The following is a 72,089-nucleotide window of genomic DNA, read 5'->3' on the forward strand; positions in this document are numbered from 1 at the left end:
CAACACCATCTTCCTCCTCTGTACTACCCTAGTAGACTTTCTCTGGCAGGGGGTTTTGGGGGGAGCTCCAACCATGTGGCAGGCTTCTGACTGAGCACCCAGGCTTTTCCATACATCCTCATAAATCTATTTGGGAGTTGTCAAGCCTCTCTCACTCTTGCATTCTGTTTGCCTGCAGGCTTAACACCATGTGGAAATTGTTAAGGCCTACAGCAGCTTGTGCTCTCCAGATTGTATCTGGGACACTCGTACTTTCCCTAGCTGTATCTGTGGCCTATTAAGCCATGACTATAGCTGGAGCAGTTGGGATGCAAGGAGCAGTGTCCCAAATCTGCATAGCAGTGGTTCCCCTGGCCTGGTCAGTGTGACCATTCTTTCCTCCTAGGCCTCTGGGTCTGTCATGAGAAGGGCTGACTTGAAGACTTCTGAAATGTCTTCAAGCCCTTATTCCCATTGTCTTGAATGTTAGCACTTGGCTCTCTTTTAGTCATGCTAATCACTTTAGCAAGTAGTTTTTCCACAGGCTGCTTGGATTCTTTATCTACCACAGGGCTAGGCTGAAAATTTTCCAAACTTTTACACTCTGATTCCCTTTAAAATATAAGTTTCAAGTTTCAGTAATTTTTTTTTGCTCCCATATCTGATCATAGGCTTTTAGAAGCAGCCAGTCAACATTTTGAATACTTTGTTGCTTAGAAATTTCTTCCACCAGATACCCTAGGTATACCCTACTTGCTAAAGCAATTCTGCAGCTTTACAGAAAGCATGGTGCTGGCATCTGCTTCTGGTGAGGGTCTCAGGAAGCTTACAATCATGGCAAAGGCAAAGAGGCAGCAGGTGTGTCATATGGCAAGAAGGAGAAAGTGGAATGAGGTGCCACACACTTTTAAACAACCAGATCTCACATGAACTCAGAGCTGGAACTCACTCATCACCAAGGGGATGGCATAAGTCATTCATAAGAGATCTACTTCTATGATCCAAACCCCTCCCACAAGGCCCCAGCTCCAACACTTGGGATCATATTTCAACATGAGATTTGGAGGGGATGAACATCTAAATCACATAATTCCATGTCCTATTTTAGTTAAGCTTTTACTTTTTCATAAACCATATTTTACAAACCCAAAGACTACAAGGGAAATATCAATTTGCATTCTGACACCACTAGTAGTGATGTCAGTGGCATACTCTGTGACTTTGGGCATGTCCACGTAACATTGATGAGCATGGTTTTCTCTTCTGTAGCAAGCACTCCTCTGCCTAATTCATATGACTAAAGCAGTGGTTCTCAAACATACGGTCTCAGGAAACCTTTAAAATCTTAACAACTAGTAATGACCCCAAAAAGATTTTTTATAATACGAATTTTATATATAAATGTTTTATTGGAAGTCCACTTTCATGAAAATAACCTTTTTTCAAAAATTTCATAAGAAAAAATAGTATTATTTTACATATTTGAAATATCTTTTTAATGCCTGGTTTAATAAAAGACAATTGAATATTCATGTCAGCTTCTAGATTCAATCTGTTTCAATATGTGTCTTTGGCTGGAATACATGAAGGAAACTTGGGCTCACCAGACATATAGTTAGAAAAGGGTGGAGTATTTTAACAGTCTTTTTGGACAACTGTGGACATTGTGCTTTGATATTACAACAAAACTGGAGAAGTGGTAGGTTCTAAATGATTAGTTGCAACATGGACTCTGAAACCACATCCATGAACTATTTGTAATCTGGCATATTAAGATCTCTTTATCGATCTTGCACTTTGAATGGATCCTTTGCTCATGCATCTTTGTGTAACATGAATCATCTCGAACATGTTGGTTCATTGAGTTATGCAGGGCTTCAAAATGTTAACACATTTTATTATACAATATTAAAAATCACATTTGTTAATATGATGATGGTTCTCATTAATGGAATCTTTAAATTTTGAAAAGCTGTCAAACTCATGGTGGTAGACACAAGTTTTACAAATTTTAATATTTATCTGAAAACTTGAATTTTATTATCGGCAAAGAGTGCTATTAGTTGTTGTCCTTGATGTAATAGGCTCACTTTATTTTCATTCATTTTGAAGGAAACATTCACTAAATACCCAAGCCTGAGCAGCCATTGTATGGTAGTTGTTCTTTGAAATAAAAATCCGGTTTTATGATAAAAGCAGCTAGTTCAGCTTGCAGCTCAAAAATTGTACAAGTGCTTTTCCTTGAGAAAACCACTGTACTTTGGTATGGAAAAGAAATATTTTATGCCTACAGTTTCCAAACTGTGCGCCAGAACACCCCCTAAAGCACCAACAAAAACTCATGGTAGCACCACAGGGTATTTGAACATTTCAAGGCAGACGCGGCATCATCTAGTAAACACTGGGCAAACCACTAGCTAGAGGTAGTTCAGTTTCAACGTTAGATTGCACTACATCCCTTTGAAGGATACCATAGAATTACCAACTTGCATTTTCTGCAGTTGCTGTGATAAAAAGCAAGTTACTACTAGAAAATCAAAGAGCAACAGGAAATGAAGGCGACTTCAATCTGATTCCTAGGTTTGAGAAATTTGGGCAGTGACCAACAAACACCTTCCATTAGTAATTGACTTCTATGAATGACATAACATTATTTTTTCAAATGGCTCCTAAGTGGAAGACAGTAATACTGATCATCCTAACCATGTGTAGGCCTAGGCTAATATGTATGTCTTAATTTTTCACAAAATTTTTAAAAAGTAAGAAAATTTTAAAAAATTAAAAATAGAAAATAAGTTATAGAATAAGGATATAAGGAAAATATTTTATATATCTGTATACTACATTTATGTATTAAGCTCTGTGTTATTTAAAAAGACTCAAACAGTTATAAAAGTTTATAAGATAAAAAACTTAGAGCAAGTTAAGGTTAATTTATTATTGAAGAAAAAATATGAATTTAGTGTGGCCTAAGTATATAGTGTTTATAAAGTCTACAGTAATGTACAGCTAATGTCCTAGGCCTTCACATTCATTTACCACTCACTGATTGAGTCAACCAGAGCACCTTCTGGTTCTTCAAGCTCCATTTATGGTAAGTGCTATATACACGTGTACCATTTTTATCCTTTATATCATATTTTTACTGTAACTTTTCTATGTTTAGATACACAAATATTTACCATTGTGTTCCAACTACACACAATACTCAGCAGAGTAACAAGCTGTGCAGGTATGTAGCCTAGGAGCACTAGGCTGTACCATGCAGCCTAGGTGTGTAGTAGACTATACTATCTAGGTTTGTGTAAGTATACTCTCTGATGTTTGCACAATGATAAAATTGCCTAATAATGTGATTCTTAGAGTGTACCCCTGTTATCAAGTGATGCATGACTGTACTTAATAAATACAACTGGTAGGACTGGTTGTGTTCTGAATTTTCTTTGGTATAGGGACCAACATAAAAACAATCACTAAGGCACTACGGAGAAAGCTTGGGAACCTATTATTTATGTGTGCTTTCTATTTTATCACACGGAATATTAAACAGGTATGTACCCAAGGGTTGAGATAGTTAATAAAATATGTTTTGCCATTTCATCAAAGATCCTCTTAAGAAAAATTGTCTCCTTTTTTTCCCCTGAGTATTTGGTGTTAAAAAACTACAGTAACTATTAGAATAGTTGGGCACCATTGCCTTGATTCATGCTTTTAACTAAATTGTTTTTGCTTTACCAGTAAATGTCAACAAGTGAAAAAGGCAAATAGTTTTTCAGTGTTGTTATGAAAATAGTTTTGACCTTACAGAACTATTGAAGAAGGGACTCCTAGGGATCTGTTTACCATATTTTGAAAACCATTCAGTTAAAGGAATGATTAAATATAATCACTGTGATGATGCTTCGCATAATGCAAATTGCTGGACAAATTCTACTTATTAATTCTTTGCCTCTCTTTAATCTTACTGCATGAGTCTCTGCCTTAGAAACCAGTGGCCAAATTCTCAGTTTATGAAGTTGTTCTTTGTTCTCAGTTCTTCTCAGAAGAAACTGTCTCTTCTTGAACTCTAGTCCCAGGCTTCTTGCAAGCTACTGACAGTGGTTTTTTTTTTTTTTTTTTTTTTTTTTTTTTTTTTTTTTTTTTTTTTTTAATGTTTGTCACTCTCAGACTCCTGCCAATTTAATCCATTCAATGAAGCAGCAATATTGATTTCAAATAACAGAATATGATATTGGATAATACAGGCAGAAAATAAACTTACTGAAAAGAAATGAGGTAGTTTACAAAACTGACTATAAGGCTGGCATGCCAGGAACAGGTATAAACCAAGCTAGGAAAAGCAGAGCCAAGATCAAGCCCAAGACAAATGCATCTGAAATGTCACTGCTGCTTCTGAACACTTACCCGCTCATCACTGAATTCTTGACTCCACCACAGCTGCCACAGACAACCTCTGACAGACTTTACACCTCTGTGTAATTCTCTCAAGATTCAATTTCCTGGGTGGGAGCAAGTGATTGACTGTAGTTTAGCTGTGGACCCATTCTCCAACTGTCAGGAGACAGGCAGAATAAGTAGCTTTCCCTTTTCAACTTCTGACTCCTGTCTATATAGATCTTTAACCAAAATAGACAGCAGGATGTTTGGTGCTGAGCCATTAAATTGACAAATGTCAATACTATTCACTCTTTTAGTGAACAGTATTTAAACACACACTTCTCACTTACAATTTTTAAGACTGCTTAACCTATCAAAAAGTATTCACTAAGGAGATATATTTTTTAAAAATCATCAGTAATTCCACCTGGCTACAAGTTCAACATACCTGGTGACATCTGTTTCTCCTATCAGTATTTCTTTGTGATTTTGCCATAATATTCTGAATCTAACACCCTCTATCCCTTGTCAAATAGTTTGGGGGAATTTGAGGGCAAAAAAGATGCTAATTAACTTACATACTTATTTAATTAACCCATAAAGAAAGAAAACATATGTAGATTCAACAGTACTTAGCTGTGCAACTGATGACGTTACTGTAGTTGACATTTATGATTTTTCTTCGCATATATGTACTTGTTATATTTTTCAAGTTCAGCAAGTACTTTTAAGTTCATCAAAGGCAACCTGCAGCTAAGTGACTCAAACTTTTATTCCTGATAGACCTGAGAATGGAAGGTTCTGATTACATTGGACTGAAATGGTTTACCATTAACTTTTAACAGCAGTAGTACAAGGAGATGTTCCATGTTTCAGGGGAAATCTCTATATGTCGTTCATAATCTTTATTACTCCCATTAGGTGGCAATGACTGTGTTTTCCCTGGAGAGGCAGATTCAATCACACTAGCCAACACTATAATCCCTGTTTTGGCTTGTTTTCTTAGTGATAAGAGGAGCCTAACTTGATCAAGTGAAAATCAGGAGTCCAGTTCAATGGAACTGTTATTGTGTCCCCTGATAAATGCACTCTTCCTTTGGCATTAAAATCTGTAAACCAGTAGAGCCAAGAGTAACAAGGACGGAAAGCAAAAAGTATGTAAGTGATTAATTAGATGGAATTATGACAGGTACCATTTTCAATTCTATCTCTTATTTACCTATCCTATAATTTACAGCTGTGGGAGAATTAGCATCACATATTGATTGCTGGTTTAGAACATATACTGTATCCAGAAGTACTAGCTAGCAGAGTAATTGATCTTTGATGGCTCATTCCACTGTAGGATAGATATGCTAGCTTCTTCAGGATGAAGGGTTATATGGACCCAGTCATACCACAACATTCTGCCCTGGCCCCAAAAATTTATGTTCTTCTCACATGCAAAATGCATTGTCCAGAGTCTCATCTAAATCAGACACACATGAGACTCAAGGTACAACTCACCTTGGTGGAAATTGTTCTCTAGCTGTGAACCTGTAAAATCAAACAAAGTATGTACTTTCAAAATGCAATCATGAGATAGGCATAGGATAGACACTGCTATTCCGAAAGAGAGAAATAGAAAATAAAAAAGGGTAATATGTCCCAAGTAATTCCACAACTCAACAAGGCAAAAAAAAAAAAAAAATTAAATATTGAGGCTTGAGAATAATCTTTGACTCCATGCCCTGCCTTTTGGACACACTGGGACAAGTGTTGGCTTTGCTGGGCACAGCCTATGTAGCAGCTCTTGGGTTGGAGTTGGGTGCCTGTGGCTTTCCAAGGATGGCATTGTATGCTGGTGGCTCTACAGGTCTGGGACCTTGGGGATGGCCCTGCCCCCATGGCTCTAGTAAATATTGCCCTAGTGAGGGTTCGTGGAGGTGGCCCCTCCCGTAGCGCTGCTGAGCATTGCCCTAGTGAAGACTTCACAGTGTCCCTGCTACCTTGGATTTACCTTAATACAGGCTTTCTGTAGTGGCTCCATCCCATGGCCCTGCTGGGCATTGCCCTAGTGGGGGTTTTCTGCAGAAGCCCCACTCCTGTGGCAGGTCTTCACTGAGACCCAAAGCTCTCTGAGGTAGCCTTTAAAATCTAGGTGGGAGTAGCCATTCCTCTACAGTTTTTGTACTTCATATACTTGCAGAGTTGGCATCATGCAGATACCACCATGGTTTACCACTTGCGGCTTCTGCAGAGACAGCCTGAGCTACATCTGGGCCCTCTGTAGCCACAGCTAGGGAAGCCAAGGATCACATGCACTGGAATGCAGAAAGACAAGACTTGAGGTGGTTCTGGGCAGCAAGCCTCAAATTCCAGTAGACTCCCTGAACCCCTTCTTTAAAATATTTCTGCCTTCAAGGACCTGGAACTCTGAATCTATGATTAGAGTGACAGCCTCAAAGATTTCTGAAATGCTTTGGGAGTCTTTCTTCCACTGTCATGATGAATGTCATCTGGCCTCTTTATATTCTCAGTAATCTTATCCAACTTTCACTTTGCCACATCCTGGTATTGTCTCCCAAGCATGCTTTTTTTATTTTCTTACATGGTTAAACTTACATTTTGATCATGAATTTTATTTATTTATTTATTTATTTATTTATTTATTTATTTTTGAGACAGAGTCTCACCCTGTTACCCAGGCTAGAGTGCAATGGCATGATCTCGGCTCACTGCAACTTCCACTTCCCAGGTTCAAACAATTCCCCCATCTCAGTCTCCTGAGTAGCTGAGATTACAGGTGCACCCCACCACACCCAGCTAATTTTTTGTGTCTTTAGTAGAGACAGAATTTCTCTATGTTGAGCAGGCTGGTCTCAAACTCCTGACCTCATGATCTACCTGCCTCAGCCTCCCGAAGTGCAGGGATTACAGGCATGAGCCAACGCGCCCGGCCTGAATTTTATCTATAATTCATTTCTGTCTTCCTGTATTTTACTCTAAGCTGCCAAGAGAAGCCGTACAGCTCCCTCAACTCCTTGCTTAGAGATTTCTTCCACTAAATATCCTAGTTTATCACTTGCAAGTTCTGCTTTCTACAAAGCACTGGGAAATTGGCACAATTTAACCAAGTTCCTAGGTAATCTTTAAGAAGACTAGGGCTTTCCCTTTGGCCCTCTTCTTCTTCTGAACCCTCAGTGGAATCTCTTTTAACTCTCTGTTCATGGAAATGTAGGCTTTTTCTATCTTTCACTTCTAAATTCTTTCTGATTTTACCCACTACCCAATTCCAAAGCTGCTCCCACAATTTTATGTATTTGTTATAGCAGAATGCTGCTCCTGGTACCAATTTCTGTCTTAGTTTTATTTCAGGTTACTATGACAAATACCACCGCCTTGGTGATTTATAAACAATCAAAAATTATTTCTCATAGTTCTGGAGGCTGAAGAGTCCAAAATAAAGACATAGGCAGATCCGATGTCTGACGAGGACTACTGACTGCTTTCAAGATGGCACCTTCATCCTGTGTCCTACAATGACACAAGGACAGAAGAGATAAACTGTGTCCTTACAGTGCAGAAGAAATGGAAGGGCCAAGCAGCCCTCTGAAACATCTTTTATAAGGTCACTAATCCTATTCATGAGAGCTCCACCCTTATGACTTAATCACCCCCTAAAGGCTTAACCTCTTAATACTATCTTATCAGTGATGAGGTTTCAACATATGAATTTTGGGAGACACATTTAGAACACAGCATTACCACATATGAGAGATGTTGCAAAAAACATACAGTAAGCCCTTGAAGTATTAATGAAACTGAGCTAAGAGACAAGCAGAACTTATTTTCTGGTCCTGACAGGATGAAGTAAAGAAATGCAGAAGCCAGCAGGGGTTGCTGAAAACACCTCCAGTTGTCCTCACTGCCCATTAGCATAAGACTCTCCCACCAGTTCCATGATAGTTTACAAATGCCATGACGATGACCTGCAAGTACCTCCCCTTTCCATGGCAACAATCGGAAAGTGACCATTCTTTTCTAAAGAGTTCTGAATAACCCACCCCTAATTTGCACGTAGTTAAAAATGGGTATACATACAGCTGCCAACAGCCCAGATCCTGCTGACCCTGGGCACATTGCCTAGGAGTTAGCACTGCTCCACAAGGAACAGCTCTGGTTCAATAAAAGATTGTTGTCTAATACCACTGACTCACCCTTGAATTCTCTCCTGGGTTAAGCCAAGAACTCTCCCAGGCTAAGCACCAATTTCAGGACTCACCTACCTGCTTACATCATCTGGTGACCACAAAGATAATGAAGACATCAATATGATCAATATGGCAAAGACGTCAATATGGCGATCAGCCATCAGTGAGATGGCAAGATAGCAGTTGGCTAGACAGTGAGAAATGGTGAGAGGGCACTCAGCTAGATAGCCAGAGATGGTGAGATAACAATTGGCTAGATGGTGAGAGATGGCAGCAGTAACAATAAAGAGCTGCTAACACTGCAGAGCTGTAACACTAACCACAGGCTCTTTGAAGAGCCATTATCTTTCCTGACAGGCAGTGGGGCCAATTGGATGGGTGAGCAGCCACAATACCGCCTCCGGTGAGACCCACCAATCCAGCAGGCCATTCACAGGACCACATGCTAGTCCCCTCACAGCAGCCAAAACTACCCAAGCTGGGGGAACCTCCACCTTAACCTGGAAGATCTCCACCTTAACCCGAAGTTGGAGACTCATCAGTGCCATTTTGGCTCCTGTGGACTGGTGAGTGTCCCCTCTACCCCCACCAATATCAGGTGAGCCAAGAAATAAGGGCTTTGGCTAGGTAGTCAATTCAAAGTCTCCTGTAGCATGTTTGACCAACTATATCCTTTGTTGTCCCTTCGCTTGGTCCTTTCTTCTCCAAAGTCATCACATTTTTTTCTGTCAGCCATTTTATTTCATTTTCTTTTCCACTCTGATATTTATGTTTTGGTTACGGGAATTTTTTTTCTGGCGTTAGCTCCCTGATAATTGTATTTGGGTAATTATTTAAGCAAGGCACTAGGTTGTAAGAGATCTCCAATTGTGTTGACTCTGGAATGCCTGAGTCATATTGCTGTGCAGCCCCAATCAAGTGTTTGGGCTTCACTCCTGGCTGTGCCCTGGATGTTTCAGGGTTTTCAGCATGGTCAGCCCCTAAATATTACAGGATATTTGTCATTGGTGTGAGGACACTCATTGACTGATATTCAGGTGTTCCAGGTTTCTTGGCACTGAGTATCACTGGCTGCCCCCAGAGGCTCCAGAGTTTCAGCATTTGCATTCCTTCTAGGATGGTAGGTTAGAGGCCAATCTGAGAGGAATCCCAGGCTTGTCTTTTTCTGATTTCTGCCCTATAGTTTCACCACTCTGTTTTCACTTTTCCTTTTATACTTTGCCTAGTAAAAATACCTCTTTTGTCATATATCATTTGCTGGCAAGCACAGTACTCTGCTGCCTGCCTGTATCTCACAATCCAGTTTTGTAACACTTTGCTACCTATATTTACACCTTCTCTGCAGGAGGTTAAAATCTAAAAGAGAAAAATAATGAGAGCCCAGTTGTTTTCCTCTTGCTAGACTTAGAAAAACTTCTGTGTCTGGTAAAGATCCTTGTTACACACAAGGAGAATGGCAAACATCCCAGAGGATTCACCACTAGGGTTTCTTCTGGGCAACTGGAGCAAATTCAAATTCAGCTTAAAGAAAACAAACTCATTTTGTAGTGCAACACCATTAGGGTACAATACACATTGGGAGACCAAAAAGTTTATTCTAAAAATGGTTCTTCATGTCAAAATACTATTTTACAGTTGGACTTATTTTATTTAAAAAAGAAAACTGGGGAAGGTACCTTCTGTACAGACTTTTATGGCCTTTTACTGGCTTATGTTACTGCCAGGCACCCAGAAGCAACACCTATGGGATCTCCTTCTAGCTGCTCCCTGTAGAAGGCCTACACCCTCCTCAGAGTCTCCTCAGTCCTCTCATCCTGAAGGGGGGTCCCATTAGTTCTATAATGCAGGATTCCACTCCTAAATCATCAGGCATCCCTCCCTCTTATCCAACTAGCCCCAGCCTATGCCCCTTGTTTCTCAAAGAAGTAGCCCAATCAGTACCACCAGGAGTGGGGCCCCATATCAGCCCCTAAAACTAAATCTGTGTCCATTGCAGGAGGTAGCTAATGGAGATACAGGAACACTTTGAGTATATATGCCATTTTCTATATCTGATTTGGCTTTATGTGAGGAGAAATTTGGCCAGTTTTCAGAGAATCCAGAAAATTTATAGAATAGTTTGTTAAGTTGACCATGTTCTTTGACTTAACTTGGCATGAATTGACAGTATTGCCATCTACTTTCTGTGCTGTGGAGGAAAAGTGGAAGACTCTGAGTGCCAACTGAGTGTGCAGGTAGAGTGGCCACATGTAACCAAGTCCATTCCAATTATCACATGAGAAGAGATGCATTTCCAGATCTAGACCCTACTTGAAATAACAAAGGGGGTTCCCAAGATCTTGAACACAAAAATTACATGACTACTTGTTTAATAGAAGATATAGAGAAGTGTGTGATTAAGCCAGTTAATCATGACCAGGTTGGAGAAGTAACTTAGAGAAAGGATAAAAATCCCACTCTGTTTCAGGGCCATTTGGCTGAGGTACTCAGAAAATATACTAATGCAGACGCAGATTCTCTGGAAAGGCGAGCTCTCCTGGGTATGCATTTTATTACTCAATCTGCCCCTGACATTAGGAGAAGGCTACGAAAACCAGTAGTGGACCACAAACTTCTACCAGCCAATCACTAAACTTGGCCTTTTGGGTTTATAGCAATAGAGATGGCAAAAAACTAGGGTAAAAAACATAAAAAATAGTCAGAAAGTGTAATAGTTAGTGGCTGCTTTAAGCTTCCTGCCACCTAGGGTTACCCATCCTGAAGAAGTATCACAAGTTCCATGTCTGAGATGCCCAGATGAGAGCCCCCGACTTGACAGCCCCTGGACCAGAATCAGTGTGCCTACTATAAGAAAGAGGGCCATTGGCAATGAGAATGTCCTAACTATTCTTGATGAGAAATGGAGAAAGCTCTCCATCAATACTAGAGCTAGACTTCTTCCATTTGCCCCCAATGAACTGCCTTGCTCAAGGAAAAATACTTGGGCATCCTGGAACCTTGACCCAACAGATAGTTCCCTATACTGGTAGACAAGCAGTCACCCAAACATTTTTCTTCAGTGTCTCCACTACTGGGTGAGCTCTCTGGCAGCTCAGGGACTCTGAGGTCTCCCCTTAAGCAAAATAGTTTGCCCCTCCCTTCCTTATTTAATACTACAGGATCCCCTTCTCTGCCTCTGCTTGTCTTCCATAGCTATCATGGCAAACAAAATTTGGCCAGGTAGACAGGTCCCAATTGTGTAAATAATTTGTATGTAGCTGTCTTGTGTAGGTAGCTTTATGTGTTTCTGTTTATGTGTACATATGGGTATCGTGATATGTGTTGTGTCTAGAATGCTGTCAAATGACTTATACATAAAAGCGTGCACATAAACAAAACAAATAATATTAAATGCTTTTCAGGTTCATGTGACTTGGTTATCTTTGGGTAAATGAGAGTAGTATAAGATTATTAGTTTGATGGGAATGTTGTGTCTTTTACATTTTAACTTTAAGGCTCTTACCTAGGTGAACCACTAATGTTCACAGGCTTTATTATGGCTAACAGAAAACTGGCTTTACATAGTCATTGGTTTTATATGGCATTTTAATTATAAAATAAAAAGCAACCAGTGCATTGAAAGACAGATGTGAAGAAAGCTAAAGGATACAAAGATGTATTCTTGGTAAGAGAGCATTTAAAAAGTAATGTTATATGAGGAAAAATCTGGTATGGTAAATTCTTGTCCTAGAATAAAATGACTGGCTATTTAAGGGAGAGGTAGTATAAGACAAGTCAGAAAGTCCAAGCATGTCATAGATAGTCCATATGAATTATGATAATGTTTCCTAAGATGAATTCATGAAAAAAAAAGTGTGTAATTAAACTAGCTATAATTAACAAGGAATTATTTATAATAGTCTTTCTAAAAATGGTCTTCATATTACAAAAAGATTTTAAGATATTGATTTCCTTTACAATTCTGTAACCTGTTTCTTTAAAAAAGTTCTCCAATTTGTATCTCAGAGGTTCAATGGTTGCTTTGTCTCGCTGTTATCAGTTTTTTTTCCTTTTGATAAAGCCTGAGCAATAACTCTCTCTTGAGCTTTTGTCAACACTTGCAAGTTTTTCTCCTCTGGTTCTAACTGTTCTTATGGCATGATGATAAAATACTTTATCTTAGAGTTCTATAAAAGCAATGTTTTCTCCCAATATAACTTTGATATTTTTGACATGTCACCTTATTTTTGGTTTTTGGTTTCAATCTTTTATTTCTTTTTTTTTTTTTTTTTTTTTTTTTTTTTTTTTTTTTTTTTTTTGAGACGGAGTCTCGCTCTGTCGCCCAGGCTGGAGTGCAGTGACCGGATCTCAGCTCACTGCAAGCTCCGCCTCCCCGGTTCACACCATTCTCCCGCCTCAGCCTCCCAAGTAACTGGGACTACAGGCGCCCGCCACCTCGCCCGGCTAGTTTTTTTGTATTTTTTAGTAGAGATGGGGTTTCACCATGTTAGCCAGGATGGTCTCAATCTCCTGACCTCGTGATCCACCCATTTCGGCCTCCCAAAGTCCTGGGATTACAGGTTTGAACCACCAAGTTTTATTTCTTTAAAAAGGTCATAAGGAGTAATGAGTGCCTTCCCACCTCCATTTCAATGTGGCCTAAAATGTTTAATTGGCTATAAGAAACCCAAAATATTGGCCAGCTGGGGCAACATGCCAAAGCCCTGTTTCCACTAAAAATACAAAAATTAGCCAGGTGCGGTAGTGCATACCTGTGGTCCCAGCTACTCAGGAGGCTGATGGGGAACGATTGCTTGAGTCCAGGAGGTGAAGGTTGCAGTGAGACAAGATTGTACCACTGCACTCCAGCCCAGACAACAGAGCCAAACCCTGTCTTAAAAACAGTATTAAACAAAACAAAACAAATACTAAAAACCTAATTTGGGTCATGATGAGAAACAGGGTGATGAACATACTTCACTTGTGTCCCTTTTATAATTTAGGCCAGGTTCAAAAGGTCTTTCAAAAATACAAAAATATTGCCATTTCCCCCAAAGAAAAACAATATCTCTCCTGTTAAACCAGGAGACTTAGTTCTATTAAAAACTTGGAAAGAAGGATCCCCTGATGATTTTCACCTGGTTAGATATATATAACCAGGGAACTGACCCCAACTATGTCTAGTCCACTATCAAAAGTATCCTCCCAAGTCTCACCTGTTTTTTACCCTTCCTGGGACCTTTGATACCTATCTTTTTACTATTATTTTTTGCCCCTTGATTGTTTAACCTCCTTGTGAAGTTTGTATTTTCTAGAGTACAGCAATTCCATGTAAAGACAATTCTAGCACACGACTTCCAACTCATCGTGTCTTTTGACTTAGAGAATGAAAACATCCTGCCTTTGGGGCCCTTATATCAGGTATCCAGATATTTTTACTCATCCAATCAGGCAGGGCCTATGTCCATAAAGTCAGCAGGAAGCAATTAAAGAAGATCGGCTCCTACTGTTTTGTAGTTTTCTTAAGATTAAAGAAGAGTATCTAATCTCTGAGGGGGTAATGAGGTAGGAGACTGACTGGACTTATCTCCTAGTCCCAACAGGATAGAGTGAACAAATTGGCAGGATTCAGCCGATGGTGCTGAAGGCAGCCTCTAGTTGTCTTTGCTGCTCATTGGCATAAGACAGTCCCACCAGTGCCATGACAGTTTACAAACGCTATGGTAGCAGCCTGCAAGTTACTTCCTCTTTCCATGGCAATGACCTCCAAGCTACCATCCCTTTTTCTAGATATTTCTGAATAACTCACCCTCTAATTTGCATGTAATTAAAAGTTTCTATAAGTAAGTATACACATAGCTGCCAACTGCCCATACCTTGCTGACTCTGAGCACACTGTGTATGAATTATTCCTTCTCTGCGAAGAGCAGCTCTGGTTCAATAAAGTTTACTACATAATACCGCTCACCCTTCAATTCTTTCCTGAGCTAAGTCAAGAACCCTCCCAGGCTAAGCCCCAATTCCCAATTTTGGGGCATACCTGTCCTGCATCATAACCATAAGATACAGGGAATGCATATCAAGAGAGAGTTAAAAGTTTATTCTGGTGAAAACTGCCTCTTTCATGATTGGGGTCAAATATAAACACAAAATCTACTACTAGGTATCTGCTCCTGCAAGAAGAGGGTAAACTTCATGGGGCTCAGAATTGATTGCTGCTAATGAAAAATTTGACACTCAGTGGTAGAGGAAGACAGATAATCTATCTGACCTCCTTGAAGTGCAGTTGTGAACACATAAACAGACTCCATCCTTGCCTTTATAACCACTTAGTTGAACCTATTGGGAAGCTGCTTGGATGGCTAAAGAATGGGGCTGGACCTACCTCTATTCCATTTAGATAGTAAATTTCTCTTCTGGAGTGGTTTCCTTTTTGTTAGTTGATTTATTTACTTTGGTTTTGGTCAGTATTCATTGGACCATAGACAGTCCTACATTTTAAGCCTAGTTTGGAAGATTTCTCCATGTATCTTCTGGCTAGATAATTAGCCACTGCTAATAAACTGATGTAGCTTATTACTTCAAGTCATCTCTTCCCCAAGGAAATGAATATTGAGATATATTACCAATTTTCTACTCAGTGGGAAGAATATCTCCCCACTCTTCTGCAATATCCTTCCTGAGTGAGGCTAGAACACTCCTTAGACCACTTCTGGTTACACCAATCTTTTGTGCAGAGCCATGGATAAACCAGGCTTGACTTATTTTCCTCCTGAATTAGATATTTACAGTTAATTTTCCAGGTTACCATATATGTAAGCTGAAGGGCAACATACTGCCTACATATAGGACAATGGAAATATGAAAGAACTTATGCAATTTACTTGCAAAATCAGAACATGCATGAGCACAATTATGTAAACACATTTCCAATTGGTAATGGACAGCTGCTAGGAACTCTCAATTGTATGTCAAAGTGAACCAGAAAACAGTCAAGACATAATAGGAAACCTACTTAGTAGAATTACCCGATGACTCATAGCCAGGCATCTAGTCAAGAGGTTGGCAAACTTCTGAAAGGGGCCATATAGTAAATATTTGAGGTTTTGTGGACTATACAGTCTAATAGCCTCAACTCAATTCTGCTTTGGTAGTGGGAAAGCAACTATAGACAATAGGTAACTGAATGAGTATCATCATGTTGTAATAAAACTTTATAGACACCACAATTTTAGTTTTATGTAATTTTAAGATATAAAATATTGTTCTCCTTTTTACATAATCCATTACAAATATGAAAAACATTCTTAGCTCACAGGCTACATAAAAACAGGCCAGATTGTCTTGGGGACTGTAGTTTACCCAAACCTTCTCTAGGCTCTATAACAAGGCCTTAATAAGAAGCCATGAGTTACTTTGAAAACCAGAACAGTTGCTTGCCAAAGGGGTTATAAATATGCTTCAAAACCCTAGGAGACTTTACAGTGATTCAACCTTCAAAGGTTTGCCACAAGCTATATACAGCTTTCTGGTCTGCTGTTGACACATTGAGTGATACTAGATATGCAGGTTCATAAGGGCAAATGTGGATGAGCTGCTTTACTGCAGCTGAGACCTGCTGGAGAGTCATTACCTGCCGAGGTCTTCTTAAAGGACGGCAGTATTTTAGGTCTTCCAGTAAATTCGTGGACAAAACACATCAAACTTTGTTATCCTTTGTTTCCAAAATTCAAGAGACCTACCAAATGCTGTGCCTCATTTATAATGGTAAGATACCAACAAAGGCACAAAAGATATCTCTAAAAAGAAAAGAAAATTTGTTTAGCAATTTGATCATCTTAAATCCTATGCATTCTATTATTTCACTAAGTAAAAATATGGCAGTTGGAAGGAAGATATAATTCAAACAGTAAATTTCTCATATCTTAAAAGTATAACTTGATATGTTTTCTGTGTGTCAAACCATGTAAATATCACACAGATAGAGATATATAATATTTGCATCTCCCTAGAAAGTGTCATTAATCCAGTTTCATCAACATCAATTAGTTTATCTTGAGTTTCATTTAAACGGAAACCTATTTGTCTTCCTTCACCTGACAGTAGGCCTATGATATTATCCATGATGCTGAGTGTAGCAGTTCATTCTTTTTTATTGCTATTATTCCATTCTGTGAATATGAAGTGTTCAGCAAATTAATAAAAACTGATGAAGAATAAGTATTCTGGTGACTTAAAGACACCAGACAAACTTAAATAAAGACAAACTCCAAAAGTTAGAAAAAACTTAAGTTAGCTACAGACTTTGCTTCCTAAACACTAAACATAGAAAAGGACACCCATGGAGCTTTTTAGAAAACAAAACAAGCTGGGCACAGTGGCTCACACCTGTAATCCCAGCACTTTGGGATGCCAAAGTGGGTGGATCACCTGAGGTCAGGAGTTTGAGACCAGCCTGACCAATATGGTGAAACCTCATCCCTACTAAAAATACAAAAATTAGCCGGGCATGGAGGTGGGTGCCTGTAGTCATAGCTACTCAGAGGCTGAGACAGGAGAATTGCTTGAATCTGGGAGGTGGAGCTTTCAGTGAGCCGAGATCACGCCACTGCACTCCAGCCTGGGCGACAACACGAGACTCCATCTCAAACAAACAAACAAACAAACAAAGAAAAGTACACTACACTAAGAACTCTATACTGCAAAAAGCAACAGAAGAAAGGGCCACATATATGCAAATGCCTGGTCACTATATCTCTAAGTATCAGCTCACACACTATTCACTAAAAATAACATTGGCCAACTAGATGCTGAATTGAAAAACATGAATAAAAATTTGGTTAAAACACAAAAAACCAAAAGAACTAATAGATAACATTGAAATCTATTGAGCAGAGTTAATTATAAACAACTATTGCAAATATGGCATTGGTATATAATATTAATATTAATTATGTGAATCTTAAAACCCAGATTATATCAGCAAAATGCTCGGTAATAGGAGAGGAGTTTTGTGGATGAAGAATAAAGAAAGCTAAGGTAAAAGTGAATTCCTCAACTCACATATGAAAAGTAATTCATGTTATTTAAAACTGAATATAGATAATCTGACTACAATAAGCTTAATTAAAATGCTGTTAAAAACAAAAGTTGACCAATAATAGGATTTAAAACAGGGTTTATACTTTGCACAGGTTCTGGATTTGGGAAGCTTTCTTTGCTACTACATATAGGTCTACTTTATTTTTCTCAATCCCTGAAGAGTATTCCCTAATAAAGATATTTTATAATTAATTTAAACAGCTTCTTGTGAATGACATGTGGATTGTTTCTAATGTTGGTTATTACAAATGATGCTTTAAAAATGGGTGTGAAAATAGTTCTTAAAATATAGGTATTTTAAATTATGATACATAATGACTATTTAACTTTCAAACAGAATTCACTCATTTACATTTATGAACATTCTGGGTATAATATCCAGAGTGAATTAAATCACTACCTCAAAGAGATATCTGCACTCTGATGTCCACTGCAACATTATTCACAATAGCCAAAATACAGAAACAACCTGTCAATGAATTAATGGATAAATAAAATAGATAAGGAATATATATACATACCCATACACACACAAGCGCACACACACACACACATATACAATGGAACATTATTCATCCTAAACAGAAAGGAAATTCTGCTATTTACAACAAGAAGAATGAAACTGGAGGATCTTCTGCTTAGAGAAATAAGTCAGACATAGAAAGACATATACTGCATAATCTGACTTGTACGTGGAATATAAAAAAGTAGAACTCATGAAAACAGAGTAGAAGGGTGGTTACCAGAAGTTGTGGAGTGGTAGAAATGGAGAGATATTGGTGAAACGATGCAAACTTTCAATCATAAAGACTAAGTTCTGGAGACCTGATGTGCAGTAGGATGACTACAGTTAATAATCATGTATTGTATGCTTGAAATTTGCTAAGAGAGTAGATATTCAGTATTCTTACGACACACACAGACACAGGTATGTCAGGTGATGGATATGTTAATCAGTTTGATTGTGGTGATCATTTTTATAATACATATATCAAAATAGTATATTTCCAGTTTTTCACTTTTCTTTTAATTTTTATTATCATATATTTTACTATACAAAATATTTTTAAGTAACATGATGTCAGTCCAGCCTGACCAACATGGAGAAACCCCTTCTCCACTAAAAATACAAAATTAGCGGAGCATGGTGGTGCACGCCTATAATCCTAGCTACTTGGGAGGCTGAGGCAGGAGAATCATTGGAACCTGGGAGGCAGAGTTTGTGGTGAGCTGAGATCTCGCCATTGCTCTCCAACCCGGGCAACAAGAGCAAAATTCTGCCAAAAAAAAAAATTCTGGACAGAATTCCACATAGAAAGGCCTTTTTAATCCCCAAAATATAATAATAACATAATATATTTTCTTTTTGTAATTCCAAGGGATCTGTTTTTTGACATATAGCTCCTTGGTCCTTCTGACATTATTTAATGTGTAAGAGGAAGTAAGGATATATTCTTATAGTTTTCCAAATAATAGCAAATATCCAGAAATAACTTATAAAACAGGTCATCCTTTCACCACAAATTTGAAATGCTACCTTTATCCTACGTAATTGAATATATACATACATATGCAAGTACATTCTCTTTATATATGTGTGTTTATAATATCATATAATTACCTATTTCAATTCCATAGTGTTTTAAGTAATCTAATTTTGGCATACTGAAAATACTGATGAGAAAAATTCTTACTTTTTTCTTTCAAAATTTCCTTTGCATTTATAATACATTAATTTTCCAGATAATCTTTAGAATCAGCTTATCAAACTTTATTAGAAACTTATTTTATGTTAATTGAGACAAATTGGGGCTTGTAGAATACTTTCAAGAAGAAAGACTCATCTAACATATTTGAGTATTTTCATTCAACGACAGAGGACAGACTATGTTTTTTCCTTTATTATTCTTTGCTCTCCTAAAGTAAAGATATATAAGTAGTTTATAATCCATTTTATTTTATGTTAGGTTTATCTCTAGTTTTTTATGGTTTTTGTTATTATTATGGCTATAATTGTCTTTGATATTTTTAATTGAATGTTACTGTGTTAAAGGAAAACCATTAATTTTTGTATACTGATTTGTGTCCTGTTAAGTTCACAAACTAGATTACTAGTCCTAATAGTTTTATTTGATTGTTTTGACCTTTAGGTATAGAAAATCACATTGCTTGCACCTTACTGCAAGTTCACAAATCCTTTCCATTACTTATACTTTGTAAATTTTTTTAACTGTACTTCAATTAGGTAGTCCAGTGCAGTCAATATTGAATAAATGGTACTAGATATAGCAGGCCAGTTTTATTTTCATTATGAATTCTTATAGTATTATCAAAGACATTCTTTATCAAGTGAGGCAGTTTTTCCTATTTTCAGTTTGTCAAGAATACCATTTTTAGTTTTATTATAAATTTGCATTGAGTATTATCAAACGATTTCTTTCATATAGTGTGATTATCATGTATTTTCTCCTTTCATATTATCAAGTAGAGAATTACATCAACAATTGTCCTAATTCATATCATCCTGAACAAATCAAGGCACAATAAATATGCAATTTTTTATAATAGTTTGGAATCTTTGAATTTATATTTTTGAATAAAATTTGTCCATAGTTTTAATTTTTCTATATGTGATTAATTTGCATTTTTGGAAAAATGATTTTGCCAGGTTCATAGACTGAATAAGAAAAGTTCATTGAAAACTAGATTCATGTATTCTTTGCTGATTAATAAATTCAGTAACCTAGAAGTTACCTGTTAATAAATAGGTTATAAAAACTTGCCAGTGAAATAATTAGAGCTAAATTTCTATTTTTGTGTCAAGTATTTCCCTAAATTCACTTTCTAAATTGTTATTGAATGATTTAAATTTTCTACCTATTCTTAAATCAAATTTTATAATGTATATTTTTAATGTCAGTCTTACATGTGTTATAATTTTTAATATTATTTTCATGCACTTGCATAAAATGTCACAGATTTCTAAAATACATTATGTTCTTGTAATTATACTCATTATTTCATACCAATAATTTTCATTCTATTCCTCTTTTTCCCCTTTAATCAGACTTACAAAAGAGTTGTCTATTTTATGAATCTTTGCAAATAAGCAGCCCTTGATTTTTATTTATAAGCCTATTTTTATATGGAATTGTTATTGGAAGATTTAAAAAGTCAATATTGCACTGGAAAATATAAAATTAAAATTAATGTTTAATTCTATGTGTTTCCCAATCTCCCTCCTCCCCCCAATATAATACTTAACTCTGGATTGTGTTCCTATTCTGAAATTTTCTAAACTTAAATGTTCGTTTAAAATTTTAAAAAAGCATTTTAAAAAATTGAATGGATTCATACAATATATTTTGTATTGTGACTAAGTATTTGTTTAATTTAACACAATATCTTTGGTCCAGTTATAGCAACATAGCAAACAATTAGAATGTGCACTGTATCTCCTATTATAAATGTATAGAAAACTGCATAAACAGATTAAAAAAAGTAAGTGTGAGCAACCCCACAAAATACCCATTTGAGCATGTAAGGAGAAATAAAAGCACCCAAGATCTAAAATAAAATGAAATTTAAAGCCAGACTGTTAAATTCAATGTATGATACCACAATAGACAGGAGTTGGGGGTACTGAGCGTCAGTGTTTTGACTGCTTTTCCCCTCCTGGGGTGTATGTCCCAGAGGTTGGCCTTCAATTTTAATGCCTACACGGAAATAGATGATATAGCCTTGGCCCCATAGAAGCGTACAAATGGCACTGAAATGACTTGATAAACTCAACTCTATGGAGACACTGACCATCATTAATTAGGAAGGTCTAGGAAAAAACTCCACAAACTAAAGAAGAAAAACAACCTACTCTAGTAACAATAAACTTCAGAAACTAAAGAGAAACAAATTGTATAGGCAACAAAAGAAGAAAACTAATATATACATAAAAAGTAATTATAATACTATCTTATACAATCAAAATGTGTAAGGAATAAAAAATTCTAAGAACAATAAAGCAAAATACACAAAGGAGGTAGAAGGATAAGGTGCTCTAAAGTCATAGGGCTGTATAGTAAGTGGTTACAGCTATCTATATTTGACTGTCATAAGTCGAGTTTTATAATCTGTAGGATATTCAAAAATGAAGTGTTAAAGCAAAGTACTAAGATTCTAATAGAGAAGACACAGTAAATGATTAAAATTTATACATACAAATGAATGGAGAGAAAAAAGCATAAAAGAAATGGAATATGTATCTATAATCTATCTAAACCAATAGTAAAATAGTGTAATGCAAAAATTCATTAATTATATTAATTGTGATTAGACTAAATATCTGAGTGAAAGATTATCACACTGCATAAAGTATTTATATCATTCCATTCTCTTTCCAGATATTTACCATTTTTGTTGTCTGGTAATTGGATAATTTTTGCTCTCCAGTGTTATACATATTTTGAAACGTTGCTTTCTAGTATTTCATGACATTTAGGATGCAACAGAGTTAAATCTATTTACTTATGTAGCATACATTTTAATCTTGAGGGCTACCAAGAGTCTCAGTTTTTTCTACTGTTAACTTCCTGAACTCTCCTGGAAACATGAGAATGAAATTTTCGTTGTCTAAATAAAGACAGACAAAACCCAAATCTTCTCATTTTTCCAAAAAACACAATAGAAAGGAGAAACTTGGGTTCTATTTAGAAAAGCAAATAAGGGAAGAAAAAACAAAATGCATGTTCAACTTGATGTCTAGGGATGTGGACAAATAGATACTTTAAAAGAGATTTAGATTGTGCTTATAATCCCCAATCAAGATAGCCTTGCTCTGCACAGTAATGCATTGATGAAAGCCAAAGAAAATACATGGATCATTTTCATTTGTGTAAATAATAGCTTTGATATTCTTTTGTCCAAATAGAATATAGTACTTAAAATATTTTCAAAATTGGATTAATCCAGATAAATAAAGGAAGAGCACTGCGAACCATGAATTACTTGACTTCCAACATCCCTTGGAAAGACAACTGGAAAGTATACCAGAAAACTCAATAGTCTTTTTTTTTTAATTGACAAGTAAAATTGTATAAAGATATGGTGTATGACATAATATTTTGATATATGTATACATTGTGGAATGGCTGGCTAAAGCAAGCTATTTAAGGTATGTATTACCTCACAAACAACATTATTTTGTGGTGAGAACAATTTTCAAATATATGATATATTGTAATTAACTGTAGTCACCATGTACAATAGATATCTTAAACTTATTCTTCCCATCTAACTAAAAGGTTATGTCCTTTGAACAACATCTTCCGAATCTCTGACTCCTCTGTCTCTGATAATCACCACTTTACTCTCTATTTTGATCAGTCTAACGTTTTCACTCCACATATAAGGGATACCATACTATATTTGTATTTCTGAGCCTGGCTTATTTTATATAACATAACATAACATAACATAACATAACATAACATAACATAACATAACGTCCTTCAGGTTCATTCATGTTGTCATGAATGACAGGAATTCTTTTTTTTTTTAAGGCTAAATAGTATTCCATTGCATATGTAAATATATATATGTAAATATATATTTTATATATATAATGTTACATATAATAACATTTTCTTCATGCATTCATCCATTGATGAACACTTAAGTTGATTTCATGTTTATATATATTTATATATATAATGTTATATATATACACATAATATTTTCTTTATGCATTCATCCACTGATGAACACTTAAGTTGATTTCATATTTTGGCTATTTGGCTATTATAAATAATTCTACAAACTACAATTAACATGGCTATCTCTTTGACATATTTATTTCATATTCTTTGGATAGTGAGATTGCTGGATCATAGGGCACTACTATTTTTAATTTTTAAGAAACTTCCATACTGGTTTCCATATTGTTCTAATTTACATTTCCACCAACAATGTACAAAGGTTGCTCTTTCTCCACAGCTTTGCCAATACTTGTTATATTTTGTCTTTTTATAAAAACTATTTTAACAACGATGTGATGTTTCTTTGTGGTTATAATTTGCATTTCTATGATTGGTGATGTTGAGGAACTTTCATGTAACTGTTGGCCAGCTTTATGTCTTTATTTGAGAGATGTCTAGTCCGGTCCTTTATTTGTTTTTCCACTATTTAGTTGTTTGAATTTCTTATATATTTTGGATATAAGGCCCCTATCAGATGTATGATTTGCAAATATATTCACATATTTAGTAGGTTGTTTGTCCACTTTGCTGATTGTTTCCTTTGCTCTGCTGAAGCTTTTTAGTTTAATCCCATTTGTGTATTTTGCTTTTATTGCCTCTGCTTGTGGTGTCATAGTACAAAAAATATTTGCTCAGACTAATGTCATGGAAATTTTCCCTTATGTTTTCTTCTAGTAGTTTTAGTTTCAGGTCTTATGTTTAAGTGTGTAATTCACTGTGCGTTGACTTTTGTATATAGTGTGAGAAGGATGAATTTATTCTTTTGCCATGTGGAGATCCAATTTTCACAGCACTATTTATTGAAGACATTGACCTTTCCCCATTGTGTACTCTTGGCATCATTGGCCATATATGACAGAATTTCTTTCTGAGCTCTCTATTGTGTTCCACTGATATATATGTCTGTATTTATTTCACTACCATACTGTTTTAATAACTATAACTTTGTAGCATTTAATAGATTTTCCAATCAAGTAGTCTGATGCCTTTACTTCGTTCATTTTCCTCAAGATTACTTTGGCTATTCAAGGTCCTTGGTGGTTCCATATAGATTTCGGGATTGTTTTTTCTATTTCACAAAATCTTAATTCCATCTAATTGCATGGAATCTGTAGATCACTGTGGGTGTTATGGACATTTTAACAATATTAAGCCTTCCAATCCACGAACATGGGATATATTTCCATTATTTGTGTCTTCTTCAATTTCTTTTTCAATGTTTAAAATGTTTAGAATATGGATTCTTCACGTTCTTGGTTAAATTTATTCCTAAGCACTTTATTTTCCTTTGTAATCATTGTAAATAATTTTCTTGATTGTAAATGTTTTCTTCATTTATTTTTTTGGCTGGTTCATCGCTAGTGTGTAGAAATGCTATTAATTTTTGCGCATTAATTTCTATTTTGCAACTTTACTAAATTTGATTATTGTAACAATTTTTGGGTAGAGTCTGTGAGGTTGTCTATATATAAAATCACTTCTGCAAACAAACACTATTTAACATTTTTTGTGATCTGAATGCCTTTTATTTCTTTCTCTTGCCTAAATGCTCTGGTTAGGACATTCAATACTACGTTGAATTGAAATGGTGAGAGTGGGAATCCTTATCCTTTTCCTGATTTTAGTGGAAAAACTTTCAACTTTTCACTATTTAATATGATGTTAGCTCTGGGCTTGTCACGCATTGTCTTTGTTGTGTTGACGTACATTCCTTCTATACCTAATTTCTTTGGAGTTTTTATCATAAAAAGATGCTGAATTTTGTTGCATGCCTCTCCTACATCTATGGAGATGATCTTTTTATTGTTATTCATTCTGATAATGTGACATATGTTAATTAATAAATCATATTTACTGATTAGCATATGTTGAACCATCCTTGCATCCCAAGGATAAATACCACTTCATCATGACGAATGGTACTTTTCATGTGTTGCTGAATTTCGTGTGCTATAATTTTATTTAGGATTTTCTCATATATGTTCATCAAAGATCATGTGCTGTACTGGCCTTTAGTTTATTTTGTAGTACCCTTGTCTGGCTTGGGTACAAAGGCAATGCTGGCCTCAATATGACTTTAAAAGTTTTTCCTCCTCTTCAATTTTTTGGATGAGTTTGAGAATTGGTATTTGTTCTTCTTTAAATGTTTGGTAGAATTCAGCATTGATGCTAACTCTGGTACTGAGTTATTTGATGGGAGATTTTTAGTACTAATCCAATGAATATTGGTCTATTCAAATTTTTAATTTTTTCATAATTCAGTTTTAGATAAATTTTATCTGTCTATAAATTTATCTATTTATTCTTTTTATGCAGTTTGCTGGCATATAATTATTCTTTATATGATCATTTCTGTTTCTGTGGTATCATTTAAAATGTCTCCTCTTTCATTTTTGCATTTCTGATTTTATTTACTTGAGTTTTCTCTCTTCATTTTTTTTAGTTACTATAACGTTTTGTTGATTTTATTTCTCTTTTTAAAAACTAACTCTTGGTGTCACTGATCATTTTTAGTTTTTCTATTCTCTAATTTATTTATTTATGCTTTTATCTTCATTATTTACTTCCTTCTACTAAGTTTAGGCTTGGTTTGTTATTTTTCTTTTCTAATTTCTTGAGGTATAAAGTTAGATTGTTTATTTGGGATCTTTCTTCTTTTTTAGCGTAGGCATTTGTTGCTATATACTTCCCTTTCAAAATTTCTTTGCTGCATCCCGTAGTTTTGATATGTTGTATTTCTGTTGTCATTTGTCTTAATGTATGTTTTTGAGTTTTCCTTTTAATTTCTCCTTAACACATTTTTTTTTGTGGGGGGGGGGAAGTATGTTGTTTAATTTTCATGTATTTGTGAATTTTTTGAAGTTCTCCCTATTGTTGATTTCTAGTCTGATACCATTATGGTTGAAAAAGTTACCTGATATAATTTAAATCTTATGAAATTCATTAAGATGAGTTTTGTGGACTAATAAATAATCTATCTTGGAAAATGTTCTGTGTGCACTGGACAAGAATGTGTATACTGTTGCTATTGAGTAAAATGTTTTGTATAAGTCTTATGTCCATTTGGTCAAAAAGCGTAGCTCAAGCCCAATGCTTCCTTCTTGATTTTGTGTCTGAGCAATCTGTTTATTGTTGAAAGTGGAATACCAAAATCCCCTCATATTATTATATTACAGTCTATTAATACTTTCTTTATATATTTTGGTGCTTTGAAGTTGGGTGCTATATATTTATAATTGTTATATTTTCATGACAAATTGGTTTCTTTAACATTATATAATGATCAACTTTGTCTTGTCCTACAGTTTCTCACTTCAAGTTTATTTTATCTGATATTAAGTATAGCTATCTGCTGTAGTTTGAATGTTTTCCAAAGTTGATATGCTGGAAACTTGACGTCCAATTCAACAGTGTTGAGAGATGGGACCTTTAAGAGTGATGAGTATATAAGGGCTCAGCATTCATAAATAGATTAATATTGTCATCTCAAATTGGGTTCATCAAAATTGAGATCCAAAAATAAGTACAAAGGATCAATGAAATCAAAAACTAGTTCGTTGAAGGGATAAACAAGGTTGATATACAGCTAACCAGATTAACAAAGAAAAAGGAGAGAAGACCCAAATAAGTGCAATCAGAAATGACAAAGGTGACATGACAACTGATCCCATAGAAATACAAAAAATGCTCAGAAATTATTATAAGCACCACTAGGCACGCAAGCCAGAAAATTTAAAGGAAACAGATAAATTCCTAGAAACCCACAACCTCCCAAGTCTGAAATAGAAAGAAATCAAAACCTTGAATGGCATATTGAGTTCCAAAATCAAATCAGTAATAAAAAACCTACCAACCAAAATGGGCATGAAAAATATTTATTTACAACCAAATACTACCGGACACACAAGGAAGAGCTGGTACCAATCCCACTGATACTATTTCAAACCATTTGAGAAAGGGGAATTTCTCACTAACTCATTCTATGAAGCAAGCATCACTCTAATACCAAAATGTGACAAACACACAAGAAAACTACAGGACAATACCCCTAATGAGCACAGATGCAAAAATTCTCAAAATATCAGCAAACAAAATCCAGCAGCACATCAAAAAGTTAGTTCACCACTATCAAGAAGGCTTTATTTCTGTGATATATGGCTGGCTCAACATATGCAAATCAATACATCTGATTCATCACATAAACGGAATTAAAAACAAAAACCATACAATCATCTCAATAGATGCAGAAAAAGCTTTTGAAAAAATCCTAAATCTTCATGATAAAAATCATCAACAAACATGAGAAAATAGATCAAAAGAACATACTTCAAAATAGTAAGAGCCATCTATGACAAACTCACAGCCAATATCATACTGAATAGGCAAAATCTGGAAGCAGTTCACTTAAGAACTGGAATAAGACAAGGACTCCTGCTCTCACCACTCCTATTCAACATAGTAGTATAAGTTCTACTCAGAGCAATTGGGTAAGAAAAAGAAATAAAATGAATCAAAATAGGAAAATAAATAAAGTTATATGTCTACACTGATGATATTAATGACTCCACCAAAAGTTCCTATAGCTGATAAATGAATTTGGTATGAAGTTCCATGATACAAAGCCAATGTACAAAAATTAGTAGCACTTGTATACACCAGTAACATTCAAGCTTACAGCCAAATCAAGAATACAATCTCATTTATGATAGCCAGAAAAAAAGAAATAAAACACCTAGGAATATGTCTAACCAAGTAGGTGAAAGAGCTCTCTAAGGAAAACTACAAAATACCGATGAAAGAAATTATAGATGACAAAAATAAATGAAAAAATATTCTATACTCATGGACTCGAAGAATCAATACTATTAAAATGGCCATACTGCCCAAAGGAATCTACAGACTCAGCACTATTTCTAGCAAACTACCAATGTCTTTTTCTCACAGATTAAAAAAAAAAAAATACTCTGAAAAGTATTCTGTTATAGCAGCAAAAGGTGAACTAAGACATTGCTGCTGCTTTCTTTTGGTTTCCATTTGCATGGCATATCTTTTTCCATCCTCTCACTTTTAACCTACGTGTCCTTACTGGTGAAGTGAGGCCCTTATAGGCAGCATATAGTTGTTTGTGTCTGTTTTTAAAAAAATCCATTCAGCTACTTTATATCTTTTGATTGGAGAATTTAGTCCATTTACATTCAAAGTAATTATCGATAAGAACTTACTACTACCATTTTGTTAATTGTTTTACGATTGTTTTATAGATCATTTGTTCCTTTCTTCCTCTTTCTGCTCTCTTGCTTTTTGATTAGACAGTTTTCCCTAGTGGTATGCTTTAATCTTTTACTGTGAATCTTTTGTGTATCTCTTATAGTTACCAAGATGCTTACATAAAACATCTTACAGTTACAAGAGAAGTAGTATAAGCTGATAACTTAACCTTCATCACATTAAAACATCCAAACATTTATCACACACATACATTTTATAGTTTTGACGTCACATTTTACATCTTCTGATTTTATTGTGTATACCTTAACAAACTACCATATTGTAGTAGTTTTACCTTTTAACCTTCATACTAAAGATACAATTGATTGGCCAGGAATGGTGGCTCACCCCTGTAATCCCAGCACTTTGGGAGGCCAACTTGGCAGATTACCTGAGGTCGGGAGTTCAAGATCAGCCTTAGCAACATGTAGAAACTCATCTTTACTAAAAATACAAAAAATTAGCTGGCTGTGGTGGTGCATGCCTATAATCCCAGCTACTCAGGAGGTTGAGGCAGGAGAATCGCTTGAAACCAGGAGGTGGAGGTTGTGGTGAGCCGAGATTGTGCCACTGCATTCCAGCCTGGGCAACAAGAGCAAAACTCCATCTCACACACACAAAAAATGTGTATATATATATATAAATTATATATATATATATATATATAATTGATTTGCACACCAAGATTATAGTATTAGGGTACTATGAATTTGACTTTGTACTGTCTTTTACCTGTGAGTTTCTCACAGATTTTTATATCAATATCTGGTTACTCTCAGAGTAGCTATATAGATCCTCTTTGCCATCTGGTATGCACGCAGCAAACAAAACGAAAGGATTAAATCTTACTTTCATTGAGGGTTCAGAAATATTCATGATTAGGGGAGGTACAATAAGGATGTAATGCGTAACGACACAATGTGAAGCAGTAACCCTTTGTGATAGGCCGGGCCAGCACTTTGTGAGGCTGAGACGGGTGGATCACGAGGTCAGGAGATCGAGACCATCCTGGCTAACACGGTGAAACCCCGTCTCTACTAAAAAATACAAAAAACTAGTGGGGCGAGGTGGTGGGCGCCTGTAGTCCCAGCTACTCGGGAGGCTGAGGTAGGAGAATGGCGGGAACCCGGGAGGCGGAGCTTGCAGTGAGCTGAGGTCCCGCCACTGCACTCCAGCCTGGGCAACCAAGTGAAACTCCATCTCAAAATAAATAAATAAATAAATGAATAAATAAATAAAGAATGTGTCTGTGTCGTGTCTAAATTCGTTTTAAGAATTCCTTTGACTTAAGGGAGTTATCCATTAGTTATTAGAAATTTGCGAAATTTCTAAGCTCCACATAAAGATCACTTAAATATCCATGTATATTTACTGCATTATGAGTGAGAAAAGTGATAATTTGGAAATTCACTTACATTATCTGAACATATGACATTTATTCTTAAGTCTCCATGGTTTTGTTTTTGGTTTTCTTTTCCCTGGACAGCTCTTCTTCCTATTGTTTATGTATCAAACTTTTGTATGTCTTTCAATATTCAAATTGTCACCTCTTCTGTGAAGTTTTTACTAATCTCATTTTCTTTCCCTCCTGTCTCACTCCCAGGTATAAGTGATCATGCCTTTCTTCATGCCTCACTCTGACCTAGACCTTCTTAGCTCCTTTCTTGTCTGATTCTTTCTCTGAACCCTGAGTTCTTTCAATATATAGATCACTTTCCTGCCCCCCACCCCCCGCCTTTATAATAAATCCCAGTTTCTAACACAGAGTGTTGGCCTAACAAATATTTGTCAAATAAAAGAGAAGCTAGTGAAATTCCATTCTTCAAAGAGCCCTATTGCCTTGTTGTTCTTGGGTCCTGATTATGTGTTCAATTCATCAATTGCAAGAACAAAATAATTCAGTCAAACATTCTATCTCAAATCACACTCACTGAGCATTTTGTATGTTACATTTTTTCATATAGCTTAAATGAACACAAGTAACATGCATGCTATCTGACTCACATATGAACTGTTTTGAACTTCAGGATAAGTCTACAGTGCAATGAAAATGAAAGGGATAGTTTCCTTAATTACTTCTTTTTGTGTTCAAACTGGAAGTCAGGAAATGGTAAATCTCATTTAAAATGAGAATCCTGAGCAAAAACTTGAAGGTACTGAAGAAGTTAGGCGTACATATCTGTGGGAAGAGCATTTCAGGAAAATGAAACAGTCAGTGTAAAGGTTTTACTGCAGAAGCTTTCAAGGAACACCAAAGAAGTCAATGGGGCCAGCAGAGAACATAGTGAACAAGATTGATAGTAATGTGAAATGAGGTAAGCAAGGGAGTTGGAGAACTCAAATCATACATAGCCTTATAGGTCACTATGAGGACTTTGGCTTTTATTCTAAGGCATATGGACAGCCCCTGAAAGATTTTGAATAGAAGAATGCATATTTAAGCATATGCTTTTTTTTTTTTTTTAAAGACTCTGGTGGCTAAGTTGAGAACATAGTTCTAGTAGAGAAGGGTGGAAAAAAAGGAGACTACTATGGTTCTCCAGATAAGAAATGATAGTGGTTTGGATGATAGCAAAAATGGTGAGAGGCGATTGGATTCTATATATGCTTTGGGGGTATAATTTACTGATGATTTAAATTTGAGGTATGAGAGAAAGAGAAGTTAAAGATGACTCCAAGGTTTTTACTTTGAGCGACTAGAAGAATGAAGTTGCCACCAGCTTAAATGAACAAGATTGTGAATAGACTTAAAGTAAGCAATTTGGAAGTTCAGTTTTAGGTATGTTAAGGTTTTTTTCAAGTCTTGTAGATACTTAGTTGAAGATTTCAAATGAGCAAGTGAATAAAGAAGTATGTAGTTCAGTAGAGAGGTCTGGGCTAGAGGTATAAGGTTGAAAGTTGTTGGCATACAGACAGCATTACAAGCCAGGAAAATGGTTAACTCATCAAGGGGATAGGATTAGATTTATAAAAGGAAGAGAAAGAGGGTGTGAAGGTCAAAGGACTGAGCTCTTTGAGAGTCAAAGAGATCTAAATTCAAATAACAAACTCCTGAATATGAAACTATATGAATTAGAGAAGTTCATTAGTTTCTTTACCTATAAAATACAGAGGTGTAAGTATTTGTGATCACATTCTTAAATGTCTGAATTATGATAAATGCTTATTAAGTAGTAGCTATTTATTATTATTATTTTAAAATAACAAAATAGTGTATTTTCAAAGGGTCCCCTGCCAATGTAATCTATACGTTCAAGAGATCAAATTACAAACTGCTAATCTGGTAAGAGAAGTCCATTTTAAAATTTTCCTGCTGGGCCAGGAGAATGATTAGCAGGAAGAACATGAAATAACCAAGCTCTTTCTCGCTATATTTGAAGAAGTTTCTCAATCTTGACTTTTTACCTCTTGGTGACACGGACTCTTGTTGACAAGTCCTTTTTCTCTGGAAATAGACATTCCCTTAGGCTTCCCCAGATCAGAATTTTGTGAATTTCCTCTTTTACTTGGCTATCCTTCAAATTCAGCTATTAACAGAATTTCATTCCAAGCACTCTTCATCTCTCCTTATCTTAGATTACCCTCTAAATATAGATGACTTCAAAATATTTGTCTCTAACTAAGATTTATCTCATGATGCTTAGGCCTACATGTGTGACCACCTATACTTACTGGACATGTTCCTTGTTGCCCAGAACCTTTGAGTGCATTGTTCCTGCTGCCTGGAACATAATTCCCTCATCTGGCTGAATTATATTTATTATTCAAGTTGGAAGTCACTTACTCTTGGAACCTTTTCTGACACTTCTCTGTACTCCGATGAATGCACGTGCACACAAATATACCCTCATTCAGGGTTAAGAACCATTCCCACCTTCAGTATCCACATTTAGCTATTAGAGATCTTAAATGACAGGGGAAACTCAACTTTAGGCATTCAGAGAAAGATGTTGCCCTCCCTGCAATCATTATATGAGCCTTGGAATAAAGAAGCCAGTTTATTGTAGGTCATTGGGGATCTGAAACAAATAGAAAGATAATGTAGAAACGACCAAAAGCAAACAAGCAAACAAAAGCAGTATCAAGATCACAAGAATCACTAATCTAGTTAATACCAGTCAACGATTTTATAACTACTCTGTGGAGATTAAAATTGGCAGATAAACATTGCAGGCATGTAGTTATATATGTCTATACCTGTATGTGGATGCATGTCTACACATATATAGATAATTTAGTGAGATATGTTTAATTTCTGCTACAATTTGGGCACTGATTTTTAAAACAAACCTTATACTGCCTTTCTAGATTCTTTAATTAAAACAATAGACCCAGATATATATTTTTTAATTTTCAAAGAGGAGTAAAATGAGAAACCTCATAGATCCCTTATGGAAAATAATACAGAAGCACAAACACATGAAACCCTACTATGACCTACATATTACATATGAACATACTACAGAAACATGAACATACGAACCCCTAAACAGTTCTATTCATCTAATTTCATAAACAGATATGTAGGCAGACAGATTAGATAGATGATAGATAGATAGATAGATAGATAGATAGATAGATAGATAGATGATAGATAGATAATGAGTATAGATATAGATATAGAGGTGTGTATGTGTGTGTATCTAGCAATGATATCACAATGCTAAACTAGTGTTATTTAATCTTTTATGTTAAAGGATAAAATCACCTGAGCTACTTATATAATGAAAGAACACTGACTTTTATTACCCTCACAGCACAAGATAAGTACTAATATACAAATAATGAGTGTTATCACCACACCATTTACTTCACAGGGCAACCAAAATATGTAAGCTTTTGATCACTGCCATCTGCTGCCAACCAATGCAATCACAGTCACCAAAGCTTATCACTAATCATAGACATTACCTATTGTTTTCTCTGCCCAACATCCCCTTTCTTCTCCGGAGCAGCATGCTTCTACTTCTGGGAACTGTCTCTCCTCTATTATAACCATTGGCATTGGAACATGTCATCCTGTTACAAACCCCGCACTCTAGTCATAGTTCACTGATCCAAGGGTTAGCACTTGATCCAAGTTGTTCTCCTAAACGTTTGTCCTAGAACATCAAGTAACCTTTTTCAGGAATAAAATCATAGCAGGTCAATACTTAAAAGCAGTTGATGACCATGGAAAACAGCAGAGTGCACTGAAAGAAGCAGGAATGAGAGATGGAGACAAAAATTTAGCAGCAAGTCCATCCCTAATTCTGAGGACTAGCTCCATCTCTACCCTTCTTGGACCTGTTGCTCAATCTTTCCTTGAAGCTCACAGCCAATAGAGGCAATTCTTAGCAGAGGCTTGCTGAAGTTGTGTTTTGGTCACCTGCAAACAAGAGCCTAGATTAATAAACTGAACACCATCGAAATCTAAATATGTATGACTATGTATAAGTCTTCATTTCTACCTAGGCTTGTATTACCAATATAAATAAGTGAGAGGTTGGAGAAGGTGAACTCTAAGAATCTTTCAGATTTAATATTCTGTGAGATGAGGACATTCATAGTACGAATCTTGTTTCTTGAAAATGCCCATTCTGGACTCTACTAATAAGATCCACAAAATGGTCACAAATGTAATAAGTATATGGTATTGAAGTGAATACACACTTCCGACCTAAAAATCATTTGAGGTATAACTCATGGGGCAGAATAGAGATTCATAAGCTTTTAAGATAGACAGCAAGTAGAAACAGTTCTGAGAAACAAAAAAAAAGGGAAATGGGCACCCTTTATACTACTTCTCAATCAGTCCTTTAAGGATCTAAACATTTCCACTACCTCTCAATCAGTCCTTTAAGGATCTAAACATTTCCACTCTACAAAAAAACACCTCCTACTAATCACTAGTGATTTAAGGAAACTGGAATATATGGTTCTTTTCTGATAATCCATTTGATTATTTCTCCTAATTATTATAAAAAGTCAAATTATTTTAGTATCCACTACTAATTATCTTAAAGAATACAGGGAGTCCAATGGAATAAAAAGTGAGACAAAAGGAAAAAAATAAGATAAGAAAGAGAGGAAGAAAGGAATGAAGGGAAAGAGAGATGGAGGAATGAAGGAAAGGAAAGAAAAAAAGTGGGAGGAAGATATAAATCAAAGAATAAATGGAACAAAGACCGGGAGCGGTGGCTCACACCTGTAATCTCAGCATTCTGGGAGGCCGAGGTGGGTGAATCACTTAAGGCCAGGAGTTTGAGACCAGCCTGGCCAACATGGTGAAACCCCATCTCTACTGAAAATACAAAAATCAGCCAGACGTAGTGGCATGAGCCTGTAATCCCAGCAACTCTGGAGGCTGAGGCAGAAGAATTGCTTGAACTGGGGAGGCAGAGTTTGCAGTGGGCCGAGAGCATGCCACTGCATTCCAGCCTGCACAACAGACTGAGTGAGATGCTGTCTCAAAATAAATAAAGAAATAAATAAGTTACAGAATAAAACTGCGAAATAAAAATTTTGTGGCACAGAGACAGAGAAAACTGAAAAGAAGACAGCACGGACATAAGATGATGAGATACAACATGGAAGCAGCTGAGATTTCCTGAGAAGTGATGGTTTGGTTCCAGTTTCACCCAGAGATGTTTACAACTCAGTCAGAACCCACAGTGTGCCATGCACTGTGGAATGTATTTGGCTTACATTCATTCTCTAAGATACTCATGCTCTCCCCACTAGGTAGCTTTGCTGATCCAGTTTTTAAAAGAAAAGCTAGCAGAAGACAAGAAACAAAATCGGAGCTGAACTGAAGGACACAGAGACACAAAAAAAACCATTCAAACTATCAACAAATCCAGGAGCTTGTTTTTTTTTTTTTTTTTTTTTTGAAAAAATTAATACAATAAATAGACCTCTAGCTAGACTAATAAAGAAGAAAAGAGAGAAGATTCAAATAAACACAATCAGAAACGACAAGTGGGATATTACCACTGACCCCGCAGAAATACACACAACCATGAGAGAATAGTCTGAACATCTCTATGCACATAAACTAGAAAATCTATAAGAAATGGATACACCCTCCCAAGACTGAACCAGGAAAACACTGAGTCCCTGAACAGACCAATAATGCGTTCTGAAATTGAGGCAGTAATAAATAGCCTACCAACCAAAAAAAGCCCAGGACCAGATGGATTCACAGCTGAATTCTACCAGATGTATGAAGAGTTAATACCATTCCTACTGAAACTATTCCAAAATCTTGAAAAGGAGGGATCCCTCCCTAACTCATTCTATGAGGCCAGCATCATTCTGATGGTAAAACCTGGCAGACATACAACAATAAATGAAAACTTCAGGCCAATATTTTTGATGAACATCAATGTCAAAATCCTCAACAAAATACTGGCAAACTGAATCCAGCAGCACATCAAAAAGCTTACCCACCATGATCAACTAGGTTTTATCCCTGGGATGCAAGGTTGGTTCAACATATGTAAATCAATAAATGTGATTCCTCACATAAAGAGAACTAAAGACAAAAACCACATGATTATCTCAATAGACACAGAAAAGCCTTTGGATAAAATTCAACACCCATTCATATTAAAACCCTCAGTAAACTAGGTATTGAAGGGAAATACCTCAAAATAATAAGAACCATATATGACAAACCTATAGACAACATCTTACTGAATGGGCAAACTTGAAAGTATTCCCCTTAAAAACCGGCACAAGACAAGGATGCCCTCTCTCACCACTCCTATTCTACATAGTATTGGAAGTTCTGGCCAGGGTAATCAAGGAAGAGAAAGAAGTAAAGGGCATCCAAAGAGGAAGATAAGAAGTGAAACTATTCCTGTTTGCAGATGACATAATTCTATATCCAGAAAACCACATAGTCTCAGCCCAAAAGTTTCTTAAGGATACAAAACATACATATTTTGCATACAAAATATGCAAAAATCACTAGAATTCCCACACCAACAACAGTTAAGCTGAGAGCCAAATAAGGAACAAGCTCCCATTCACAATTGCCACAAAAAGAATAAAATACCTAGGAATATGGCTAACTAGGGAGGTGAAAGATCTCTATAAGGAGAACTACACACCACCACTCAAAGAAATCAGAGATGACACAAACAAATGGAAAAACATTGGATCCTCAGGATAGGAAGAATCAATATTGTTAAAATGGCCATACTATCCAAAGCAGTTTGTAGATTCAAAGTTATCATGTTACCTGACTCCCAACTACACTACAGGGCTACAGTAACCAAAACAGAATAGTACTGGTACAAAACAAAAAAACAAAAACCACATAGACTAATGGAACAGAACACAGAACCCAGAAATAAGAATAAATACCTACAACTATCTGACCTTCAACAAAGTTGACAAAAACAAAGAATGGGAAATGAATTCCCTGTTCAATAAAAGGTGTTGCAAGAACGGGCTAACCATATGCAGAAGATTAAAACTGAACCCCTTCCTTATACCATATACAAAAATTAACTGAAGATTAATTAAAGACTTAAATGTGAATGCCAGAACTATAAAAACCCTGAAAGATAACCAAGACAATACCATTTAGGACTTAGGCCTGGGCAAAGATTTCATGAAGAAGACACCAAAAGCAATTGCAACAAAAGTGAAAATTGACAAATGGGATCTAATTAAACTAAAGAGCTTCTGCACAGCAAAAGAAACTATCAACAGACTAAACAGACAACATATAGAATGGGAGAAAATATTTGCAAACTGTGCATCTGACAAAGATCTAATATCCAGCATCTATAAGCAACTTGAATTTACAAGAAAAAAAAAAGACCCCATAAAAAAGTGGGGAAACGATATGGACAGAAACCTTTTAAAAGAAGACATAAATGAATCCAACAATCATATGAAAAAAAAAAAAAAAAAAAAAACCTCAACATCACTGATCATTAGGGAAATGCAAATCAAAACCACAATGAAATACCATCTCACAGTAGCCAGAATGGCTATTAGAAAGTCAAAAAATAATAGATGCTGGTGATATAAAAAGTGTATAAAAAGGAATGCTTATACACTGTTGGTAGAAGTGTAAATTAGTTCAACCACTGTGGAAGAGAGTGTTGTGATTCCTCAAAGACCTAAAGACAGAAATACCACTCAACCCAGCAATCCTATTACTGATATATGCCCAAAGGAATATAAATATTTTTATTGTAAATAAACATGCATGTGTATGTTCACTGCAGCACTATTCACAATAGCAAAGACATGGAATCAACCTAAATGCCCATCAACGATAGACTGAATAAAGAAAAAGTGGTACATATATACCATAAAATACTGTGCAGCTATACAAAAGGATTAGAACATGTTGTTGCAGGGTCATGGATGGAGCTGGAAGCCATTATCCTTAGAAACCTAACATGGGAACAGAAAACAAAATACCACATGTTCCCACTTATAAGTGGGAGCTAAATGATGACAACACATGAACACAGAGGGGAACAACATACACTGGGATCTATCGGAGGGTGGAGGGTGAGAGGAGGGAGAAGATCAGGAAAAATAACTAATGGGTACTAGGCTTAATACTTGGATGATGAGAGAATGTGTACAACAAACCCTCATGACACATATTTACCTAGGTAACAAACCTGAACATGTACCCCTAAACTTAAGATAACGGTTTAAAAAAAAAAAAAAAACAGGATTGTATTTTCCCCACAGCTTCACCATACACTGTTGGTGATAATGTAAATTGATTCAGCCACTGTGAAAAGCAAATTGAAGATGTCTCAAAGAACTTAAGACAGAGCTATCCCATTACTAGATATATACCCAAAGAAAAATACATCATTATATCAAAAAGACACATGCACTCTAAAGTTCATCACTACACTATTTGCAATAGCAAAAACACAGAATCAACCTAGGTGCCCATCAATGGTGGACTGAATAAAAAAAACGTAATACACACCATTGGAATACTATGCAGCCATAAAAAGGAATAAATCATATCCTTTGCAGCAACATGGATGGAGCTGAAGGCCATAATCCTAAATGAATTAATGAAGGAAGAAAAAAAAAATACCACACAATCTCACTTAAAAATGGAAGCTAAACATTGAGCACTTATGTACATAAACACACGAACAATAGATACCTTGGGCTAATGGAGGGGTAGGAAGGTAGGAAAGCATGGGTTGAAAACTACCTATTGGGTACTATGCTCACTATCTAAGTGCAATATTCCTTGTAACACCTCACACATGTACTCCCTGTAGCTAAAATAAAAGTTGAAAAAAAGAATGGTAAAGTTGGTATATTTTATATGTATATTTTACTTACATTTTAAAAATTTTACAAATAATAAAATAAAAGAAGAGAACTCTGAAGCTCAGGGAGTTTTGTCCCAGACCACAGTCAATAGTGAGAAGAGGATTTCATGTCACTTCTGCCTATGCTTTTTTAGTTTTGCTCTTTGCAGCTTTACACAATGGTACCAAGGTCTACAAATAGTTCCATCAATTCCTGAAGAAAAGAGAGTGGAAAATGGATGGAGTATCTTCTACAGCAGTGGTTCTCAAAATGTGATCACGGGACTAGCATCATCAGCATCATCTGGGAACTTGCTAGAAATGGAAATTCACGTACACCCCTCACTAAACTACTAAATTAGAACTCCAGCAATATGTCAAGGCTTCGTTGTAATTCTGATGTATGTTTAAGTTTAAGAACCATTGTTGAATATCTGTGGTTCTCAAACGCTAATGTGTATTAAAATCATCTGGAGATCTTGTTAAATGAAGATTCTCATTTGGTAGCTCTTGAAAGGGACATGACACATTTCTAATAAGCTCCTCCATAATACATATCAGCTGATCAACAGTGTAAGTTGTAATTAACAAGGATCCACAAGGATCCGGCTCACTTTGTTTTCTTTTTTTTTTTTTCGAGATGGAGTCTCACTCTTTCACCCAGACTGGAGTGCAGTGGCATGATCTCGGCTCACTGCAACCTCAACCTCGCAGGTTCAAGTGATCCTCCTGCCTCAACCTCCCAAGTAGCTGGGATTATAAGCATGCACCACCATGCCTGGCTAATTTTTGTATTTTTAGTAGAGACGAGGTTACACAATGTTAGCCAGGCTGGTGTTGAACTCCTGACCTCAAGTGATCCAGCTCCCTTGGCTTCTAATACTTTAGCCAATGTCTATATGTGGTCATTCACAATAATTAAAATCAAATGAAATTTAAAATTTAGTTCCTAGCCACTCTAGCCACATTTCACATTCCCAATAGCCACATGTGGCCAGTGGCTACCATATTGGACAGCGCAAAATACATTTTCATCATTGCAGAAAGTTTTATTGCAGTGATCTAAAACTCTATTAGAAACAAAGAATCTCTGTTGATTCACCTAAACATTAAAGTTTGAGAAGCACCCTTCTGTATCACTAGACTTTTATCTCCATGAAAACAGGAACCAAGATACTCCATATATGAAGTAGTTCTGACCCAGTTCCATGACATCCACACACTGAGCACCTAGCACATTGTACATTGGAGGGTAGAGAAAAAGGATGGGAGACAGGCAGGTGTGCCTTTGATTCCAGATCCCAAGCACAGACTGGTGATTCAACATCTTCAGGCTGTGCCACCACATGGAGCTCATGAATAAACCTAAATTGACGAATACAAGAGTCTCTATTTGTTTCTGTTTTAGCATCTTATTGATGTGCCCAAAGCTCTCAATGAATGATACTGATCTTGTCGTCTGCATTTCAGTTTTACCCTAGGATTCTAAAAGCTTCCATTATCTCTGTGGGATTCAACATTCCAAAACACCAGCATATGTTTTTAGGAATAAAATTATATTACCAAGATTTTATATTTTCCTTTTTGCCATGTAGGGTATGCCAAATCCTTCCAGGTCTCTGAATCTACCTTCCTGGGAAACTGTAGGATGCTGCACCCCTCTGTCTTCACCCAGGCCCTACAGCAAAGTGTTAGCCACAGCTCTGCTACAACACAATGGGGGGTCTCTCTAATGTGTACCATCCTCGTGTGTGTTCTGCACTCTTGGCTATCCTGATGTTGACTGTACAGCTGAAAAAAAAAAAAAAAAAAAAAAGATGCATTTACAGGATTGAGAGGGAGAATCCTGTCAACCACTTTCTCCACATCACCATGCAATGTGATGTTCTTTCCCATTTCTTCCTTAAGAAAATAAACTCTTACCAGCTAACACCCTTCTTCAGATATCATAGTCACAAAACTTGGCTCGCTCTTTTATAAATAGGGACCCAACGAGAAATTGCACCATATATTTAAGAAAATGCTTTATTGGATAGGTTTTGAATAGGTTTTTAAAATAGAGCAACTTGGCTTTAACTGAGGCCCAAATCTTTCATGGTGGCTCCCAAATATCCCCCTCTCCACTAATGTGTCTCATGTAACTACTAAACCAACATGGCCATTATCACATGTTGGTTCTGAGTCCACCAGTGGACTGAAAAGATCCTTCCCAAATTCTATGATCCAATCCAAAAACATAGGCACTTTCACGGGTATTTAAGAGTTCTCATCAATGGTCATTCATTTTACTTAAAAAAATAGATATAATCTATTATGTGAGTAAAAATACAGTACAGTATTTTGAAATCAAAAGCAATGACTTCCAGAGTTTTATAAATATTCTAAATTCAGAATTCTACCAAAAAATCTGACCTTATGTTTGTCAAAGTCATGATGTTCTTGCAGAGCAAGTGTACTTGTGAATAACTGAAGTCCCAGCACTTTGTGGGGAAGGAAGCTAAAAAGCATCAGTGCTGATTCGACTTGGTTGTGCTTTTCTATTACTAGCATTATTGCTTTTTTAATGAAAATTTTCTGTTAATTACTCTTTGTTATTGTCAATATTTGTTGTAGGTTGTTTGATTAAATCTATAAGGTACGGAGATGCAAATTTAAATGAACTATAATATGAGCTTCAGTTTGTCTAATAACTAGATTTTAAAACATATTCTTACTGTGGTTCATTCCACCAGAAAATGTTTCCCAAGCAATTATTTAGGCCAGGCCCTGTTCGCCTGTTCTGAGCATAGAAGTACAGCACTGAGCAAAATCGTCCAAAATCACTGCCCTCAGAGATCTTACCTGAATTATTCATGCCCTGTTGTTATAGCAGAAGTGTGATAATCTCTAAGATTTGCTTTTATTATGACTTCATTGCTATAACTGAGTTCATTTTCAACTGGAAAAAGGAATGGTATAGGTGATGTCTAAGGTACTTCCTCATCAACATGAAATACAAGCAAGACAGCTTGACATTTCAGCACCAAATGATCTATAGTTTGTCATGATTCTCTTCTTCATGGATGCTGCTGCTCAGGACACCTGCTTTGGAACAAATACTAAAAAATAATTTCTTTGAATATTATCAAGCTAAAACCTTCAAAATTATATTCTACTATCTGCCTAAATCTACTAATTTATATCAGAAATTTCCTTAATAAACTTTATTCAGCACACTCATCCTGCAGCTCCTATATCAGCAATTGAGCACCTCTGACACCCCTTCAAGCTCATGTCACCTCCCTTTCTCCAGCACCAATTTGGGCTTTTGTTTCCTGCTCAGTTCTGTAGCTAAAGCCTCACTGCATGTTTTCTGGGCAGCAAATGAAATGCCAATATGGGCAAGCCGGCTCAGTGGAAATTAGTCATGGCTTAGCATATGGGAGTTGCACAGCACAGGAATAGGCTTTGTAATCATTCCATTCATTGGTCTGAGCTGAACTTTTAATGGGAAATTGTAATGAGACTGTCTGAGTCACTGCTACTCACCAAACAACCTACATCTTACAGACTGAGAGAAGAGAGGTGTTTTCAAAGCCAGTCCATTGTTTTGAGTATATGTCTGTGCATTGTAATTCCCAGAATCAATTTTTATTGCATTACGACTCATACTGGGAAAATAGCACAAACTCTGAGGCTAGTCATACCTGCTTTCTCTCAAATTCCCACTTGCACTTGGCTGTTTTATAGAAGACATTTGTACCCTGTTTGCTTACCCACATGTAAAGTAAAACTTTTATTTATTTATGTTGTAGATTTTTGAGATTAGAGATAAACTAAAATTTCTAGAATTTACTTGGAATATAGTAGGTGCTTAAAACATATGAATTGCTGAAAAAATTATAGTTCTCTGCCTCTTCATTTCTGAATTTGAATAAGATTCGATTCTATTTTTAAAGTAATTGTATTAATGTCTCTAATATATACATATAATAATACATATCATCATGTCAAAAATGAGTGAGAAAGAGCCTCATATATTAGCCAATCTCATGGCTTAATTTGTTTGATGTATAGAATATGTTGTTTAAATGAACATAGCTCATTTGACATCCTGATGTAAATGGATGAAAGATGCACTTTGCTAGTTGAAAGCAGAGAGGAAGCCTAGAATTACATTTCCTCCCAAGAATGGATCCGGAAGGATTTCACTGAACTTCCACTAAACAAAGCCTAATTTGAAAACCACTAACCAGATTTTCTGCTTTATAGATGAGTTAATTTACAACTAGAGTTGTAGACTTTCCCAAAATCACCGAGATACTACCTAGGATGACAATCCAGGTGCCCAACTCTGAGGCCTAATATTTTATATTCAGTTTACCTATTTCATTCATTCAACCGACACTTGCTGACAGCAGACCACTGTGCCAGGCACTGTGTGAATTTCTTTGAGGGTAAAAGGTAATAAATTTTTAGCCCTGCTCTTGGACAGGAAAGAAAATGGGAGGCATTTGACCACACCACCCAACAAATACAGGATGGAATAAGGGAAATTTTGAGACGAGGCACTAAATATCATGGGGAGGTGAACAGAATAATTTGTGTTTTCTTGAAACATGAGGTTGTGGAAGCCTAGAGTAATTGCTTTTAAAGAGAGCCATTAAAGAATGGAATAATCACCAGGCAGAAATATAGAAAGCACATGCCAAGAGTAAGTTAGAGGATGAACAAAGGCAAAGAATCAGAAAAACATCTACTAGAAATAGTGAATATTTCAAGATTGCTGGACAATATTACACCAGTAGGCATGGTGAGAAATAAGAATTTTATTTTAATTTTGTCCAAAGTTATGTAACGTTTTGAAAGTCTGGCCAAGAGGCTTGGAATTGATCCTGCAGGCAGTGAAGTATCATTGAATGATTATGAGGACCTGAATGAAATACTAAGGGCTGTGTTTCAGGAAGATTATTCTGATGCTAATGTGGAGAAAAATACGCATTCAACAACGTGGAAATCATTTTGATGACTCCATGACCTGTTTTAATACACATCTCCTAAAAAGTTAATTTTTCAGTAGTTTATACTTTTTCCTCACTTCACCAACTCACCACCAACATTCATTTTGTTAGGTCTAAGGAGAGAAAGACGCTGCTATCTATTCAGTGCCTACCAGCTAATAAATGTTATCATTTATTCTTCATATCTGTGACCTCTCAACTTGGGAATTATAACCAGTTTTCAGATAAGGAAGCTAGTAATTAAATGCCTTGTCCAAGGGTCACACAGGTAGTAAGGAATAAAAATGAGAGACTAACTCAGGCCTGTGTGACTCTAAAACATGTGCTTCTTCTGTGTGTGGCAGTTTCTAGAATAAACCAAGCAGTTAGAGTCACAGCTGTATTAGGAAGTGTCTGGAAGCTGAGAATGGCCTGGGGGTGGGGGATAGAATTCCTCTTGATATTGAAATGTTTCTTTAGCAGAAGTAAGTGGGAATATTCAACAGTATCAGTCACTGAAGATTCACACCTTTCAAATCCTCTTGTGAGATTGCATTAGGACCTGGGAATGTATGCAATGCCCAGAGAATAACCACCACAACAAATAGAGCCAAAGGTAGAGAGACTGGGGAAAACAAAAAATTACCTTCCTGGGTTATGCCTACAGGAAGACAAACACCCTAACTGGTAAATGTTGTGAAAAGTCTGATGTTACTTGAGTCTGGACCATAGGGTTTCCTGCTCACATGGTCTGAGTTAGTAGGTTCAGGCTAAGGCATGGGGAAAGGAAGGAAAGTCTACTTGAACTTAAACTCATCAAAAGAGAAACATAAACTCATGATCCAGCACCACATCTTCATCTTATTCATCTCTCCTGCAAACAAAATCTATAGAGATAACTTGAAGCATTAAAATGCAAAATTATTCACTCCATATAAAATATTCTCATCATACTAGCATGAGATCTTCATGAAAGCAAGGACTTTATATTTTGGTTGCCTGAGCTTAAGTATCAGCTCTCAAACTTGCTAGTTAGGTGATGTGGAGATTATTACTTAACTTCTTTAGTCTTCAGTTTTCTCATCTATAAAATAAAATGCTAAAGGTGTTTACTCCATAAAACTAAATTAAATAAGTTAATATATGTAAAAGCACTAAAAATAACAACTAGCACATAGTATGCCCTATGTAAATATCTGCTATTATTTTATTATTATTAATTGTTGCCAATGATATTATTATTGCTATTCTTCTTCTTTTGTTGTAGTCCGTATATTCCAAACACTACTGCATGGAACAACTCATAGATAATATTTGTTGAGTGAATGGATAGATTAAAGAAAATTCAACCAAAGCAATTTGTGACAAACTAATTTCTACCCAAAATTCAATTGATATCTACCAAAGTAATATGTAATCACAACGATCCCATGACTGGATGCTCATTGAGACAAAACTAAGCATTCAGCAAATTAGGATTCTTGGTGCTCAAGATGCAAGGTGGGTAGGATGCATATTTCCCAGGCCCTTTACAGAACAGTTAAGTCAAAAGTGTCATTTGGGGTAAACAAATGCTGCACTCTGCACAATATCTGAAGGCTTCCTATGATAAGCAAAAAAAAAAAAAAAAAAAGAGTAAATAAATAAGAAAAGAAAGAGTGTAGTATTGATTTAGCACTGTTAATTTGTAAATATTAATATTGAAATTCTTAAACGCTTTATTTGTTTTGATCTGGCTGTTCCACTTATAAAACAAAATAAATACATCCACAGAAGAAAAAGCTTTATGCAAAAATATTTACCTTATTATTTTAAGGGTAAAATACTTAATTCTTAACTAGCCTAAACATCTACATATAGCAAAATGAATAAATAAATTGGAAAACATACCAAAAGGAATATTAGGTAGACATTTAAAATAATATATACTAAGAATGTTGTTCATATTACACAAAATTCTTTTAGAATATCTGTATGGATATGTAGAAATCATTGCCAAATTCATGGGAAAAAAAGAGAATCATATATTTAGAACATGCTTAAATTAGGATTTATGAATATATACATGGAAGTTCTGTGAACCCTTTGATTTTACGTAAAAGTACGTGTTTATATGCATAGTGTCCATGGTTTATGCCAAATTGTGTGTTTATGTCTGTGTCTATTACCTCTCAAAAAGTTAAGCACCAAGACTTGCAAGCACCTCTAAATCCAGAGTGATGCATCTCCAGTAAATCAGCTATAGACTCCTGTATCAAGAGAAGACCATACATATCTGGTAACAAATCAAAAGGCATGCCACTCAAAGAATCACACAGGGATGGGCCAACTATGGCTCATAGATAAAACCTGTCCCATGGCCTGTTTTTGTATGGCCCATGAGCTAAGAATGTCTTTTTGCATTTTTAAAGAGATGTTGAGGGAGAAAAAATGAATATATAATACAAAATACATTTGTGGCCTTTAAAATCTAGATATTTGGCTGGACGTGAAGGCTCATGCCTGTAATCCCAACACTTCAAGAGGCCAAGGTGGGCGGATCACTTGAGATCAGGAGTTCGAGACCAGTCTGGCCAACATAGTGAAACCTATCTCTACTAAAAAAAAATACAAAAATTAGCCAGGCATGATGGCAGACACCTGTATTCCCAGAGACTCTGGAGGCTGAGGCAGGAGAATCACTTGAACCTGGGAGGCGGAGGTTGCAGTGAGCCATGATCGTGCCACTGAACTCCAGCCTGGGTGACAGAGTGAGACTCTGTCTCAAAAAACTCTAGATATTTATTCTGGCCCTTTACAGTAAATGTCCTGACCTATGTCCTTAAAACGATGCCAAGATGCAGAAGAATTTTGACGAACAACCTCTTATCAATCTTTAATTTTCCACATAAAGTAAAATTTAATGCAATTTTTTTTTCTGAAAATAATTTGAATTTGTTAGTTAGGTGATTGGCAAACAGAACTTTAGAAATGATGTTAAAAGTCATTCAACTGAATAGTCTAAAGTTACAATTTTCTGACATAAAATCCATTAATTTGGGGATGGAAAATAGAAGGAAGATAATAAAAAGTATTCATTTTTTACACAAATATGAATGTTTCCCCATACAACTGAATTGAGTCTCTAGTGAAGGCTAGTTGAACTTTCATTAAGTAACACTGTATGAATGCTGAAGAATAGTGACTATGTAAACTGAAGAAATTTGAAATCGCTTTTGTATTTAAATATTGCATAATTCACATTAATTTCTGATGTAGCAAGGGATTCAAGCCTAATACAACATTTGAGAAAATTTTGGTGCTATAGTTCAATAAATCTCTATTTGTGTTTCTTCACAATAAAGAGGCTTTTATTAGAGACAAGCCTAATAAAATATTTGAGAATATTTTGGTGCTGTAGTTCAATAGATCTCTATTTGTGCTTCTTCACAATAAATTGGTCACAGTTTAGTTTGGCTCAAAGCTCTTTCTTTGATAGGCCTTCACTGATTCACTCTTAATGAGGCTTTCCTGGATTTGGCTAGTGAAAGGCCTTTGCAAAGCCTATGAGTTCTGCTCCACTTGTCAAATGTGACCAGAAGATTCCTAACAACTCAAAGAGGGAAAAGAACATGATGTGGCAGGACAGCTTGGCAGATGTTGCAGGGGTAGACAATCTGACAGAGCCCTGCTTCGGAAACTTTTAAGCCTGCCACAGACCCAGGGCATGCCTGGGGTCTTTGTTCATTCGTGAATCAGTGGAAGGGAGTGGGAAGAAGGAAGGGAGCTCCAGACCAGGCTCTGACCCCATCAGTGTCAACTTGAGCCAATCACTTTACTCCCCTTGGCCTTAGTTTCCTCAAACATAAATTGAAGAGTATGCTGATGTATACCTGAATGATTTCATAATCTACAAAGACTCTACGGAACCTTGTTGCTTGCATACAATATTATTCCGAGACTATCCTAGGATCTCACAGCAAATTAGAATCCTGTTTCTCTGGCTTCTATTTGGTTCTAAGCTCTACCTCTTGACCATCACATATTAGAAGCATCAAAATGCTTCGGTGGTATTTCTTCCACAAGTTGCCCCCACCTCCACATACACACCCCAATCCTGGAGAACATCATATTTGGCTTTACCCCCATGATATCTCTCCTCTTTACTCCATTCCAGCTCACAAACATTCCTGTTAAGACATTTCCTGGGTACTTTTATCAACGTCCTTAAAAATGGAGTAGATCATTCATTCATTTCAATGAGTTGAATATTTTTGAAATGCCAACCAATCCGTACAATTTAACCGACATGCATCTATGTTTCAATAGCTATGTTTTAGGTTTCTGAAGACTTGAGATCTGTCCTCAGGACCAACCAAATCCTTGTCCATTTACTGAGGGCCTGCTTCTGTACCAACTTCAGCCACAGCAGATCAGAGGGCCACACTTGGTGGCATTCTCTCGCCTCACGCAGAATCACCATTATATGAAAACAATGTTATACCAGAATATTGTTTCAAATCTTGGGGCCACTCTACCCATAACTCTCATCCTATGTTATTCTACAAATTGTAGGTTTTTAAGGTCAAATATCTTCTCTTCGCATTATTCTATATTTCTCTAAACCTTCTCGTGTTCTCTCTGCTGTTTCGTTTGAATCTACATGCTGCTGGAGAACAAGCTTGCCTAAGTATCCAAATACTCTGCTGTGTATCTCCTTTTGATCTAACCACAACCCGGCTCAATTAGAGCCTGAGAATTTCACTTCCAGCTCTCTCTAATGAATGACCCAGGAGGTCACTATTCTTCCTCCACCCCATATATTGTTCTAGATATTTTTTTATTCACCTCTATGTAAAGCCCTGGCCCAATTGGAAATCATACATTTACCTGCAAAGAAATCATATGGAATAGCAGCTAAAGTTTATTTGCTTTGAACTGGAGAGTCACACTGGTGATCACAATTTTATCAGATGCTCAGACTACTATCACTTTGTTAACACAAACAGGCACTCATAATCATTAGATGAATAATAAAGTTTTCTTGGCAAAATTTTAAAAGCAAAATAATTTGAAGGCTAACGACTTAATCCAAAAAGTTCTTAGTGGTCAAACTTTGGGAGCCAGAGACTTCAGTTTTAGATAGGTACCTACTCCAAGATCATCTGGGTTTATAAAGTTCTATCTATCCACCTCATCGGAGTATATGAGTGTTTCGAAGGCTGCTAGGCAGCTTGACCAGGAGCCAAACAGACAACCAAAATGCGATTCTAGGCCACGATAAATATCAATTAGGTCAAATCCATCAGCTGCTTTTTTTATTTGTGGAGGACTCTAAGACTGATGGTCAACACACTGACCCTCAGACACAAACAAAACATCTTTTCCCACCTGGAAATTTGAGAGTTGGTGAAACTCTGTGATACGTATTTAAAGCAACTTGCTCATTGTACACGTGATGAATTTGATGCATTGACAGGAGAAATGATTTGCCCAATATCACAAAATCAGTTTGTAGTGGAGGACACGAAAACCCAGGTCACTTGTTTTCTGATCTGGTAGCCTTTCTGTTATACAAATTTTTGATGCGTTGAAACAGGAACTTTATAAATGCCACCATAAAAAAAAAACAAAATGAATTACTGAATAACTAATTAAACAGAGATAAGTAAGCCCAGGAGCAGTGGTGTAGCTACTTGGAAGGCTGAGGCAGGAGGATCACTTGAGCCCAGTAGTTCAAGTCTGCAGTAAGCCATGATCAGGCCATTGCACTCCAACCTGGTTGACACAGCAAGTCCCTGTCTCTTAAAAAAGGATAAGTAATATAAAAATGCATTATATACAAATATATATGATATATAAATATACATAAAATAAATTCATATCATGCTATAATCTAAGAATAAATAGTGATAAATAAGTTATTAAAATAACAAAAATTCATGGCAAAGATAATTAGGAATAGATATGTACAACAGATAGGTCTGAACATATTTGGTTTCCTGTTAGTACTTGCAGGTTTTCGTTTTTTGTTTTTTGTTTGTTTTTCTGATGGGGTCTCGCTCCATCGTGCAGGCTGGAGCGCAGTGGCGAGATCTCAGCTCACTGCAACCTCTGCCTCCCGGGTTCAAGCAATTCTCCTGCCTCAGGCTCCTGAGTCACTGGGATTACAGTCGTGTGCTACCACGGCAGCTAATTTTGGTATTTTTGGTAGAGATAGTTTTCGCCATGTTAGCCAGAGTAGTCTCCAACTTCTGACCTCAGGTGATCCACCCACCTCGGCCTCTCAAAGTGCTAGGATTACAGGCGTGAGCCAACATGCCCAGACAGGTTTTGATTTGACACAGTAAGTGAGCACTAAGCCTTCACAACTAGAAATCATTCACATTACATCTATGAGTTCAACTGTTTAACCATTGCAAACAATAGAATCTAATGATTTACTTGTCTTGTGAACGTTTTTGAAGACTATATTGTATTGTATAGTTAGATATAGTCAGAGTTCTTAACACATAATTTAGTTAAATATGCCAAGATGCTCTCTCAGGATCTAAAACTTAGAGATTAAAAAAAGAAAAAAAAATTAAAAAGCAACCATTCTTGGTCTCAAAGACCTCAATCTGGTATGGAAGGGAGACAAGGCAGATCATTCCAGTATAAGGCAGTCACTGTTGGGAGACTGCTGTGTACAGGACATAGGACATGAATAGCTCTGGTTGTACATGTGAGAATAGATGACATCATGGCAAGAAAGGGATCTAAGTATAACGTGTCCTTTCACACTCCAAAAGGCAAATGCTATGAAGTACATCTTCCCCAGAGCACCCCAAAAGGAAAAAAAGGCTTCCATATGTTTAGATCTTGTGGATCACTCCAGTGGAATTTATTAAGTAAGGAGATGACTTCAGTTAATAAACAAGAGAAGAATTCTTCCCATTGAGAGAATATATCACCCTCCACTTCTAATTCCCTTCCCTGCCTTTTGGGAAGGGTGGAGGTGGAAGCTTTGACCGTGATTGTGTGTCTGTAAGGAGAATATGAGCTGTGTTATTGGCAATTGTAATGTGGAGGTTAACTCAGGATGTACAGTAACTTTGTGCTCATGGTCTCCCAGCAGCCTGATGAAATGAAACAAACAGGAGACATAGAGCCAAGAAAAGTTCTATAGAATAGTATTCTTTTGAGTTTATACATGTTATCACACTTGCCCAAGCTTTAGTTCTTCATCTTTAAAGCAAGGATCATTGTATCTACTGCACCAAGGATAAACTAGGATCATGTATGGGAGGCACTTGGCACCTTCTGGGCTCACAACCCTCATTGGTTCCCATGCTTCTTTTTCTCACTTTGTGGGGAAAAGAAACAGAGATCAGACTGTTACTGTGTCTATACAGAAAGAAGTAGGCATAAGAGACTCCATTTTGTTCTGTGTTTGAGATGCTGTTAATCAGTGACCCTACCCCCAACCCTGTCCTTGCAAGAGACATGTGCTGTGGTGACTCAAGGTTTAAGGGATTTGGGGCTGTGCAGGGTGTGCTTTGTTAAACAAGTGCCTGAAGGCAGTATGCTTGTGAAAAGTCATCACCATTCTCTTAATCTCAAGTACCCAGGGACACATACACTGCGGAAGGTCGCAGGGATCTCTGCCTAGGAAAGCTAGGTATTGTCCAAGGTTTCTCCCCATGTGATAGTCTGAAATATGGCCTCGTGGGAAGGGAAAGACCTGATCATCCCCCAGCCTGACACCCGTGAAGGGTCTGTGCTGAGGAGGACTAGTACAAGAGGAAAGAATGTCTTTTGGCAGTTGAGATAGAGAAAAGTATCTGTCTCCTGCCCGTCCCTGGGCAATGGAACATCTCCATGTAAATCCCGATTGTATGTTCTATTTACTGAGATGGGAGAAAACCGCCTTAGGGCTGAAGGTGGGCCATGGGCAATGCTACTCTTTATGCACTAAAAAGGTTTATGGAGATGTTTGCATATGTATATCAAGGCACAGCACTTTTCCTTAAACTTATTCATGTCACAGAGATCTTTATTCATATGTCTTACTGCTGACCTTCTCCCTACTATGATCCTGCCACTTCACTTTTCTAAGATGGTAAAGATAATGATCAATAAATACTGAGGGAACTCAGAGACCGGTGCCGGCGCCGGTCCTCTGTATGCTGAGTGCCGGTCCCCTGGGCCCACTTTTTCTTTCTCTATGCTTTGTCTCTATGTCTCATTTCTTTTCTCAAGTCTCTCCTTCCACCTAACGAGAAAGGCCCACAGGTGTGGAGGTGCAGGTCACCCCTTCACACGTGCGGCAAAATAACCCTCCCTGCTGCACACCTGTTACTTGTCTCTCTGTCTCCTGATACATCATACTCACCACCTAAACTAATGCTAAACTACTGATTTAAGCCTGCCATTCCACTGACGAAAGAAAGAAAGAAAAGAAAGAAAGAAAGAAAGAAAGAAAGAAAGAAAGAAAGAAAGAAAGAAAGAAAGAAAGAAAGAAAGAAAGAAAGAAAGAAAGAAAGACAACTGTCAAGTTCTTACCTTACCTTCACCTGTAAAACGTGTGAACTCTTTACTGGAGCACTCAAGACCTGCCTAGTCTTCCTCTTCAGCTGCTCTCCCATTCTTCCCACAAAAAGCCATCACTTCATCCAAGCCTACTTAGGGCGATATGGGGACACACATGTAGCAGCACTATCACCTAAAATGCTCTTGCTTTTCTTCTATCCCTTCATTCCTACCAATCTCCTCAAAGCCAGCTTATTCAATCGCTGTTCTCTAAAACATTCCCAGGTAGTTTTGGCTTAAAGTGGTAGCCGCCCTTTTGGAAATATGGCAGGTATTATACATGTCATCAACTTAGCAGATTCTCTTCTATAGCTAAATCTTGCTCAGGCCCTTCATGTGTTAAGCTGGCGTGGTAGTGAAACCCACCCAATAGTTCTATAGGTAGTTTTTTGTTTGTTTGTTTGTTTGTTTGTTTAACAGACACAGAAATTGACCCTGCTGGTTTTTGTTTGTTTGTTTTTGTTTTGTTTTAAGACAGAGTCTCACTCTGTTGCCTAGCCTGGAGCGTAGTGTTGCGATCTCTGCTTGCTGCAACCTTTGCCTCCTGGGTTCAAGCGATTCTCCTGCCTCAGCCTCATGAGTAACTGGGATTTTACAAGCGTGCACCACCATGCCCAGCTAATTTTTTGTATTTTTAGTAGAAACAGGGTTTCGCTATGTTGGCCAGGCTGGTCTCGAACTCCTGACCTCAGGTGATCCACCTGCCTCAGACGCCCAGAGTGCTGGGACTACAGGCGTCAGCCACAGTGCCCGGCAGACCCTTCTGGTCTTAAGTCTTGAAACATAGATTTGTTTTAAATCTCAGTTCCTTCCTCAAGAAAGGACCTTCAGGCCTCTCAAAAAACTATCAAAAAATTAAAACTTACCAGATCACTACACCAGATGCTAGACCCCTCATTCACCATGATTGCTTCCCTGTATCTCCCTAGTTCTGGTTTTCTTACACGTTGTTACATTTCTTTCCTGCTATAAAAACCCCTGGTTTTAGTCCATCAGAAAGATGGATTTGAGACTGAGCTCCCACAGCAATTGGCTTTCTGTGCCTGGAGCAGCAGGACCTTGACCAGGACCTGGTGTTTTGGTAACAGTAGGCACCTTAAAGAGCCATGGATTTCTACATGTGAAAGTTTATTTTCCCCAAGCTTCTCAAGGGTAGGAACCAGTTATTAACTGTGTTTATATAATCCAAAGGATATATGAAGTGGTATGGTCTAAAAGGAAAAAAAAAACCAGTATGCTCTCAGAAACAGGCTGCACTTGCATTTTCAGCACACTGGTTATATTTAATTAAAATGGTTTATATGAGTGAATGAATAAATACATGAATTTTCCCACCTCCAGCTTCTTGGGGATAGAATGTATAGGTCAATCATAAAAGATAAGAACCTATTCCTTACTAATTACCGGTTCACCACCTTCCCTTCCGGATAAGAGCAGATAGCCTCAGAAGGGAAGCAAAATCCAAGGTGGCAATTTAAATCAGTAAGACTTTGAAAAGCTGATGTGCTTACCACCCTCGTTAGTTCCCAACACTATGTAAGGTCACCTGAGCAATGGACTTGAAACACAATTGAAACAGAGGAGATGGTGAATTTCTAGCCTGACTGCTCAAACACCTATTCTTTCTTGGCCTCGCTTTGAAGTTCTGCAACAATAAGGCTGATGAAGGGATTCTTTCATGCTCCCCAGGCCTCAGGAAACCTACCATAACACCTCCCACATTCTGTGCCATTTCAGTATCCGCCTAAGAAAAGCAAATACACACATACACACACACACATACACACACACACACACACACACACACACATGCCCCTAGAGTTCTCTATAACTGTGTGGGCCTTTCATTTCAAAGTCTTCTTGAAAGTGTTATTTGTGAAGCTTAAAATATGTAAGCTTGCAGGGGGAGGATACAAGTACTTGGGAGAAAATAACACACCAGGATAAGCCACATCACATTGTTTCTTCTGGGACACATTTTGTTCTGGGAAAATGTCCTAATAGCCACTGATTTCAATGTTACTGCATATCACAGCACTGTGCCTGGGAAAATACAATGACATTTTATATGATGATATTGTAGTGAAATAATAGCTCTTCAGCACCATAAGCAGCATACTGACATGCAACATCTATTAGAAAGAATGGGCATTGAATATCAAACCCATCAAATAGTTCTGTGAACAGAATTGGTTTCATGGCGGGGAACATGGGGGGTGGGTTTCACAAACCGAGGTGTGATACAAATTTTAGAATAATGTCAGCTGCTTTTTTATTCTGAAGTGAAACAGAGAAGCACAGCTTGTTAGGGAGACAGTAATACATAATGTACAAGGCATGGGCTTGAGTCTCCAAGACCAGATGTTGGTAGAGGCACCATGATATACAGGTTCTACACCTTTGGGCAGCTCACTTCTTTGTTCTTCAATTCCCTAATTTTAAAAATAGATATATGGACCAGGCATGGTGGTTCGTGCCTGTAATCCCAGCACTTTGGGAGGCCAAGGCAGGTGGATCACCTGAGGTCAGGAGTTCAAGACCAGCCTGACCAATATGCAGAAACCCCGCCTCTACTACAAAAATACAAAATTAGCCGGGCATGGTGGCACACGCCTGTAATCTCAGCTACTCAGGAGGCTGAGGCAGGAGAATTGCTTGAACCCGGGAGGCAGAGATTGCAGTGAGCCAAGATTGTGCCATTGCACTCCAGCCTGGACAACAAGAGCGAAACTCCATCTCAAAAAAAAAAAAAAAAAAAAAAAAAATAGATACATGAATAGCTACTTTGTATGACTTTCTTTTTTGGGTGAGGATTAGAAAAATATATGCATATCCTCTGAAATCTACTGACAACTACTAGTCATTATTGTTGTCACCATCACGATGAACATGATTAACAAATGTGCAGCATTTTACAGAACAGCTGCCCCTGCATCCCTTCTTCACCAGCATTAAGTCAACCAACCTCATACATAAGGAGATCAAAAATGTGACGGCCCCTAACACTTTCCTGGCTACGAAGACACGCTGGTTTTCTCTGAAGGTTACTGATAAGATAAAGGTAAACGATGACAACCACATGAGCTTTCAGGATTTATGTGCCAAGAGAGTTCATGAGCTCCTACAGAAACTCAGTTCCGTACTTGATAGGCAATTTTGTTTTGACTACCAATGCAGTTCCCTATAACAAAACTCCAAGCTCCTGGCTAGCCATCAGAAGTTCATATTTGTTCCTTAGTTTGTATATTAGTTTGCTGACGCTGCTGTAACAAATTACGACTAACTTACTGACTTAAAACGACACAAAGTTTTATCACACAATCCTTTCAGACTGTGGTCTCCCTGGGCTAATATCAAAGTGTCATGAGGGCCACATTCTTTCTGGAGACCCTGGGGGAGAATCCATTAACAGTTTCTGGATAATCTAGAGAATCTCCCTATTTTCAGGTCAGCTGATTAGCAACCTTAATGGCATCAACTACCCTAATCCCCCTTTGCCTGTAAGATTGCATATTCACAAATTCCAAGGATTAGGTCATGGGCATTTTTGGGGTGGTCATGATTCTGACTCCCATAGTTTGGCTTTAGATCTTTTTCTAATATTTTTCCAAGAACATAAACGACTTCATGAAACCACGCTTTGCCATTAGTGAGAAGGTAATCTAAACATTCATGGAGTACCTAATATGTGTCAGCCACTTTACATTTATGAATTCACTTAGAACTCCAGACAACATCCTTTGGTGTACTATTAAAAGTGCCTGCTTATCCTCCTCTCTCTATTTCCATAACAGGAAATATTATCCCTCCTGTATAATATATCCTATTATGGGCCTTAATTGCATTACACATGAAGGAAAGTTCTATGAGAGAACAGAAAGCAGACAGTATGCAACTGAGAAGTTCAAAAAATATTTTTGAAAATGTGATATGTCACCTTTTATATTTATTAACCAACATACATGTACCATTTATTTTGCTAAATATTTCTTATGCATTGCATTATTTAATTTTTAGCTGGGCGTGGTGGCACATACCTGTAGTCTCAGCTACTTCGGAGGCTGAGGCAGGAGGATCACTGGACCCAGGAGTTCAAAGCTGCAGTAAGCTGCGACTGCACCACTGCACTCCAGCATGGGAGACAGTCAGACCCTGTCTCAAAAAATGATAAAAAATAAATAAATAAAATTAATTTTCACAAAAACTTTATGTGGCTGTATTTCCTATGTATTAGAGAGGAAAAATCATGTTCAGAAGCTGGTGAAATTGTTCAAGGACACATACTAGTACTTGACAGAATTGTTAGTTGAGCCCAATGTGTCCAATTTGAAAACACATGTGTTAAAACATGACACAAACTATCTCCAATGTGGTGGGTCAAAGGCCATCTAGTGAGAAACAAGGCTTGAAAATATTTTAATTGACTTTTTTTTTTTTTTTGGAGATAGAGTCTCGCTCTGTTGTCCAGGCTAGAGTATAGTGGTGCGATTTCAGCTCACTGCAACCTCCACCTCCTGAGTTCAAGTGATTCTCCTGCCTCAGCCTCCTGAGTAGCTGGGACTACAGGCAGCACCACCATGCCTGGCTAATTTTTTGTATTTTTAGGAGACGAGGTTTCACCATGTTGGCCAGGCTGGTCTTGAACTCCTGACCTCAGGTGATCTGCCCACCTCAGCCTCCCAAAGTACTGGGATTAAAAGCATGAGCCACTGTGCCCGGCCTTTAATTGACTTTAAAACAATATATTTAAGGCACATCAGAATATGTGTATAGCCTACAATGATGTTTTCTTCAAAGGAGAAAGCATTCATTTGGAAAGGTAAGCCAAGGATGCTTACTTGGGAAAAATAAGGGCCCTTATCCAGCCTAGGCAAAGAGGTATACATTTGGAAAGACTCACTAATTGAACAACTGGGAGAAGGCAGAAGGACGGGTGTTTCAGAAAACACCATGTGTAAAGGTACAGAGACGCTGGCCTCCACAGACCATGCAAGGAACTGTGATGTTAGTACTAAGGACACAGAAAATGAAGATAGGTAAGCAGAGGACAAAACATCTAGATCTTTGCATAAAATGCTAGGATTTGAAAGATTCTGAGCAGACAATTAACCTGACCACATTTGTAGCTAAAAAAAAAAAAAAAAAAAAAAAAAAATTCTGGCAATTGTAATTAACAGGGGCTGTGGTTAGACATTGGGCAGGGACCTGTTAGGCTGATGCAAGAGCCTAGAGAAGATATATGAAGATTTGGAGCTAAGGTTACTTGGTAGCAATGGAAAGAATGGAACAAATTAAGAAACATTCAGGAAATTTTAGAATCTCTGAGTCAAGCTGGCCTCCTCCTGAGACAGTAGGGCTGCAACACTTTCCTGGATAAGAGGAGCTTCTGTGAGCAGCTTGGTGCCTGTGGAGAGGCACACTGAGGTGACCCCAGAGGTTTCTTTTTTCTCTGAGACTCAATTGCTTTGCTTTGAAGTTCCAAACCTCCTCCGAAGAGACTTTATTTAGAGCCCGTCTGAGCCTTTGCAGCCATCCTCAGCCTTTCTGGAGGAGATTATATTTTCCAAATGAAGTCAGTGAGAGTTTTTTATGTTGGAGCCACAGTGAAAATTCAGGGTCATGTTCTCATTCTCTCGCTGGATTGCACACACAAGTCACACTGTGTTTCTTGCTTATTTATCCAGGGAGAAAAACTCCTTGGACTTCCCTGTTATAGGAAGGGTAGGAGAAGGCACATAAGAACCTACCTGAGTATATTTTCACATTTGCTTGCTAATTGCTTGACAGTACTTAAAAATGGACAAAGATTTACTGGGAACTAAAAGACAATCTTTGCCCTCTTTCAGTTAAATAATGGTGAAGACCGATCATTTAAAAATTTCTCTGAGAATTCACTTATTTAATCGTTGCCTAGTTGCACCATATGTATTTGTTGAATAACTTAATGAACAAACATATTTTGTGTCCTTCTATAAATCAAGCTTCAGTCTTCTAAAAAGCAAGCTTCTATAAATCAAGCTACATGGCTACACTGCACATGTGACCCAACCTCTCCTATCTTCAGTTCTTTCTCCATAGAGCAGGAATAACATGAACTCATGTAGCAAACACAGTATCATGCAGAAAGAGCTAACCAGTGATGCACCTAAAACTACAAACTGGGCAGGTGTTTGGAAATTTGGACGAAAACTGTTTGATTTAAATAGCATTGTATAGGGAGGGTCATGGCATCAATTTTCTGCTCAAGCAGTTCATTTCTGTCTAAAAGAAAAATATACCCCCTTTAGGCACAGAAGACATAAGCAACAGATTGCAGCACAGAACATTCAAAGAAGAGGTGAAGGGCTGAGGGACTTGGCAAATGGGGAAACTTTATCCCCAACCTAATAAATAGTGTGAATCCTGAAAAAGCCAATTTTTAAGATGGTTCCAGAATAGCTAAAAGCATAAATTCAAAAACAGAGCCAAGCAGCCATTTGCTGACTAGAGGTCACACAAGTACTCTGTGTTCCCAGAAAACCTACATGGTAACATAACTGTGGGACTTTATAGCTATCTGTTCTTGTTCATGCTGCTTGTATCAGTGACTGCTGGAAAATCCCATTTTGCCTCCTGGATCTAACAAATAGACTGTGTGACCAATCAGATTTCAGCAAGCTTAGCCAATCAAAACCAAACAAGTTTGCATTCCTCTTTTTCATAGCAGAGCAGAGTAGAAACCAGGGCGGGAACTTTCCCTATACAAGACAACCTCTCTCTTTGTTTTCTGGGAGTGCATCTTTGTTTCATACCCAAGGCTACATCTTCCTGGTTTGCAAACTTTGCTGGCATGATATCTTTCCTTTTTATTAAAAGAAAATCCTTGTCTGTGGATTTCTTGACAATAGAGATGAACATTTATAATTATTTTTGAAAAGAACAAACATAACATGGAGCCAGGCACAGTGGGTTACCTCTATAATCTCAGCACTTTGAGAGGCCAAGGCCAGAAGTTCGAGACTAGCTTGAGCAACGCAGCAAGCCCCCATCTCTACAAAAAAAATTAAAAATTAACCAGCCATGGTGGCAGGTACCTGTAGTCACAGCTACTCAGGGGGCTAAGGCAGGAGGATCCTTTCAGCCAGAGGCTGCAGTGAGCTATGATCACACCACCACACCCCAGTGTGGGTGACAGAGTGAGACCTTGCTTCTTAAACAAACAAACATGGATAGCAGCTTGCATATTTTGACAGTTTTCTGTATGACAACTGCCATGCTAAATTCTTCTCCTAAAATGACCTCATTTTTCTTCCTCACAACAACATTTAAAGTGATGATTATTTATTTCCCTATTTCATAGATGAGAAAACTGAAGCTAAGAGGGGTTGAATACTTGTTCAATGTCGCACAGCTAGGACACTAGTAAGAGTCAAGTTGCTGCTCAGCTGTCCAACTCTAGAGTCCAATGCTCAACCATAGTCTGCACTGTGAAACTTTAACTCTGTCACTGGCCTAAGTAAAGGAAGCTAAAGAGATTAAAGATTTTCTTCAAATGACCCAAAAAAGTGAAAATAAGTACGCACAGACTAATTTAGAATAGGAACAATAAAAAAACACATATAAAAGAATCAGGCCGGGTGTGGTGGCTCACGCCTATAATCCCAGCACTTTGGGAGGCTGAGGCAGGTGGATCACTTGAGGTCAAGAAGACGGGACCAGTCTGGCCAACATGGCGAAACCCCATCTCTACTAAAAATGCAAAAATTAGCCAGGCGTGGTGGCGGGTGCCTGTAATCTCAGCTACTCAGGAGGCCAGGGCAGGAGAATCGCTTGAACAGGGAAGGCAGAGGTTGTAGTGAGCCGAGATCGCACCACTGCACTCCAGCCTGGGAGAAAGAGCAAGACTCCATCAAAAAAAAAAAAAAAAAAAAAAAAAAAAAAAAAAAAAAAAAAAAAAACAACAGTAAAAGTAAATAATACCAAAAATGAGGTAGAAATTAATTTTTGTAGAGTTTTCATTTATTCCTTAATGAGGAACTGTTTGGTAATTCATAACATAACCAGGTATAACCTTGTAATACAATTTGTGTATCTATGTAGTATGACTGTGCAGCACGATCATTTTTTAAAAAGATACACGAGACCAGATCTGACTGTAGAAGCTTTACAGTTTGACTATTTTGGAGGTGAGTGTATGGACAGTAAAGGAAGAGAATGGGCCCTTTCATAGCTTTACATTGCTAAAGACTTTTGGGGGAAGATGACTAAATTTCCTATTTGTAAGCAGGTTTACCAGGCTACAAAGAGATGAAAAGAGGAAAAGGTCCTTTGTTTTGCAGAGTACATTGATGAGTCATTTTGAGAGTTGGAACACTAGATAACTCCACATTTAAAAAATCAAAGAGTGGAACTGAGCTGCAAGCCATTTTTGTAGAGTGAAGACCCTGACGTGGCTGGATGCTGATGCTGCTGAGAAAATCAGTAGTGGGAAGGGAGGGTTTTCAAGTGGTAAGATGCCAGAAAGACAGGCATCGTGCATATGACACATTAAGGATAAAATATATGATCTACAGTAGAAGCAACTTTCTTTCGTTTTTTTTTTTTTTTTGAGATGGAGCCTCGCTCTGTCGCCCAGGCTGGAGTGCAGTAGCACGATCTTGGCTCACTGCAAGCTCTGCCTCCTGGCTTCACACCATTCTCCTGCTTCAGCCTCCTGAGTAGCTGGGACTACAGGTGCCCACCACCACATCTGGCTAATTTTTTGTATTTTTGGTGGAGATGGGGTTTCACCGTGTTAGCCAGGATGGTCTTGATCTCCTGACCTCATAATCTGCCCACCTCGGCCTCCCAAAGTGCTGGGATTACAGGCGTGAGCCCCCGCGCCCTGCCAGCAACTTTCATTTTTATTCTATTTTAGTATTGTTTACAAGGAATTCTGGCTACTGTATTAATCTTGTAATTGAATTTGTATATTCAGTTTTGATGGTACACCTAGTATTCAATTTTACATTGTTTGCACAGCTACTAAATAAAACCCAATCACTGCCCCAAATATTTATTAAGGTCTGTTTTGTACATATAAATGGCTTTAAAAAATTATAGAGCAGGGATTGCATTCCATTTCTGGGTGGGTGAGGGAAGAACAAACAGCAGACAGGAGGGTTTACTCCAAGCTGGCCCAACCCACAGCTGCGGACACATGTGGCCCAGGGCTGCTTTGAATGCAGCTCAATACAACTTCGTAAAGTTTCGCAAAACATTATGAGATCTACACATGGACCTTTTTTTAGCTCATCAGCTATCATCAGTGTTAGTCTGTTTATTATTAATATTATACTTTAAGTTCTGGGATACATGTGCAGAATGTGCAGGTTTGTTACATAGGAATACATGTGCCATGGTGGTTTGCTGCATCCATCAACCCGACATGTATATTAGCTATGTCTCCTAATGCTACCCTTCCTCTAGCCCCCAACCCCCTGACAGGCCCCAGTGTGTGATGTTCCCCTCTCTGTGTCCATGTGTTCTCATTGTTCAGCTCCCACTCATGAGTGAAAACATGCGGTGTTTGGTTTTCTGTTCCTGTGTTAGTCTGCTTTGTGTTATACCCAAGACAGTCCTTCGTCTTCCAATGTAGCCCAGGGAAGCCAAACGATTGGACACTCCTGGATTAGTGCAAGCAAAAACCTTTGTCAATTTTGTATTAATCTCAAAAGACAGAGGATGGAAGCTTAGATATGCTCTCCATGTTCATTATAATTAAAAAAACTAAATGATATGACAAAACTTTATAAGCACAAGCAATCCCTTTGTCATATTCTTAAAGACCTAAGCAGAAGGAAACTTCTAGAAATTATTTTATGCAGCTACCTGGAAGGGAACTTACCTAGGACAGTGAATAAGAAAAACACTTTGAAGTCAGATAGTTGAGGATTGGGAGCTGAGCTCTTCCACGGGGTAGCCCTGTAACCTGGGGCATGTTACTGAATTTCTCTAAATGTCAGTTCCTCATTGGGAAAATTAGATTAACAGTACTTCTCTTCCAAGATGGTTGTGAGAGTTAAATGACACAAGAATGTGAATTGCTGACATTAAAAATAAATATATTAAAGGCACTCACCCTAGAGAAGGACAGGAGGGGAAAGTCTAAGAAAAAGATTTGGAAAAAACAGAACAGAACAGAATGTACCCCAAGCTAATTGGTGTGCCTAAGTAACCAACACCCAAAAGGGCTCAAAGGACCTTATGCACAAGTGTTTTGCCCATTCTAAAACACTTTTTTTTTTTTTTTTTTGAGATGGAGTCTCGCTCTGTTGCTCAGGCTGGAGTGCAGTGGCACAATCTTGGCTCACTGCAACCTCTGCCTCCTGGGTTCAAACGATTCTTCTGCCTCAGCCTGCTGAGTAGCTGGGGTTACAGGCACCCACCACTATGCTCAGCTAATGTTTTGTAAAAGACTGCTTTTTTAAACATTGCTTTTTTACTGACAATACTGAGGTAGACCATCAATTCTTTGGGCTCTAAAGTCATATCTGCTGTTTACCATGAAATATATAGCAAGAGTTATTAACTGCCTAGGGAGTATGATTGTCAATTGAATAAAATTAAAAAAACAAATATCTTCAATGGACAATGGTGGCTGATTTTAAAGTCTCTTCCTGAAACTCTAAAAGACCTAAATAGAAAACAATAACAACAATAACAAAACATGTATAAGGCATTTAGAACACCATCAGCCTTACAGAAAAGAAAAAATATGAGGATGGGTTTTGTGGAGGAAATGCCCTTCTTTGTAGAGGACAATGAATGAAAAGACTTTGGGCAGATCAGATAACCTGAGCCAAAGGGAGCAGAACAACACGGCAATGTGAGGGTTCATTAATGAGCCTGTGGTCTCACTGGCACAGCATCGCACGTCACAGGGGATATCATGGGTCATGAAATACAGGCACTTGCAGTTCCCACTGGGGTTGCATTTTTCTTGAATTATTTACCACTAGAATTTCCTGACAGTGGGAAAAGACTGATAGTGTGTGTTTTGTATGGGGGTAGGGGTTCTTAAATTGTAATTAATCTGTCTCTAGGAGATCAATGGATCTGACAGAGCCAAGGTCCATAAATTACTACAATCAGTCTCTTTATGGCATCATGCAAGTTTCATGGCATGAGAAACCACATTTCCAGAAAGAGCATTGAGTGGAAAACGCTTTGGAATATATTGCCTCTGATTCCTGTAAGGTGGCATTTTCTTCAGGCTACATTAGGTCTAATCATTAGGGTGAACACTACCCATTGGGGAAATGCATGTCAGAATCTTAAAGTAAGCAGAAATGTGATGGTTTTTCATCAAAAAGTATGTTCTGTCTCCAAAAACCATACATAGAGAGAACAGCTACATAAGATATAATTGCAATTTGAATGTATAAGCTCAATGCCACGAGACCTTTCCTAAGATTATCTGTCACCTTTGGGATGGAGGCCAAACCTCTCAGCAAATGAGGAACGCAGGCCCCTCAGTCAGCTGCCTTCTGCCTCCTCTTCTAGCTCAACACTCAAGTTCCCAACTTAGATCTTATGCCCTGGGTTGTGCTGAACTATTTGTGTTTCCCAAAAATATATCATATTTTACATTTGGAGCTGTTTCTCTTCCTGTCTTCTCTGCTGGGAACTTTTTTTTTTTTTTTTTTTCCTGAGACGGAGCCTTTCTCTGTCACCCAGGCTGGAGTGTAGTGGCGTGATCTTGCCTCACTGCAACCTCCGCTTCCTAGGTTCACACCATTCTCCTGCCTCAGCCTCCTGAGTAGCTGGGATTACAGGTGTGTGCCACCACTCCCCTGTCGGGAATTCTTTCTTTCTCTTTCTGTCTGGCAAAGTTGAATCCTTAATGATTCAGTTAGAATATCACCTCCTCTGCATGGTGGCTTACTCCCTCCTATGTGCCACTAGTTTTCTCTTAACTTGCCACTCTTTTAATACCTCAGTTTCCAGCACCGCCACGGTGACTAAGCCATGAGCTCCTTTAGGGCAAAGACAATGTCCTGTTCCTCCCTTTTCTCCAAATCCAGCCAGAGGGACAAGAACATGGCAGTTGCTCTGACAATGTGGTTTTGATGAAGATAGAGGATGCCATAAATCCCAGCACCTCTCAAAATAACACATACTGTATGAAACAGAGAAACAGACATGAATTCCACAGTAGAAGTAAAAACATAAGGATGATTTTGCCATAAGATAAAATGGCATAAGGCACCATAGAATGGTAATCTTGTCCTATAAGGTTTAAATGGGCCACTATAATTGAGACACGTGTAAGGTATTATATATAAAGTCAGTTATATGTTGATGAATAACTTGTTCCTTCTACCTGAAATTTTCTTATCATGTCCAAATTTCATCCTTAAGTGAAGGCCCAGTTCATTCATCAGCTCTCCAACAGGCTTTTCAATGTTAACTTCAGGGGTACTTCATTTCATCTTTCTCTGAGTTTATATAGTGCTTCAATTACTTTTCTCTCGTGACATTTATAAGTCTCTCTCTCTTACATTGTGATCTCTATATAATTTATTATGAAATGTATGTAAATTATTAAGGCTCATATCTCCCATGAAATTAGAACATACTTCAGGTCTGTTCCAGCATCAATTGTTGTATAACAAATAATCTCAAAGTGGTTATTCAAAATACAACAATCATTTATCTCTCATGATTTCTCTGGGTCAGAAATTTGAGAATCATCTAGTTGGGCAATTCTGGCTTGGAGTTTCTTCTGTAGTCACAGATGGTTCAGTCTTGGGCATATCTGCATAGATCTGCAGTCTTCTGCAGTCTTCTGCAGTCTGCAGACAGTGGCTAGAGCTGGAACAGTGGAAGTCATCTAAGGGCTGACTGGACATCTCTCCTCTCCACGTGTTTGCTCTGCAGGAGTCAGTTTGGGCTTCCACACAAGATGGCAACCTCAGACTTCTCAAATGGTAGCTCAAGGCCCCCAAAGCAAGTATCCCAAGAAAACCAGAAGTTGCATTACCTTTTATGACCTGGCCCTCAGAAGTCAGGGTTGCTGTACAGTCAAGTCAGTTACAAAAGCCTGACCAAGTTCAAGGGGAGAGGACACAGACTTCATAAAAAGTTCTGGAAGAGCATGTGGGACAGGAAATATTTCTGCTATTGTTTCTGGAAAATGGATTTTGTCTTGCATGTTTTTTTTTTAATCTTTACCCCCAGCATTGATTCTATGTGCTTGGTCTTGAGCTCAGTAAATATTTTTTGAATGGATAAATTAATGACTGCTAAGTTATAATAACAACACTGTCTGGTACTAATATTTGGACCACCATACTTCCCTTGATATGGTTTGACCGTGTCCCCCACTAAATTTCATCTTAACTGTAGCTCCCATAATTCCCACATGTCAGGGGAAGGACCCCGGGGTGGGGGTAGTTGAAACATGGGGGCGGGTCTTTCTCACGCTGTTCTTGTGATAGTGAACAAGTCTCACACGATCTGATGGTATTATAAAGGGGAATTCCCCTATACACACTCTCTCTTGCCTGCCGCCATGCAAGACATGACTTTGCTCCTCCTTTGCCTTCCACTATGTTTGTAGGGCCTCCCCAGCCATGTGAAACTGTGAGTCAATTAAACCTCTTTCCTTTATAAGCTACCAGTATTGAGTATGTCTTTATTAGCAGCATGAGAACAGACTAATACGTTCCTTATCCAGTCCTCAGCTACCAGTCAGCTTTTTGTCCAAAAGGGGAAAGAACAGAAGATATATTTTTTTCTTGACACTAATTATTAGGAAGAATGGAATACATACTATTACTCATCCCAAACAAGTTCAAAGTCAGGACAAGAAAATGTTAACTTTCATTATTCTTGTAATTATTTGAGTAGCCATTCAAAGTATCAGAATATTTTTCCTCTGACTTTTCAAAAGAAAAGTTTTTAAATTTATGGATCTAGTATCTATCCACTTGACAGAAGTTTCTAGGCTTTTTAGCAATATTTTATCTAATGTGAGAATATTTATACCCTAAATATTAATATAAGTATGTATTTGTGTATATTACAAAATATTAGCCATATGTGTAAATACATACATACATATAGTGTGTGTATGCAGGATAACATATATTCATGGATAACATTGTCCATTTTTCTCTTTTAGCAAGGGTGGAGTTCACTGAGTTCAAGAATGTTCTTCACAGCTGTTCCGTGTTTTGAACACATTAGTATGCTGTAGTGTGTCTGTGTGTTTGTATTTGTGTATAATTTTGGGCATAAACAAATATTTTAAAACAAAAGACATACCTATATGAGCAGAAAATCAGAAGTAGTAAGCTCTTGTGTTTTTCGTTTATAATTTCTCTGTTCAAGACTAGTAGTTTGAGTAACTTATTACCCTTTACTGTATGTTACACTAAAATTTTGTCTCCTTTTATAAATTACCAGTCTCTTGAGTGCAGGAATGATATTTGTAGCTTTACTACAATCCAAGCAGATCCAACATGCCAAGTGAGTGACCAGCTGACCTAAGGAGTACGAATGAAGGCATCAGTGGCAAAGCCCCACTCGGTGCCTGAAGTACAAGATTCATACAATCCATTTGGGGGTTTCTGATGGCTAAAACAGACAGTCTTAACTGACAGCTAACTTTAGGAGAGAAGCTATAAGCAAACACAGTATTTTATTGTCTGAGTGTGTATCTCTTACTATAGGTTTTTTTTCCTGCAGAAGACATCTTTAAAAAGGTATGTAAAATGTAGGCAGCAAATATTCAAAACTGCACAGCCTGTTCCACAAAATTCCAGTTCTAAGAGTAAGTAAAAGAGAGGCAGGCTGGGCATGGTAGTTCATGCCTATAATCCTAGCACTTGGGGAGGCCAAGGTGGGCAGATCACATGAGGCCAGGAGTTGGAGACCAGCCTGGCCAACATGGTGAAACCCCTGTCTCTACTAAAAATACAAAATTAGCTGGATGAGGTGGTGAACACCTGTAATCCCAGCTACTCTGGAGACTGAGGAAGGAGAATCACTTGAACTCGGGAGGCGAAGTTGCAGTGAAGCCGAGATCGCGCCACTGCACTCCAGCCTGCACAAAAAGCGAGGAATTCCATCTCAAAAAAAAAAAAAAAAAAATTGGCAAACCCTTTTCTAAACCCATATTCTACCAATTTGTTAAGTCTCAAATTCAGTTTCATTTCCTCCAATGTATCCTTCTTTTTTATGGGATGTGTTGTATAAGTAAATGTTGTAGTATAAATAACAAAGTACCAGAATATGTGGGGTTAATTTCAATGAAGTAAATTACCAGTTTAGAGTTCTTGGTCTAAATACTTGGCCTCCCTCATATAAAACCTGGCTAAGTATATTCCTTCCCTGAATGTGATCCAACAAGAGTGGTCAATGAGTTAGTCATTCAACCACAGAAACTGTACCAGAATCTGCAGGATGTAAACAAATATTACAAAGCTGATGACTTCAAAGAGATCCTAGTTTTATGGGAGAGAGAGAGAGATCATTAAACAGACAATAATACCATTAAGTCGTAGATACAGCAAGTTCTAAGAGCACAGAATGGACTGCTAGATATATTTTACAAAAATATTTATATTAATTACAATTGACACCTGTCAGTAAGAATGTTTGGATAAATATGGAAAGTCTGAATTCACTTGCCGTAGGTTAAATACCTGCAGGAGGAGAAATGCAAAGGCGTGTGAATAGCTCCTTCAACTCACAGAGCAGGTTTGTATGCTCTACTCCCCCACACCATTTTTTTCCGGAGGTGGTGCACTGTGGATTCTGAAGGGAGAAGTGGAGGGTTATCAGAACATTTGTCGTTTGGGCAATGGAGACAGTAATCACGTCCATGTCACTTTTGGAGAAAGTGAAAGAAGAGCGAGCAATTTACCTTATTTTAATGCAAGCAGATGGAGAGGTCATGGGAACTTGTTTAAGGCATTAGCGAACTGCCTCTTCAAATTAAGGACTTTTGAGAATTGAAAGAGTTCTGAGCAACCCTGATGGCTCACAAGATTGTGTGTTCTTACTGAGTGATCAGGCATCTGAGTCTCCTAATCGTTAAACCGCAGGAATATACAAGGCCGTGGTTAACTGCTTTAATGAAATGTAGGTAGGCAGATTCAAGGTAAGGTGGTGGAACAACCAGAGACAGTAAGAGTTTCCCATTGAGCTGCCTCCCCATTTAATGGAGTCACAGGCTTTAATGAATCACAGAACCATCTGGTAGAAATAAAGTAACAATGTCTGAAAAGATTTTTAAATGTGCATGCATTTGAATAATGTTTCCAAATTTGGGGAGTTTATATTTAGAAGTGCAAATATCCTTATATATTGGAATGATTAAGTATCTACCCTAAAAGTACAACTTAGTTTTAAAAGAAATTAATCCATCTTAAATCTCGTGAGGGTGTGCCAATAAAGTAAGATAAAAGAAAGAAGAAAAGGGAAGAGAAGGGAAAGGAAGGGAAGAGGAAGGAAGAGGAGAAGGAGGGAGGGTGGGAGGAAGGAAGGAAGGGAGGAAAAATGTAAGGAAGGGAGGATAAATGGAAGAAAGGAAGAAATAAAGAAAGAAAACGATGCTTTTGTTTCTACTACAGAAACCACTATTTACCTAGTTAGGGAAATATATTTATATTGTGGTCCTTTTTAGTAACCTTAAAAAAATAAGAGATATCTGAGATTTTTATACTAAATAATTGAGTTTCACTTACATATTTTATGTAAGGTTGGTGGTTTGGAACTAACATGAAAAAGATGTTATACCTGAAATAGCCATTGGCCATCATCGAATTAAAATTTAGTTTGCTACAGTTGAGTAAAATGAGGTTGATAAAGGAATCGACTCTCTTTTAGGCTATGCAGCAATGGCTTATATAAAATATACCAGAACTCAGCAATAAAGAAACAAATCAAGGTCTTACATTATCTAACTCAAATTACACAGCTCTTGGAACCCTCAATTTCCATATAGGTTAGGCATTTTCTATGTCACGCATCTAATAATACATACACTAATTTAAATTTAAAAACACATGGTGACTAACAAAGATAGAAAAAAGAAGAGAAATATATACTCAACTGGTTTTCTTTGCTGAACACAGCAAACCAAAAATTGGTTTAAATTATTCATAAGCAAAAATAATCTTCTATATGAATGACATCAGACTTAAATTCTGGTCTAGTTCAAATGATTATTATCCAATCTTACCATGTGGAAAAACATTCTCTAAAAAGAAAAATTTAGAATGAAATTGAGAGTTCTATAGAAAACTATTGTTACCCTTTCAATCTAAAGGTTGAGATCAATAGCATGATTTTATAGCATTTTAACAGAAAAAAAATCTTCAATCTTAAAATAATTAAACTTATTGAATCAGTTAAAATATCCCAGAGTTGAAGATTAATCAATAAAAGAAAATGGGTAATCTCAGTTCCTCATGAAGCTTCCTTGATAAGGATACAGAACCCCTGAAGAAGAAGGAGAACATATTATACTTTACAAGGGTATGGGCCTCAGCAGTGGAGGCGTGGGTGGAAGGAGGCAGAAACCAGAGGCAAGAGCAGCCCTCCATTGGCAGGACTAAAGAAGAGTATGCACAGTACATGCGAACTTTAAGCACAGATTCAGAGGATGTTCAAGGGCGATGTTACATAGAGCCTGGCAGACACAAGAACCTTAGTGCCAAGTAGGAATGGGCTCAAGGCTGTGAAGAAAACAGGCTCTAGCGCTGTGAAGTTACCAGATTCTTGGGAGAAAGAACACAAAAGAGAGTACGAGATAAAGAAAGCCAGGGGAAGAATACAAGAACATAGAGAAATGCAGGAAAGAATAAAGATATTAGAAAGGAAGCTAGGGGAAAGGAATAGTTTCCTTTGTCCCTCAGGTCCAGTGGTAGATGGGGATCTGAATCCAGTGTCTCGTGAGATGAAATCTGCATGAGCTCAGAAGGGTGTTTGGCTCCAGACAAGCAGCACAAGGACCAGAGAAGGACACTCATCTTAATCAGGACAAGGAAAGACTTCCCTTGGGAAAAATAAAGTGGAGCTCAAGAAGAATTATAGATATATTTCGAAGAAGAAAAGAGGCTGCAACTCTGTGAAGTTACCAGATTCTCGAGAGAAAGAGAAAAAAAGGGAAGAGAAAATAAAGAAAGTCCAAGAAAGAATATAAGACAGTGGAGAAAGGCAGGCGTGAAAGAAGATATTAGAGGGGAAGATAGGGGAAAGGACAAATCTCAGCTATTCAAGAGTTAAGTGCTCCTGTCACAGGCACTAAAGGATTATGAGACTTCCCGGTTCTATAAAATTCAAGTTTCCACTCCATATGTGAGCCCAGTCCAGTGGAGATACCCAGAATTTGTCATGGGAGATAGAGTCCTTGCTCAGACACCTACTATATAGATACCACCAAATGAATCACCTTATCTCCATATGCATCAGTTTCCTCTTCTGCAAAACTAGAATAAAAATATTTTATCCACACGGGTTTATTGTGAACACTAATACACTGTGTGTGTGTGTGTGTGTGTGTGTGTTTATTTATTTTCATTTTATTTATTTTATTTTTTGAGACTGAGTCTTGCTCTGTCACCCAGGCTGGAATGCAGGGATATGATCTCGGCTCACTGCAACCTCTGCCTATTAGATACAAGTGATTCTTGTGCTTTAGCCTCCCAAGTAGCTGGCATTACAGGCGCCCACCACCACACCCAGCTAATTTTTGTAGTTTTAGTAGAGACGAGGTTTCACCATGTTGGCCAGGCTGGTCTCGAACTTCTGAGCTCAAGTGATCTGCCCGCCTCGGCCACCCAAAATGTTAGGATTATAGGCATGAGCCACCACACCCGGCCAACAATATGTTTTTAATTTAAAAATTTAAAATAAAATTCAGCACTTGCTCTGTGCCGGGGAATGTGCCAATAAATTTCCCTGATTTAGTCCATTTAGCTCCCCTCTGCAGCCTTGTAAGGTAAATGCTATTTCTTAAAATTTTTAATGACTTATATGAAAGTATTCCATACGCCACGAATTGCTATGCACCTGGTCATTATTGTGCTACTTGTACATCACATGATGGTCACTGATGTTTTCCTTCAGTGTACTTTCTAAAGCCTAGCTACTAGGAGGTGGTTGTGAATGGACAGCCAAGGAACTGGGGTGAATCCTTATGAATTTGGGCCTGGTACTGAGATTCAACATCAACATAGGTATGAACTTTCATCTATCCTCCCCACTAAACCTCCCTGCCCATAAAATACATGAAGACCTTCCTGTCAGGGGCATATCTAATACAAGAGTCACCTTGTACATCCCAGGAGCCAGGGCTGCTGTAGAAGACATTCTCAGATCTTTGGTTTTCTTGGTTAAGTGGTAGAAAGAAAGTAGCCAATGGAAAATTGTGGTAATATACACACTTTCCAACTTCCAGCTGCTACGCATTTAACATTCTCTGTTTTGTGTCTCCAAATATCAACTATTGTGGTATGTTTATAAATATCAAGAAGTAAAAAAGTGAAAAGGAGGATTACTTTTTTTTCATGCTTGCTTACCTTTAGATGAACAGTTTAAAAATAACTGCTTCATTGATTTGACTTTTTTTTTCCAAAGCAG

The sequence above is a fragment of the Theropithecus gelada genome, chromosome 13 (genome assembly GCF_003255815.1).
Source record: "Theropithecus gelada isolate Dixy chromosome 13, Tgel_1.0, whole genome shotgun sequence".
NCBI classification, from domain to species: domain Eukaryota; kingdom Metazoa; phylum Chordata; class Mammalia; order Primates; family Cercopithecidae; genus Theropithecus; species Theropithecus gelada.